The sequence below is a fragment of the Gracilinanus agilis genome, chromosome 1 (genome assembly GCF_016433145.1).
Source record: "Gracilinanus agilis isolate LMUSP501 chromosome 1, AgileGrace, whole genome shotgun sequence".
Lineage (NCBI taxonomy): Eukaryota > Metazoa > Chordata > Mammalia > Didelphimorphia > Didelphidae > Gracilinanus > Gracilinanus agilis.
In genome coordinates this window covers 513,552,820-513,619,312 of record NC_058130.1, presented here as the reverse complement: position 1 = coordinate 513,619,312, position 66,493 = coordinate 513,552,820, and the positions used below count along the sequence as shown (strand labels likewise).

Here is a 66,493-nt window from a genome sequence, read left to right as displayed (position 1 = left end):
TTCCTTCCTTCCTTCCTTCCTTCCTTCCTTCCTTCCTTCCTTCCTTCCTTCCTTCCTTCCTTCCTTCCTTCTTTCCTTCCTTCCTTTCTTCTTTCCTTCTCATAAAGTCTTACTTTTTCACAAGAACACTTTCCTGATGTCCCTCAATGCTACTGACTTCTGTCTGTGATTATTTCCAATTCATCTTATTTATATATAGATAAAAAGATATTGTTATACACATATTGTTATATTCATAACCTTGAATGACAGGGAAGGCAGTTGGAAGACACGGAATGTTCCCAGGTGCCATGAGCCAGGGGCAAATGTCAGTTGGCCTGACTGTATAAATACCCCTGACAGCCACTTGGAGGGGGTCTTTGAGGTCTTTAGGTCTCTAGGTCTTTCTAGGTCTCTTTAGGTCTCTAGGTCTCTGGGTGGTGAAGGGAGGCAGGGAGGTCTATGAAGAAGAGGGTAGGAAGAATCTGAATATTTCCTGAAGACTGTGAGAGCTAGTGTGTCACCAACTCTGAAAGTGAGAAAGCTGAGAGAATGAGTTCACCAACACGGCTGCATCAATAGCAGTCCCTATTCTCTGGCTTGGCTGTGGCCAGGCTGGGCTAGAGGTGTAGTGGAGAATAAAGCTCCAGCTTCTACTAGATCAATAGCCTCCTGTCCTGATTGTCAACTAGTTATAGATATTAAGTTGATAGGGTCTTCAATCCCTATTCCTTGTCCTGTTTATCCTTTCCCTGATTATAGATAAAGAGTTTAACAAGTACCTTCCTGAGTGGTCTTTATATCACAACCCTTGGGGAGGGAGTCGACGCGGTCAGATACCAAACGTAATCCAATGCAAATCAAAGCCCTATATTAATTTATCCAACCTCAGGTTGGACCTGGGAAGGTTACACATCCATCTAACTTCTCAGGATCCTCCCTGGGCAACCACTAGAGGAAAGGGGAAATCATAACAACTATCAAAGGTGATCAGGGTTGGTGTTCCTCCATCATCTGCAGCTAGGGAGAAATCAGATAGGTACATTCACATCATTGAATATCTATATCTCCTTAGGACAACCCTTTTTGTTTATAACAATATACACACATATATGTCTATGTATTTATCTGTGTATCTATGTATCTTTCTATGTAAGTATGTATGTATTTATCTATCTATTGTTTGCACAAAATTGTTTGCATGTTGGCTCCCTGGGGTGGAGAGGGGATTAGGTTGTGAGATCCTTGAAAACAGGAACCATTTACCTTTCTTTATATCATAAAAACACACATATTTGTGAGTTATTCCCTTGATAAGTGGAAAATCTTGGTTTTCAAAAGGGGCAAGAATGTAAATTCTGCAAACTCTGGAAAAAAATGTAGACTCTTTAAGTAGGTGAAGTTGAAGGAGATTTTTAGAAAAATACTTCTAGAAAGGATTACTAAAGAGATGGTTATTTAGAATTTATAAAGGGCAATAATAGTCATTATGAGTCAGTATGGATTCTTTTAGAATAGGTCATGCTTGACTAACCTCCTTTTCCTGACAAGGATGCTGGATTGTCAGAATTGAGGAATATTAGATACAGTCTATCTGGATGTTAGTGAAGCATTTGAAAAGCATTACAATAAGATCTTCAAGACCACAATACAGAAATATGTTCTACTGGATAATAGTTTTGAAACTGGTTGAATGATTGGATTGATATTCCTAATGGCATGTCAAAGATCTATGTCCTTTACCTCTCTTCCATTTAACTTCTTATACATTATTTAGATGAAGGAATAGTTGGCAAGCTTATTAAATTTGTGGAAGACAAGAAAGTGTGATAAAGAGGGGAAGCTAATAATTTTTTTTTACATAAATAAGATCCAGAAATATTTTGGCAGGCTAAAATGATGGGTTCAATCCAATAAGACAAAAATAGAGATATATGGAAAGCTTTACATTTAGATCCAAAAAATAATATAGGAGTTCAAGTAGAGAACACATAATTAGGCAGAAGTTCATGTGAAAAAAATAATTAGTGATTTTAGAGGACTTCAAATTTGATATGAATCAACATTGTCATTTAGAAAAAAGTGAATCAATCTTGGGGAGTATTAAGAAAAGTATAGTGTCTAAAATAGGGATATGATCACCTCATTGCACTCTGCTCTGATCAGACTGTATCTATAATATTCTAGTCAATTCTGCCTGCCACATTTTAAGGAAAGATATTGACAAAAAGGAGTACATTTAAAGGCAAGTGATTACTTTGGTAAAGAGATTTGAAACTGTGATGTCTAAAAATGAACTGAAGAAACTGTAGATGCTTATCCAGGAGAAGACAAGATTTTTATTGGACATCTTTGTGTTTAAATATTTGAATATGTCAGGTAGATAAGTGATTAGATTTGCTTCACTTAACTCCACAGAGAATTAGGATTAGTGGGTGGACTTGATAGGGAATAATAGATTTCTGCTCAACTACTGGAATAACTTCCTAACAATAAGAACTGGTCATACATTAAATGGACTACCTAAGGAAATATATGCTGATATATTTGCTGAAACAGTAGAAGTCATCAAGTGGAGATCTGATGACCATTGGTTAGGTATATAGTAGGAGAATTCTTTTTTTAAGGTACCAATTGGGTCAATAACTTCTGAGGTCTTCTGAAGCCCAGAGGTTCTGTGATGAGGTTATTTCCTGTGTATCTGGAGGTAGTATATATGAAATATATTATATTATACTTCCAGATCATACATAGTAATCATCATCATAGTAATAACAATGTATACATACATACCTACAAAACATACAGTGCCTGGTATTCCCAGGCAGTCTTCATCCAAGTATGTATACATTGTTATTACTGCTCAAAGGTGATGGGGTAACTAGATGGATAGTCAGGAAAGGGCTTCTAGATCCTCAGGTGGTAAATGGATCTAGGCTAATCTAGGGGATAGTGATGCCTGGGTAGCCACCAAGGTGTGCAGGTAACCACCAGGGTTTATGGATGAACGACTCAGCTAAGCACCTGACCTCACTAACAGTGCCTGAGCCAAAGTTATAGAGGGAGAAGCTGTATGTGTTGTTCAGCAGCCTTTCTGGTTCCTTGGTTTGGGGTTAGGTTAAATGATAAAGGTTGGTAATGGGCTAGTTGTTGGTATTTGAATGGATAACGTGAACTGACTGTGTGTAGCTACTCACTTGCTGTGGGAATGAATGCCAGTCTTCACTTGATCAAGTTTGAAAGAGGGTTTAATGCTTTGACTCAAAGGGGTTAGGAATCAGGATAAGGAAAGAGGTGGTTGGATGGCTATGAGATGGCTATATCAAATGAGAGTTAAAGTATTTAATTAATGAGCAGCAAGTTGGTAATCAGCTGGAGATTCTTCTCCCCCTCACAGACCCTGGTCAGGCCCAGCCATGGTCTAAACCAAAGGAAAGGAAGGGGTAGTGGTGATCTTCTTGACAGCTGTGCTGTTATCTCTCAGCTCTGTATAGTAATAGGTGAATGAACTTCTTGTAGCAACAAAGTATGGATGCTGGATCTGCAGGTCTATAGACCTACCCACCCTTCACCACCTCTCCCTCCAGGAATTCCCTTCTCAAGACTGAGCCTAAGAATGGCTGAGCCCCTGGACTTTTATAGAGGTGGTCCCAACTGTCTTTTGCCCTTGGCTCATGCCCTCTGGGTAAAGTCCAAATTCTATAACCAATGATCTGTCATTCAAGCTGTTCTCCATCTTTCCCCCGAAGTTATCTATTACAACATACATATATATTAGATAGTATAGTTCTTAGGGGTCTAATAACCTCTGGCGTGAGGGCTTGCTAAGTCCTTTTCATGGTTGTTTATCTACCTTTGCGTCTACTTTTCACCCAGCTCTCACCTGTGACTCCAAGAAGCTGTGACATGGACAGCAACCACACTCAAGTAAAATTGTCTTGGCAGATGAGCTAAACTAGGTTGAGAGTATGAGTCTCATACCTATTGGTGAGTTAAAGGGGAGATCTACTCCAAGTATCTTCCTCCAGTGGAATGGGTAGAGGAGAACAATTTGTTCCAATGGCTGTGAAGATAGCTGAAGTAGGTGCTATGGAGCACTTTGAGCTTGGTCAGACATTGAAGATGCCAAGGTCATCCACCGAATCCTGGACCTTTGCTAGTCATCCTGATTTTTGTCTTGTCAGTGGACTTTGATAACTCTGGAAGAGAAAATGAGGCTAATGACTTCCTGCAACTCTGCCTCGCTTAAATCTAGTTTACATTCAAGTCATCACCCGGTGATGTCAGTCATTTTTTTTAAAAGGAAGGATAAACACCAATTATATAACATATATGTTTTTTACATAACAGAAGTTTAAGAATTTAATATTTATTCCTCTTCTGATGCATAAGAAAAGCAACATTTCATTGATACCTTTTATTTCTACATCATAATCACTCAGGGAAATATTGTCCCTCTCTTTTCTTTCCAGACCATGGAACTGAACTACATCATTGAAAAAAGAAAAACCGTTAAGTAAAAATACCTAACATTAAATTAATTAATTTATTATCAATTTATTTTTATTTGTTACTATATTATTAATTACACTTTAATTAAAATATTGAATATCTAATAATATCTAGATAAAAAATCCAATATCTAATGTTTGACAATGTATACTCCATTCTGCTTCCATAGTTTGCTTCATCTTCCATTCCTTGCCAGGAAAAGAAGATATGTTTCATGTTTCATTTCAGTTTTTGCCTGTTTTATTTTTTTCCCTTGAATCCCTAGCTTCTAGCATTGTATGTGGCACTTACAGATAGGTGATAGGGACAAGATCTGTAATTTCATTGATAAAGGTTACTCCTAAATAAGGAAACTCTAACTAATGGAGGCTAGCAACTTCTCTGGAATTTAAAGGTTTTAGAGGATTATCCAAAGCAACGAGAATTTAAGTGGAATACTTATTTCATATAGCCAGTATGTGTAAGGGGAAGGATTTGAAACCAGGTCTTCCTGGCTCTTAGACCACTTCTCTATCCATTCATTATGCCAAACTGTGAGGAATATAGTAGACACTTAATATATGTGTGTTGATTGGTTATTCTCTGACACCATTATAAGGTCTTCAATCACTCAACAGTTTGACTTCATTTAATGCTCTTTTATTTACTGAATCTTTAATAATTAAGCATATTGTTCCCTTAGTTCTTTTTCACTCTGCATCAGTTCATAAAATTCTTTCCATATTTCTCTGCCCAGTTCAATGCTGCCATACAAATGCTTTCTTAGAATCTATCAGCACTGGCATGGTGGAACTGGAGATTATAGGATTATTTTGGAGAGAATTCTGAGAGAAAGATGCCCAAGAAAGTAAATAAACATGTTCACAGTTCATTTGGCATAAGTGCTCAATGATTTGCCCTCCTTTTTTCCTTTCAAAGAGACTATGATGAGCCTCTGTATTGTTGTGACTGAGGAAGTTTTGCTGTGCTCATAAAAATGGACTCATAAATGATTGGTGATAACCTGTGTGACCCTCCAAGATATTACCTGTCTCCCTTGCCTCAAGATCTGAGAAATATACTATTTTTCCCTCTTTGGAGGTATATTTCCTTCCTTGACATCAATGGAGAAACAACTTAAGCAGAAAGCCATGTGTTGCTTCTCTTTGTTTTCCCTCTGTTATTGTGTCATCTATTTCCCTTTATATAATGAAGAAATTTAGTGGTCATTATTAGCTCTTGTATAATTAAAGTTATCATTGTGGATTGAAGTTGTGAAAAATGATTGGTCTAGGAAAAGCAGAAGATGCATCCCTCCCTCTAGCAAGATGTTGGTGGAGAGGCGGCAGAGTAATAATGTCTGTTTTGTTAAAATCATTAAACTGGGATAAGTTGGATGCCACCTTGACTGACAGGGATGGTAGTTGAGAGATTTGGAATGTTCCCAGGTGCCGTGAGCCAGGGGCAAACATCGGTTGGCCCCCACCCTATAAATACAACCTAAGAACTACAGTTGAGGAGGTCTCAGAACTCAGAGCTGGGACTTGAGCCAGCATCTTTGGATCAAGAACTGGGCAGAGGGAGGTGAAGGGTGGTTGAAGGGTGGAAGAAGAGGGTAGACCTTAACCTAAAGCTATATCCTGTGCTTGACTGAGAGAGCTAGTGAGCCATCAATATCATTGGTAGTAGAGCTGAGAGAACACACAGATCATCAATCCATATCTACATCAATAGCCTTCCCTATTCTCTGGCTTGGCTGTGGCCGGGTCAGGTCAGGGATAGTGAGAGGGTGAAGACCTCAAGTCTCTCCCAGCCTAGCAGTCTCCAGTCCTGATCATTGATTAGTTTAGTAGCCAAATATAGCAGTCTCCAAACCTAGCACCTTGTTATCCTTTCTCTATCAATAGATAATACAGTGGTTTAACAGAAAGTACCTTCCTGAGAGGTTATTCTATCACAGCCCTTGGGAAGGGAAAATTAATTACATAGTCAGATCTCAGTCATTTCCAAAGCCAATCAATAGTGTATAAACCAGTGGTTCCCAAACTTTTTTGGCCTACCGCCCCCTTTCCAGAAAAAAACATTACTTAGCCCCCTGGAAATTAATTTTTAAAAAATTTTAATAGCAATTAATAGGAAAGATAAATGCAACTGTGGCCATCACCGCTTTCCTTGATTGCTGCAGCACCCACCAGGGGGCGGTGATGTCCACTTTGGGAATCACTGCTATAAACAATCAATCCAACTTCAGGTTGTGCCTAGAGAGGTTAACCATCTACCTAACCTCTCAAGGGGTCCCAACCTGGGCAACTGTTAGAAAGAAGTCACTGGCAGATTTTACCAACCAAACTTGCCAGGGAGAAGAGGGATAAATTACAGCAACAGCTAGTGTGAGAGGAGTGGGTGTTTCTCCTTCACCAACTGCAGTTGGCTTAGGCCTTGGGCTCTGATCCCTCCTTCATCCATACCATCCCTAAGATCCACATCCCAGCCATCCTGTAATATCTAGAAGGAAGATCTATAGGGAGATAATAATACCAAGAGAGGAGATAAAGAAACAAAGATCTAATCAGATCAAGAGATCAGATCATAGACATAAACATCGCATATCTCATCATCCTCTCTATTTCTTTTAACAGCTTCCTCTCAAGAGTTTATAAACCTTTTCAGAGTCACTTGGCAATTGTAATCATTATATTAGAAAGTGCCAATAGAGAGATTAATAACCTGAAGTGAATTAAAAAATCCCTTGGACTAGATAAGTCCTTTGTGGGTAGAAAAAAATCAGCCCAGAACTGGAGGAGAAAGTGAGTGGTTGCTTTCCAGGTGAACCAGAGGAATATCCTTTTGGAGATACACACACACACACACACACACACACACACACACACACACACACACACATATATATATATATATATATATATATATAAATAATTTTTTTTTTGGTCAGTGTATCTATCCATTGTTGCTCCCTTAAGTCTATACCTACCCTTTCAGAGGCTTACCAGTGGGTGAGGTTATTTACAGAGTCAAAGACTCTCCTCAGCACCCACACCCATCACTAGTATTGCATTATAAGTGAAGGCCACCTCCCATGGAATTTCATTATCTTCCCAAGAGGAAAGAAACTTTAAGCCTCTTTTCAAATTGGGGACACTCTACTTCTCTTTTTATAGATGAGTTCCCACCTTACAATAGCAAGGCAGCTGTTTGGCTCAGAGAATAAAATTTGGACCTGGAGTGAGGAAGACCTGAGTTCAAATCATACTTTAGACACTATTGACTGTAGAACTCTCGAAAAGTCATTTTATAGATCTTAGCCTCAGTTTCCTCATTAGCAAAATGGAGATAACAGAATCTCCTTCACAAGGTTGTTGTGATGATCAAATAAAATACTATGTAAAATACAACAATCCTTTACATAGAAATGCCAGCTAGCTATTGTTATATTTTAAATTTCACCCTGAACAATGATATTCCATTATATGTCTTTTGAGTCATTCCTCAATTAAATGTACTTTTTTTTTCTACCAGGAAGAGTGGTGAACAGCAGCTCTTTTGAAGACAGATCCCATCAGAAAATATTCATTCTTTCTCTATAGCAATAAGCCTATACTTTTCTTAAATTTGCTTTGGACTTCTCTCATAGTTTTAATTCTGAGCATGCTAATCACCAATTCTCTGCAACTTGCTGAAGACACAATTGGTCTGCAAGTTATTTCAATACTTTCTGACTACACTGGAGTTTGGTTGTTCAATGCAGGCAGTTTGGGGATTGATGGAACGCTTTATGCCATTATAGAAAAGAAAATGAGAAGTTCTTAGTGTGGGGATTCAGGAACTAGAAAACATTTTTTTTTATAACTGCATTTCAATATAATTGGTTTTCTTTGTAAACTTTATATATTCTATATGTTTTAAAACATTATTCTGTTAATGAGTCCATAGGCTCCACTAGAAAAACTGAAATAGCTCAGGGCACCAAAAAAAGATTAAGAATGCCTACAGTTATGCCCTCCCATCATCCCTGCTAAGAGGCTTGAGCTGAGGTAAGGAGCAAGAGTCTCAGGACCAGTGTCACCCTTTCCCTTGGAGGAGTTCCATGTTGGAGTCATTGCAGCTTTGTTGTGGGTGAGCACCCTTGGTCTACATCTGGCACACCTGGGGTCGCAGCTCCTTCCTGGATTGTGTCTTAGTGTTGCCTGGAAACACGGACTTGGCAAATGCTTTGGATGACTCAGGCATACATTGGGCAAAATGTGGCCTCATGTGTCCCTGGATAGGAGGAAGGAAGAAGGGAAATGCTTTTCTTTTAGATTTGGCTCAAGGCTCTTCTACATGGTTCTATCAACAATAGCACACTTCCTTAGGGCTTGGGGAGACCCTGCATTAAATAAAATGGAAAGACATCAAAGGTGTGACTACCATATAGGGAAGCATGATATAGTTCTAAGCTCCCAAAAGGAAGAATAGATGAGCAGGGTGACTCTTCAGCTGAAAAAAAAATGGTTTGCAATATTTTCATTTAAAAATGAAGTTCTCTCTTTTAGTGGTATTAAATCATGGGGTTTTAACCTTGGCTCTGTAGAATTTTTTTAAACCTTTTAATAATTGTGTTTCAATATGATTGATTTCTTTTGTAATCTTACATATTTTGTTTCAAGTATTTGAAAACATTATTTTGAGGTTTTTCCATATTGCTAAAGAGACTTATAGCACAAAGGGTTATTTTTTATCTAAAAAATTTAAAAAGATGATATGATTAAAAAAATCCCTACCTTCCATCTTAGAATCAATATCATGTATTGATTTCAAGGCAGAAAAGTGGTAAGGGTTAGGTAATGTGGGTTAAGGGATTTGCTTGCCCAGGGTCACACATTTAGGAAGTGTCTGAGGTCAGATTTGAACATGGGACCTACTATCTCTATTGCGAGTCTAGCCCTGACTCTTAATCCACTGAGTCACCCAGCTGCCCCTCCCTCAATCTTAAAATTATTTAAAAATTTTAATTTTTATTTTTAAAAAACACCATCTTTATTAAAGCATCATCTGATTAAAAATATCTTCACAAAAAACATTTGAGGAAAACATTTCTTGTGGAAAAAGGCACATGTGCATTGACAAAGGAGAATCTAATTTTCCTGCCCTAGTTTGTTTCTTCTTTAAGCTGAGGTATTATTGTTCTTTTTATTTAAAGGATAGCCTTATTCTAGTAGGACTTTAGAAAAAGACCATTTTTTTCTCTTATGGGTAGAAATTCATAAGCTCACGACTTTTTCTCTTTTAGTTCCATGGTTCCTAAATCTGAAACAAAAGTTTTCTGTTTCACAACTTAAGAGTGGAGCTTTTGTTCTCTTAAAGAACCAGAGGCCTGATTGGATTAAATCTTTTTTGAAATGATTGCCTGGGGAGGCTGGAATACCTCTCCTCAAAACAGGTTTCACAATATTAAACAACATTCGTGGAAGAAGGCACACACCCCGTACTCACCCACACTCTACATGTCCCTGCAAACTCATTTGTGTTTATTTAGCAAAGTTTCTCAAAAGAATCCAACTTCTGCATTAAGGTTAATGAATTAGTCATCCTCATTACTGGCCAGAGCATTTCACTGTTTGAGACCTTATGAGTAACATACAGTAGTATGTAAAACATCCAGTAACTACTACAAAATGTGGCCATTTAATGCACATTATAGGAAATGACTCAGATTTGGCGATCCCCACACTCACTAGGCCTTTCCTCAATTACACTATGTTAAATAAACAAAACCTGGAAAAAACCCACTGAAACTGTATTTTAGGAGCACTGTTTTTACTTCTAAACAACATACATGAAAGAGCACCTTCTGGCAAGGATTTAATCACTTTATTAGTTTAAATTAAGGATCACAGGCTCATAGGTCTAGAGCTAGAAAGGACCTCAGAGGTCATCTACTCCAACCCCCCTCATTTTATAGATGAGAAAATGGAAGACCAGGGATGTTTATGACTTGCCCAAGGGAACTCAGGCAGCAGAGCCAGCACTGCACTAGGAACCCCTAGGAGCCAAGTCCACTGGGAGAGCTCATTGCTCTTTCTACTGTACCTTGCCATCTCTGTCACCTGTCTCCCCAACCATCATTTACTCTTTCTGTCCCTTTGCATGAGAAAATGACAACAATAATCATTATTGCTCATCCTCCTTTTCTGAAGAGTACATCATGGTGTTCTAATTAGGCAGAATTGTGCAAAGGCAATTGTACAGCCTCACTTTCTCTTCCAGAGTCATGGAAGTCCAGTGGCAGTGGATGATGTTGGCATCTTTGATGTCTGACCAAGCACTAAGTGCTCTACAGCACCTGCTTCCATTGCTTTCATTGGGCTGGAACAAACTGTTCTCATCCACCCATTCAGCCAGGGCATCTTGACATTCTTGAGGCAGATACCCACCTTGATTCACTGACAGGTTTTTGAGGGTAACCTGTTGGTTACCCTCAACCTGCTTAGTACAACTTCCAAGATGGTGTCACAACTTCTTAGACCTATAGGTGAGCTGGGTAACACCAAAGGTAGATCCCCCAGACAACCCAGTAGTCATAATCACCACAACCACCATTATACTCCAACAAGACAAGAGCAAACAATATAATAGTACAATAATACTCTTTCTCCATCTTATTTCCTTTTTCCTTTTTCCTCCTCTTAAACATTGTTATAGAGAAATAGGTAAATCTTTGAATCTTTAGGTTAAAGGAGGGATAAAGGTGAGGTAGGTATTATGAGGAGGAATGAAAAGGGATGGCTGAATGTAGGGAAGGAAAGAATGAGGTGGTATATTGGATGGCAAGGGAATGAATGGGAGTATACAGGAGGGTAGCTCGAACAGGCTAGACACTGAGGCTAGAGAAAGGGGATACTGGGGAGATATAGGCAGGATCCTTCAAGGTGAGGAAAGGTATCTCTATAGATACAAAGGAGTTGGGCCAGTCAGAAATGTTTAAATCTGTCTTGAGGGCTTTTCTTGTTAGTTTCTAAAGTCCCTTGAAGGAGGAGTTGAAAGGCTTCTCCCTGTCAGTGAAACTGATGGCAGGAGGAAGTTTTGGGTAAGACTTCCTGCCAAGATGGATGCTAGCAGTACCTCAAGAAATAAAAGAAATAACTCCTTTCCCCTTCAGCCCTTGCTTCAATCTTCGACACAATGATTCACCAGAGGGTTTGAGTAGGTAACAAAGGGAATTTATTAATATCAGGATTAATCTGGAGAGAGGGGTTTAGAGTTTTGTAATAGCCGCTAGGGAGAAAGCTAAAGGTGGGGGAAGGGTCACAGGAGGGGTTAGACTGAGAGAGAGCCTGTTCTCCCAGTCAGGAAGATTTGGTTGCCTTAAAGTAAAGTATTTACTAGATCAATAAAATAAGGGATAGCTTGATTTAAGGATGTCCTACTTGCCTACAGAAAACTAAACCCACAATGTCTAAAACCAAACCCAAAACCACCCTTCCTCTCAGAGCCCAAAGGGAAATTCAGGGAAAATAATAGGGGTATAATATGGAGAGGTCAGGGAGAGGTCCAGAGAAATCAGCTAGGTTCAAATTGCCCAGAGACAAAGCACAGGCCAAGGCAAAGCTGAAAGCCAAAAGCAGAGCCTCGGTTGGAACATCAGCTCTCTTCAAGCCTCAGACTCCAACTGAACTTTTGTGAAGATTCTAAGACTTAACTACCAGGGCTGTTTACAGTTGACTCTTGCCAGAGCAAAAGCCTCTGTTGCATCCTTGCATTACAATATCTATGACTGGTAACAAGTACTAAGTTTAATTTTAATTCTGTGTTGGCAGCTTTTGATTAGTAATAAAGTTACTAACTATGTCGTCAATTGATCCTCATTCATGGACAGTCTTTCTTCTAGGCTACTAATAATGAAAAAGATAATACTGCAAAGGCATAAGAATGAATAAGCTCCTTGAGGACAGGAACTATCTTTGTTTTTATATTCATATCCACAGGATTTAGCATAGTGCTTGGCACATGGTGGGAAGACAAGCTTCTGCTCTATGGCTCCTCTCAAAATTCCCGACTAGACCAAGCAGTATGTGTTCTATTTCTCTAGCAGACTGTCAGAGCCTTGACGACAGAGGCTGTCTTTTGCAGTTTGGTTCCGTGTATCTAGAACAGTGTTTAGCAAATAGCAACTGTTTAATCAATGTTTGTTGACTGATTGATGGGTGAGCAAAAATGGTGACCTTAACAGAAATAGGATCATTTGGAAAAGGAGTTTTGAGGAGGGTATAATTCCATTTTGAACATATTATTCTTGAAATCTGTGGAGCATCCATTTAGTCATGTCCAGCTGGGGTTCTAATGGGTAATTTAGGACTGCATGACCCTGAGCAAGTCATTTAGAATCTGCCAGCCTGTTTTTTCAATTGTAAAATAGCATAATATTACATTCCTGGATTGTTGAGAAGATCAAATGAGATATTAGTGAGGTGCTTAGTACAGTGTTTAGTATACAGTAGTTGCTTACTAAATGTTTGTGTTCTTCTCTTAAACCCATGGTAGTTGATGAAATTACCAAAAGAGAGGGTATACAGAAAGAACCATGACTGAATTTTTGAATGTAGCAGCAATTATAGGGGAAAGACATAGATGATAAAGCAAAGAACACTGGGAAAGCAAAAACTCTTGAATATTAAGTTACAAAGTTTAAATCAAAGACATGGCAATGATTTTTGGTTTACATGCCACTTTCCCCTTGAGGAATGCATTGAAAGGGGTTTTAGAGATCTTCTAATCCAATTTCCAATCTGATGCCAGAGCTCTCCCTACAACTCTAACTACATCTGATGTTTATTCATGTATCTCCAGTTATGGAGAACTCGATATATATTTTTTATCTGAATAAGATTTTATTTTTTAATTTTGTTTGTTGCTGAATTGATTTTTAAAGTTACTTTTAAAATTATTTTTATTTTTTTAGAATATTTTTCCATATTTACACGATTCATGTTCTTTCCTTCCCGCCCTCCCCCCCCCCAAAACTGCCCTCAACCCTCCCTGTAGCTGATGCACAATTCCACGGGGTCTTACATGTATCACTGATTGAGACCTATTTCCATATTATTGATAGTTGCACTGGGGTGGTCATTTAGAGTCTGCATCCCCAATCATATCCCCATCAACCCATGTGTTCAAGCAGTTGTTTTTCTTCTGTATTTCTACTCCCACAGAGAACTCAATATCTTAAAAGAAAGACCATTCCATTTTTTTAAAAGAGAAAATTCATTATATGGAATCTGCCTCCTACAATCTCCACCCATTTATCCTATTCTGTCCTCTCGAGGTGCTTAGAATGTAGTTTTTTCCCCCTAGATAACAGCCCTTAACTTCAGGAGCTTTTCTTCTCAAGGTACAAACTATCAAATTCCTTCAAATATTCTCCTTATAACACATTTCTTATTTTTTTTTTTGATCCCTCATCATCTTTGTCATCATTCTCTGGCTGTTCTTCAATTGGTTAATATCTCCCTTAAAATGTGGGACCCAAAGTGTACATAATTCTCCAAGTGTAGTCTGAAGGCTATTGGTTTTATCTCTTTGAAATTACTGAAGCATGGGAAGTTGTGTTGGAATGCTAAAATAATTGGAACTACCTCAAAGGTAATTTTGTGAAATTTACACTACTTAAAGTATATAGAAATTACTGCCCAAAGAAATAGTAGAGATTGGAAAAAAATCAATAGGTTAAAAAAAGTTTTGGATCACAAGATCATAGATTTTGAGACCATCAAGACCCACCCCTTAATTTTACCAATAAGGGAACTGTGGCATGGAGTTACTGAAAGTGAAAAAGCCAGAATCTAAGGTAGGATTTGAATGTAGGTTTTCCTGACTCTAAGTCCTGTGCTCTATGTACTATGCTGTCTTAAGTCATAAACCTGTCATCCATAAGCCGTTAGAAGATCTGCTAGATAGGGCCTATTCCCCTAGAGGGAATCCCCATAGCAATGAGATCAGAGATTCATTAAAGTATTATCAATAGGAACCTTTGGTCTAGTACCTAGCATAATGCCTTACACATAGTATATAATAACTATATTAAAGTGAACCACTATGAATCATGCTCCCTCATAAAACATTCCTCCAGACCAGTCTAGAAACAGAACAGTAGGGTGGAAGGATCATTTGTTTGACATAAATTAGCAGCATTTATGTACCAAGAAATAAGGTTAAATTGTCTTCCACACTCTATTATAATTCTTCTCTCTCTACTTCATTACCCCACCTCATTAATTTTTAGGAGGGGTCTATTTATTCTTTTTTTAAAAGAGTACCACTTTAGGAACAAAAAATACCAAACCCTTTTCTCTTTTCTAATGATTAGGTCATGTCAGTGCAGTGTAGGGAAATCTTTTCCAATTTCTTGGCTAGAAATGCTAAGAAAATGCTGGAAAAAATTGAACAAATTACTTGCCAAACATGGACTATCCTGGTCTATCTAGGGCATGTATCCTTTGGAATTCTCTTTCTGTGGGGAAAGAGATTAACATTTTCAAGGAACTTATTGCTCTCCCTTGTCATCCTTTGCCCATTTGTTCCTCTGGTGTGTGGACTCTACTTTCTCAGGCTCCAACTCTAACTTCTGTCCATTCCACACTCCCTCAAATTTTCAGAATGAGCTCTTCTTGGTGCCAAGTAGCATGCTGGTGCTAGAGCCCTGGGGAATGAAAAGTGGATTGCTGACAAGTTTTCCATGTCTTTCTTGGGTCTGCCTTTGACATGGAAAAAGTTAAAAAAACTAAAACAACTAGGTCATACTAAGTGTACTCTCCAATTCCTTTTCTATAATCAAAAATACCATATCCAGAAACAAAGTATCTTGCTGCTTCTGTCACCTTTGGATGGTGTGGTCCTGGTGGGAAAGTACGTAGGATTAGGGTCAGATGGCAATGGATTCTCCCCAGTCTCAGATCAGAGGAGAAGCAGGCAAACTTGACTGGATGGGAGGAGCAAGAGCAGGTGGAGTGCTTTTCCACCTCCCCCCTCCACTGGAAACAGTTGGAAACAGTTAACAGAATATTCTCAGAGCTGGTTATGGAGGTTATGCAAGCTTGGTAAATTTCTGGGCCAAGATAGTAAGTGGATAGGGACTAAACCCCTTGTGATAATAACTTCCTTTGTATAAATTATTCTCTCACAGGTTAGAAATATATGAGCCAAGGTCTTCTTCAGATCAGACCACAGGCCCTAGGACCGAGGCAGCTTCAGCTCCAGCTTCGATGAAATACTTGGCTTGATGGAAGGAAGGTAGTAAGTATGACCCCAAGTTAACAGAATACACACTCTATCTTTCACAAACTAAATGAATATAATGCTTTCAAGGAACAGGAGAAGGGAACCAGGTTTGAGGAAAGAGGAGGGAAGGTAAATTAACTGAAACCTGCTAAATACAGGCTAACAACACATTCCCCTGGGGGAGGAGGAATGTATATTGAATGGCTGAACTCCTATCTAAGCCCCAAACAATCTTCCTTCTAAAACCTAAACAGCTAAACTGAAGGTAGACTGTGATCTTGCTTGAAGGTCTATCTTTGTGGTTAGCTATCAAAGTAAAGCAGCCCCTGGCTGTCAGTGACTGAATGTCTCAGCCCCAAAAGCTACACAGAGTGTGTGTGCCCAGAGCCAAGAGCCAAGAGTCAGGACCTTTGCAAGAGGCTTTTATACCAGGATTCCAACTGCCCTTGGAGTTCTGGGGGGCACTATTCTGTGATGCAGCTTGAACCCCTCTCAGAAATGGAAACAAAAAGCATCTTGCTTCTGTCACCTTTAGATGGTGTGGTTCTGGTGGGAAAATACAATGTCTATTAATGATGTAGACAAAGATTAGATGGGATATTCCTTGGGCACAGTATTCCACTGCTGAGTCCTGTTGCCTTATTTCCTTCTGGGGCGGTATGTGTGAGTAAGTGTTGCATTTTTTTAAAAATTTAAACATTTATTAATATTCATTTTTAACATGGTTACATGATTCATGCTCCTACTTTCCCCTTCACCCTCCGCACTCCCCCCACCCATGGCCGATGCACATTTCCACTGGTTTTGTCATGTGTCCTTGATCAAGACCTATTTCCAAATTGTTGGTAGTTGCATTGGTGTGGTAGTTTCGAGTCCACATCCTCAATCATGTCTACCCCGATCCATGCGTTCAAGCAGTTGTTTTTCTTATATGTTTCCTCTCCTGCAGTCCTTCCTCTGAATGTGGATAGCGTTCTTTACCATAAATCCATCAAAATTGTCCTGGGTCATTGTATTGCTGCTGGTACAGAAGCCCATTACATTCTATTTTACCATAGTATATCAGTCTCTGTGTACAATGTTCTTCTGGCTCTGCTCCTTTCGCTCTGCATCAGTTCCTGGAGGTCTCTCCAGTTTGCCTGGAACTCCTTCAGTTTATTATTCCTTTTAGCACAATAGTATTCCATCACCAGCACATACCACAATGTGTTCAGCCATTCCCCAATTGAAGGGCATACCCTCATTTTCCAGTTTTTTAACACCACAAAAAGCACAGCTATAATATATATATTTTCGTACAAGTCTGTTTATCTATGATCTCTTTGGGGTACAAACCCAACAATGGTATGGCTGGATCAAAGGGCAGGCACTCTTTTATAGCCCTTTGAGCATGACTCCAAATTGCCAGCCAGAATGGTTGGATCAGTTCACAACTCCACCAGCAATGCATTAATGTCCCAATTTTGCCACATCCCCTCCAACATTCATTACTCTCCCCTTCTTTCATTTTAGCCAATCTGCTAGGTGTGAGGTGATAGCTCAGAGTTGTTTTGATTTGCATTTCTCTAATTATTAGAGATTTAGAACACTTTCTCATGTGCTTATTGATACTTTTGATTTCTTTAACCGAAAATTGCCTATTCATGTCTCTTGCCCATTTATCAATTGGGGAATGGCTTGATTTTTTATACAATTGCTTTAACTCCTTGTATATTTGAGTAATTAGACCCCTGTCAGAGTTTATAAAAGTGTTGCATTTTGAATGAGTCCCATTGATAGAAAATTGTGTCAAACACAAGCCAAATTCATTTTATAGCCAAGTGGCACTAAATCACCTCAATATTCATAATTTGGTCAATCTTCTACTTGACATGTGGTTGCTCACTTTTGAATCTGGGCTTAAAGATCTGAATAAGGTTGGACAATTTTAAGGGCACTGTGAAGTCGAGATTGAATTGCATGACATTGTTATGGCAATTCCAATTAAAAATAATTGCTGTAAGCAGTACTATGATGTAGTGGATGTTTACTTAGCTTTTTGTTAGATTCCATTTCTTTAGTTTCTGCTTTTATTTCTTAAACAAGCCCTAAGAGTAGTTTCATAATCAACTATGATATTGGAGTGATATTATGTTTTGTTCTTAATTAACTTTGTAACTGAAGAAATTGGAAAATTAGTCGGCATTTTCTTCTTATTTTTTTTTGAAAGAGGGATTGATTGTTTTTTTCTTTTGTTCACTCTAAAAGTTGTATCTCCAGCATCCAGGCATCTATTTGAAAAGAGAGACACATAATCTTAAGTGATGGACTGGATATAGGACATTTCCTATGAAATCCAATGCTTTTTATGTTTAGATATAAAGGAGATACTTTTCTGTTTTGTGTTGTATATTATCTTTATTTTCTCAGATTCGGCATAGTTATAAATTGAGATCCCAAGCTATTCAATGAACAAAAGTTAAGGAGAAGGTAGAGTAGAGAAGAAATACCAATTCGTGAAGATAAAGGTTTGTCATGCAAGTTGTGAAAGGATAAGGCTTTACAAACCATTAACAGGAAGGAACTGAGTTTCTACCCAGCAAAAAACTCCCATACCCCTGATGGAGGACCATTGGTTTTCAAAGGTTTTCATCTTATCATCCTACTAAGGGTCTTCTGTGACACTCCTTATTCCTTTCCACAAAAAGTCAATGTTGGAGGAGGGAGATGTAAGAAACTTAATAGCTGAGTTATAAAGTCTTCGTCATGGTAAAGAGGCTTGTAAAGAATGAGATCAGTGTCAACTACAGGCATAATTTAAATCTTACTTTTATAATTCAAATACATAAAGCACTTTCCCAACTGATGATTAATTTATAAAAAATATAATCTGTTAGATGGAGTAACACTACTGAAGATTATGAATATTTGTGAATTTTGTATTCACTGGAAAGAAATTAAGTGAATTCTAGTTTGCAAACACTAGATTAGATTAATAAATTAAACACCACAAATTAACTCCAGGATTACTTCAGAATAGTAAAGAAACTCAAGCAATACTGGTTTTCCCAAACTGCTCTATGGAAAGGCTCGCATCTTATTCCATGGCATTTGGTTCTGTGGTAAGAGACAATTACTCTTTCTGATCCCTTTTCTAGAAGAATGAAAGGTGTTTGCAAAAGAGAATTTTCTAACATTTATGCACATGTATGTAATGTGAAATAGCTAAAATGGTGTGATTGGATGTATCTGAAACTCAACTGGCCTATTTGATATCTCAGGTGACTAGTAATGTGTTTTACTGATGAACAGATGGATGGTGTCTTTGTGCTACTGTTTTGGGAGGAAAGAATGAGAGACCAAGTTTCTCTGTTCCAGGAGATATTAGGTTAAGCAAGCTCAAAAAGAGGAAAAGGTTAAGTTATGGTGAAGTTATGGTAAAGCCTATGCAAACACATTCTGGACCCTAGTCAATCCAACAATATTTAGTCCTCAATGGAACCAGCACTGGAACCACTGCTTGGTTGACATGGACTCTTTCTTCATGTCATCCGAAGATTTGGATAAGGAAAAAAATCACTAAGAACAGGCTATCTGCATGATATCCTCTCTCTACTCCTGCCCACCCAGAGAGAGTTCAAGTGATAGGGCAAGATTGGGCTTAAATCTTTGAAAAGAAAAACATCTGTCCATTCCTAGAACAGGGGGAAAAACATAGCAACCTGCTAATTGGGTAAGACTAAAGATTATGCTAGGTATCAGGATGTGCATTTTAGAAATTTTCAGAAATTGTGTAACATAGCATTAGGCATTTCTTCACTGAAATAACAAATATTTGGCAGTGTTGGATTTGGATTTCTGAGTGACATCTTTCTCAGAGTTTGGCTTTTAGTCCTTTTTTATCTGTCCTTTGAAGTATTTCATCACATCAAAGACTTTCATGTAGTCACATAGAGCCAGTCCCGATTTGATTGGCAAAAAGCTAAAGAAAACAAAAAGACAGAATCCTTGTTAGTGTTCAGCACAATAACCTTGCCAGATCAGGTGAATATAAATGTCATTTTCTGAAGTTCTACTTTGTCTAAATTCAGGCACACACATATTGCAAAATTTCTCTCTGGGGAGGTAAATTATTCTTTTCTTAGATCCAGTCTCCCCACATATCTTAGATCCACAGAAGATTTCTGGATTTGTAAGCTGAACCATTAGGCAGCTTGGTAGTGCAGTAGATAGAGTGCTGGGCTTTGTCAGGAAGACCAAAGTTCAAATCTGGTCTCAGATACTTATTAGCTGTGTGACCCTGGGCATGTCACTTAATCCTGTTTGCCCTAGTTCCTCATGTGTAAAATGAATTAGAGAAGGAAATGGCAAACCACACCAGTATCTTTGCCAAAAAAAAACACCTCCAAATGAGGTCAGGAAGAGTTGGAAAAGACTGAACTGGCTCAGCAACAAAAACAACTGAGCTGAGCCATCAGTTAAAACCCAGGAAATGGGTAATATAGTGGCTAGTGTGCTACACTTGGAGCAAGGAATCACATCTTTGACACTGCATATGTGACCGTGGACAAGTCATTTAATCTCTCTGAGACTCAATTTTCTCCTCTGTAAAATGTGATGATGATCCACATACGTACTTACTTCATAGGGTGATGGGTTACTGTGGCTGAGTATTTGTGTCCGACTCTTCCTAACTCTAGATCTGACACATTATCCACTGTACCACCTCGCTAACTCATGGGAGCATTAGGATCCTCAAATAAGTTTATTTATGTGAAACATTTTTCAAAATTCAAAGCAACTCCAACTATTACTATACCCACACCATCCATTCAAATGCTTCAGTGAAGTATATATTTCCATCTTTGCACCTTAAATCTCTCTCTCCATTTTCACTATGCATGAGTACACCATCTGTTGGTGACAGAGAAGAGAGCTGCAGCCTATTTTTTCAAAGCACAATTTGCTTTAAGGTCAATGGATATATTTTAACTATACTAACAAGAACATTTAAAAGGCAACAAAAAGAAAAGGCATTAATTCTACTGTCCCTATGCAGCTTTTTAAGAGAGATAGGGTCTGTCTAAAATCATTACCAAAAACCCCCCTAAATTCTAAGGTGGCAAGAACATTTTTGAACCACTTTGTCAGCATTTCATAAATACGGATAAAGGCACTTCATAAGATATCAAAGATTTCTAAGAAATAACACGGTGAAAAATAAAGATTGCCCAGGGATTATAACTCTTCTAGAGTTCTATGGATCTGGGAAGATATCCCTGAGCAGTTTCTAAAATGTATCCGTGTTGGGATCATGTTGTAGGGACTTCAAGAAGAGCCCAAGTCCTACAATTATGTTGGCTGGAGTCATAAAATATAGCAGCATGTTCACCCCAGTTCAGATTTCATTCACTGGAAGCAAGTTATGTACCAAGGAGATAAAGTAAATCCAATAATTGAGGCAACGGTTTCCAAATATTTAGTGTACAGATTACTGTGGTGGGAAAAAAACAATATATGGATTGCTAACCCATATATTGCCAGTTGCCACCATATTTACTTCCAAAATGCCTCTTCTAGTATAACACCACTTTTGACCCATAATATTCTCTTATCTGACCCATGTGATTTCACATAAGGGAATGCAGAAGTGGAGATGATGTTGTTCAGTCGTTTCGATTGTATCTGATGCTTTGTGACCTCATTTGGAGTTTTCTTGGCAAGGATACTAGAGAGGTTTGCCATTTCCTTCTTCAGTTCATTTTACAGATGAGGAACTGGGGCAAACAGGGTTAAGTGACTTGACCAATGTCCCATAGCCAGGAAGTTTCTAAAGCCACATCTGAACTCAGAAGGGTGAGTCTTCCTGACATTCTATCCACTTCTCCAACCTAACTGTCCTAAAGGCAGAGATATAGGAGTGGAGATAAGAGAGTTCTAAAAAGGACATGAAGAGGGGTAAAAGGAGGATGACTGTTAGATGTAACTAAAGTAAATTAAGGCATTCTGTACTTCCCTCTCTATCCATAGTCTTCCTCTTCTGAAATGGCAGCATCAGCTACCCTCACTCAGGATCAAGAGTTAGAGGATTCAATTGGTTCTTTTTAATCTATGATGGTAGTGGCAGAAGTAGTATTACACTAACTGCTGAAGCTGAAAACTCTACTTGTTGTCTAGTTTCTAGCACAGTATCACTAGGAATGAACAGATTTATTCTTTCTTTTGTTCCTCTGTTATCAAAGAAACTCATCTAGATGTTATAATGTCTAGCTTTGTATCATGGAACAGTCTGCAGACCTGAAAAAAAATCTCCAAGGACTACTTGAGGTCTACTGATCAATATTTCATAGAATCATAGGGTTGAAAACTGGAAAAGGATTTTAGAAGTCATTTTGTCCATCTAATTCTTTCATTTTACAGATGAGGGAACTGAGGCCCCAAGAAGTCAAATGCCTTCTCTAAGTAGAATAGAAATTTGAATCTAGGCATCTGAATGCACATCCAATGTTCTTTTTATCCCATCCCTGAAAACCACAAAAGCTGAAAACCATTTAGAAGAAGGGTAGGCCAAATTAAGAATGGGTGTTTCATATAGTAGAAAGGACCAAGGACTTGGAGAAAGCCCCAGGTCTACTAGTCACCAGTTGTATAACCTTTGGCAGGCCATAATATTCCTCAAATTCACTTTTAGCATCTTTAAGATAGGAATGGATAAAAACGATCTGCCCAGTGTACGTCTTAAGATTGCTATGCGGGTCAAAGGAAAATGCTTGTAAAATGTTTAGTAAACAAGCATGCTTCTGATAGGAGACGTAACTATCATTATTATGAAGACAACTGGCTTTCCAACAGTATCCAAGCCTTGCAGGTTCAGAAGTAGAAACTATCTGCTGAGATTCTCTTAAAAAAAAACAACCTTCAAATTACTCCACTTCCACATGGAAATCACAGGTCATTTAGACTGTTGCTATTATTAATGTGTTTGTTCTTCAAGCAAATGAGGGAATAATAATATGGAAATAGGTTTTGAACAATAATACATGCAAAACCCAGTGGAATTGCTTGTTGGCTTTGGGAGGGGGAAGGGAGAAGGGGAAGAACATGAATCATGAAACCATGGCAAAATATCATTAATTAATTAATTACATAAATAAATTAAAAAATTTTAAAAATGGAGGGGAAAAAGTTAGGAAAACAATGTAGTATAGTCTCTTGAATTTTGAATTTGAATTCTAGTTATACTATTTACAACTTATGTGACTTTGGACAAATTAATTAAAGTGTTTTAGTCTCAGTTTCCTCATTGTAAAATAAGGTTATTAGAATAGATGACTTATTAAGTGCCTTTGAGTTCTCAGTTTATGGTTCTATGATTCTTTAAGGGACTTGCCAGCCTGTAGCTTTAATACTTTTAATTTTAATTTCCCTTAATAGAGTGAAATCTAAGGAGGAGAGAAATGAGTAAAGAAGTCTTTAAGCTCTTTAGGTGCTTTAAAAGGTAATCATTTTTGAAGAAGGGAAACTTACCTGTCTAGTATTTCGGGGTTTTAATCACTTGCTTTTTTTTCCTTCTCACACTCCTAACTCTTTAAGTACCTAATTTTTACTGCTTAAAGCTGACACAAGAACCCTAGAGTACACAGTCTCTTTTGTTTAAGGCAGATGGTCTGGAGGAAATCTAAGGGACTGTCATTTATTCATGACCCTGAAACTCAAACTGCATTTCACCTTGTCCATTATTATAGTTCACACAGAAAATGATTCCTTTTAAAACTCCATTCCTTTGTGTCAGTGGGTCAGTCAATCAGTCAATTTCCATTATTTAACTCTTAGCTTACCTACTTCCATGATCCTGAAACACTGAAGAGCTTATAGAATAGAAAACTCCAGCTACTACCACAGAGGGAGTGCTTTGTTATTGCAAGGCTCCTTGCCCATAAGCATAAACTCTTGTTCTTAATAACAGAAATTTTTAAAAAGCTTTGCATTAATGTGCATTATTAACAAACCTAGTATTTTATAACTCTTTACTTGTAAGACGAAAACATGATGTGGGCAGGTGATTGTTATATTAGCAGAGGAAAAAATATAAAAAGAGGAAAGTAGAGATTAGCTTACCTTTTTAAAAACAACATATAGTACAAGAATTTTGGTAAAAACAGGTAAGCTTGTTCAGTCAGAACTGCATTCATTATCTTATCAGCTACATAGTTTGGCTCTAGGATCGGCAACAGAAGAGGATTTCTGGAAAACAGAAACAGTAATTACTCTAACAATAATTAGTAGCCAGGCTTAAAGGTGGGAGGTCCTAGGTTCAAATCAAACATATGTCATAGCTGTGTGACCTTGGGCAAGTTGATCCCCATTGCCTAGCCTTTACTGCTCTTCTGCCTTAGAACCAATACACAGTACTGATTCTAAGATGGAAGGTGAGGATTTAGAAAAAAAAAAAGAATTTGTCAAGGTGGTTTAGAGATAGATATTATGTTAGATTAAGAAAAGAATCCTTTTTAATAACCACAACAACAATAATAAATGGCATTTATATAGCTCTTACTATGTGCTAGGCACTGGGCTAAGTGCTTTACAAATATTATCTCATTTGATTCTCCCAACAACAGAGGTAAGTGACTTGCCAAAGGTGACATAGCTAGGTAGTCAGAAAGACTTGAGTTGAAACTCCACCTCAGAAACTAGCTGCGCAGATCCTTCAACCTAAAAGTGGCTAAAGCTGTTAACTTAAACACGTGCCTGAATGAACCTGACAGTTGAATATGTACGTGAGTCTTATCTAGTTCATTTAATAAACCAACAACATGCCTGGGACTGTGCAGGATACAAAATGAAGAGACAAATGAAATGACCTCTACCCTCAAGGAATTTAATTCTGTTGGAAAAAAGGAGAAAATAGCAGATACAAAGAAAAGCAAATTCATATGTTAATAGGAAGTAGGGCACTAGCAAATGAGAAGAATCAGGACAGTAATCATGTACAAGGTTGCCATCAGTTGAGCCACATCTTAAAGGAAGCTAGGTAGAAGTGAAATGAAGGTAGAGTAGATTCCAGGTATGGGGGACAGCTGGTGGAAAGAGATGAAAGAGGGAATATCATGTACAGGGAACAGCAAGTAGATCAGTTTTAACTTAAGCAGAATGTGTGAAGTGTAGTAACATGGTAAGCCTGGAAAATTCAATGGGAGCCAGACTGTGAAAGGTTTTAGGAGCAAACAATTTGTATTTTAACCTAGTGAAAACAGAGAACGTCTGAGGACTCTTGGACAGTGGAATGCTTTAGACCTACGCTTTAAAAATATCATTTATGATACATGTAAAACCCCATGGAATTGCTTGTTGGCTACGGGAGTGGGGAGGGAAAGAACATGAATCATGTAACCACGGAAAAACATCCTAAATTGATTAATTAATTAAATAAATGAAAACTATCATTTCAGCAGCTATATGATGAATTAGAGACCAGACAGAGAGAATAATTAGGAAACTATTCAAATGATCTCCGTGATAGTCAATGAGGATCTGAACTAGGTGGCAGTTCAGTTTACATTTAGGGAAAAGTGGTGAGAGATGTGAAGGCACAGATGTGAAGGGGAGAGGGAAAGTGAGGTGTTAATGATTCAGAGTTTATGGATCAAGGTGATTGGAAAGATGGTAGTGTCCTTGACAGAAATAAGAGAGCTATAAATTGGAGGAGGAAGAAAGGAAAAAAAAAGGTAATGATTTATGTTGAATTTGTAATTCCTTTAAGGCATCTAGTTCAAAACAGGCAAATGTAGGATTGGATTTCAGGACAAATACTCAGATTAGATACATAGATCTGAGAATATCCACATAGAAATGATAACTGAACTCATGGGAGTTAATGATATCACCAAACGAGAGGATAAAGAGAGAGAGAAGTATTCTTGTATAGTGGGAATAGGAAGTAAAAGGTAGGATGGGATGCTGAGATGTAAATAAGGGGATGGGATGCCATGAAAGTTAAACTTATAGCATCTCTTTCTGTAATGGCAAAGCTCTAGAAACTAAAGGAGTGTCTGTAAATTGACAAATGACTGAACAAATTATGGTACACGAATGTAATGGAGTATAATTGTGCAGTAAGACATGATGGAGGGAATAGTTTTAGGCAAACCTGGGAACTTTAGAGGAATGGGACATGAGCAGAATGAGGAGAACAATTTATATAGTAACAACAATATTGTAGTGAAAAAACCTGAAAGATCTGAGAACTCCGATCAGTGCAATGATCATCTGTGATTCTATTACACTGATCGTGAAAGCAAGTTAACCACCTCCTGGCAAAGAGGTAATAGTGAAGAATAAGAACTTTTTTTTTTACATGGACAATACAGGAATTTATTTTGCTTGGCTATACTAAGTATTATTCTGAGTGTTTTCCTTTTCTTTTTTAATGTGTGCATATGAGATGGAGAAAAGAGATTTTTTTTTTTAAATTTGAAAATAAATTTTTATAAAAAAAATTTTTTTAAGTGCAGAAAAAAAGAACAGCAAGTGAAGAGTTATACAGAAGTCTCAGTGGATAGTTGATGGTTAGCTTAATACCTCTTCCCTAAGGCTTAAACATTACATTACATAGATTTGTAATTTTAGAGATGGAAGGGATCTAAGACGCCATCTAGTATAGCTTCCTACTCAATACATGAGTCATCTCTATAATATTCTCAACAGATGTTCTTCTAGTCTCCATTTGAAAACTTCCAGTGACAGAGAATTTGTTACCTCACAGAGCAGCCATTTCCAATATTGGGAAGTTCTAATGGCTAGAGAATTCTTTCTTATACAACTCCCCACCACCTCCAAACAATCATCATAGTACTATTCTTTGGAACTCTGCAAAACATTCAAACTATTTTTATATGATAGTACTTCAAATATTTTAAGTCAGTTATTATCTCTCCTTCAGGATTGTCTATTTCAGGTATCAAGTGACAACATTTGTACAACCCAGTGGAATTGCTTGTTGACTCTTGGAAGGGGTGAGAGAAGAGGTGAGGGAAAGAAAATGAATCATGTAAACATGGGAAAATATTTAAAAATAATTTAAAAAATAAAAAAGATGAATAAAAAAGAATGTAAACTTCCTGAGGGAAAAAAAAGGATTGTCTATTTCTAGATTAACCATTTCTAGAGTCTTTGATGGTTCTTCACCTCCAATGGTGAAAAAGAACGCTGGCTTTGGATTCAGAGGACTTGGTTCAAATCTCAGTTCTTTTGCTTATTACCTATATGAAATAAGTTGCCTCTCTCTGTGCCTTCTTCAGTTTCCACAATTATGAAATTAGAAGGTTAGATTAGATGATAGCCAAGATTCTTCCCAGCTCTAAATCTATTATGGTTCAGTTGTGTCCAACATTTTGTGACCCCATTTGAGGGTTGTTTTTTTACAAAGATGGTGGAATGCTTTGCCATTTCTTTCTCCAGATAATTTTACAGATGAGGGAACTGAAGCAAACAATGTTAAGTGATTTAGCCAGGATCACTTAGCTAGTAAGTATTTGAGTCCAGATTTGAACTCAGAAAAATAAATCTTCCTGACTCCAGACTTGGTATACTATCTTACTATGCTACCTAGCTGCCCAGATCTATGATGCTGATGAGGTCTAGACTGGCTCCAGTTTGCTGGTCCATCATAAAATATAGCATCTAAGATTCTACGCAATAACTAACACACATAGAGGCAGCCTTGGAGTCAGGAATACCTGGGTTCAAAAATCAGACCTCTGAAACACACTTGTTTGGTGGTCCCTTGTGTGTCCCTTATTTTCTCAGTGCCTCGGGGTACTGTCTAAGACCATAACTTGTAATGCCATTATCAGTTGGTATTTGTAGATGGGGTTTCTCACCAGAAACTTCCTATATTAATGAAACTGCAGGACAAGACAAAAATACAAATGGAAGTCAGTGCAGAGCACCATAGGAATACTGTTTTTCTTATCCTGCAAGTTAAGAAGTCATTTGTTTTTATGGGAGCCAGATCAAACTATTTGACTCATATTGAACATTAAGATTAAAAAAAGAAAACAATATTAAAAACAATTTTTGCTCAGGTTCCTCCGAACCAGCAAGTCACCCAAGGCAGCCCTCAGCTATCATAAAAAGACTACAAGCCAAGTCTGGGAAAGTAGAGAAGAGAGGCTGAGAGGGGAAGAGAAAGATTCTTAAACCAATCACTTTTAACCCATAAAATTAAGAGCCTTTTAGATTTTATTACACATTTCCTCTAAAAGTACTCACTCAGGGGGGCAGCTGGATAGCTCAGTGGATTGAGAATCAGGCCTAGAGATGGGAGGTCCTAGGTTCAAATCCAGCCTCAGACACTTCCCAGCTGTGTGACCCTGGGCAAGTCACTTGACCCCCATTGCCCACCCTTACCACTCTTCCACCTAGAAGCCAATACAAAGCAGTTATGGGTTTAAAAAATTAAAAAATAAAGTACTCACTCAGTAGTACAACCTTCAAACATTCCAGTTTTTATAAAAAATGGACACACAATGGTTGTTTTAATCCCAGTCTTTCTTTCAGCATGTAGTTCTGACAAAATGGATTCGGCAAATCCAAGGGCTGCAAATTTACTTGCACAGTAATCTGTGAGAAGAAAATCCAATGAAAATATACTTTAAAAAACACATGTAAAATTACACAAAATAAAAATTCACTTTGAATTTTAAAATTGTCAGGGTGTGGTTTGTTTTTTTTTAATGGACATCCAGATTTTAATTCATTGGGCTCACACATACTAAGAAATGCTAAAACATAATAATCAAAGCACTAAAATAATTGCTGAAACAGAAGTAGTACTTTTCAAAAGTAGTCTGTCACCATAAGATGGGGATGGGGAGGCAAACTTCATTCCATCATTTCAAGTCTCCTATGAAACTACAAGGTGGAGGTAGTCTCATAGGGTATGTTCTTTCACTATTTTTCCAATGTCTTTATAGCTAAGACATCACATCAATCAAATGAATTGGCACTGTTTTCACTGGGGAAATCAAAGAGGATGGGGAAGAAAGGATTCAGGTAGATGGAAAGTAGCTCTTGGATCAATGGATAAGAGAGAGGGTGCTTGTAGATTCTAGGATGGGAAAGGTGATAGCCAACCTCTAGGATAATCTTATCAATCCTCTCTCTTTGCTGGACTCCCTTACTCTACTGGCCCAGGCATTCTAAAGGAACCATACCACAATGCCCTAGTAGTCTTAACCTCTATCTCCTGCATTATAAGGGATAATAATTGGATTTGTGATTTCAAGTCAAGTCTCGACTTGAGGGTCTCCATACATATCTGTATATATAAATCTTTAACTTCTCTCTTAATATCAGTTTTTAAGACAGAAGAGTGGCAAGGGCTAGGCAACTGGGGTTAAGAGACTTGCCTAGGGTCACACAGCTAGGAAATGCCTGAGGCCAAATTTGAACAGAGGTACTCCTGACTCCAGACCTGACACTTTATTCATTGTGCTATCTAGCTGCTCCTCCTCCTATATGCCTTGTAAGGGATAGTAACTGGACCTCTGATTTCCTAGATATAGGGAACTTCCAGGTAAAACTTTTTACCACTCTTAAGTGAGCATCTTCTCTGCAATGTACAGACTTAAAGAGTTGCCTATAGCACAGAGTGGTTGAGCAATTTGTCTAGACTAGCACAATCAGCCATGATAAGGGCAAGAACTGAACTCAGGTTAATTTGTCTCTATAGTGATTTCTTCATTTACTAGACATGTTGCCTCTGATTTCTTTTGGAAAATGTGGTATCTATGATGTGTCAACACACTTGCCTACAGTCACATTTCCATTCTTTACAAATATATAAAATCTCAATTCACTTTGTGGGGAAAGGTTGGAAGAGAAGAGCAGTTAAGGTGATTTTCACAGCTTTTCTAAATGCTGCAAACTTATCTTCTAGAGTGAAAAAAAGGGAATGTTTTTGCTAATGGAGTATGACTGGAATAGCACCTGGCAGAAGACTAATATTAGAACCACCAGGATTAGGAACCATATTATTCTTGTCATGTATAGAAAGGAAAGAAAATGGAGGGAGAAGTAACTAGTAGGAAGTAAAACAGGAGGAGAAATATGAGTTTTATGGCATACCTATGATTGTATGTGGGTGTGAGAGTGGAATCTTTGAGTGTAACTTTGAGATTGAGATGAACCCTGCAACAAAGTCATTTGGCAGGAGAGGTATAAGTAGATATACTGATGAAAAAGATCATTGCCAACTAGAGTAATGAACCTTTGGAGAAAAGAGAGATGAAATGAGAGGGCATGGAGAGCAGCTCAGAGGGATATAATGGGAGAGAAGAATAGGCAGTTATAGTGTGTGTAGATAAACTAGTAACATTTATGGTAGCCTGGAAAGTTTGGGAAGTTCTCTTTATGGCTATAATAGAATAAGATGATAGAGGCATGTATTTTAGGCTATGGTATAAAGTTTTCTAAGAATCATGTTATTAGTATAGCCTCAAAATTGATGATAGTTCATTGAAGCCTAAATGTGGTACATTTTAAAGGCGCTTTATTGACAAGAAGGTCCTTTGCCCTTTACTCTTCTCTCTAATAAGTCAGGAATTCTTAACCTAGAATCCAAGGGTTTCTGTGTATAGATGTTTAGGGGATCAGTAAACTTGATTTTAAAAAATATTTTGATAACTACATTTCAAGATAATTGATTTCCTTTGCAATCCTACGTATTCTATTTCATGCATTTAAAAACTTTTTTTTATGATAAGGGCTCCATTGGATTCATCAGACTGCTAAAGGGCTCTCCAACACACATACACACACACACACACACACACACACACACACACACAAAAGGTTAAGAACTTCTACTTTATAGGAAGGGCTGACCTATACTTCCCTGAGGGTCCTGAGATATTTGCAAGCCAGTACTAGTTAGGCAGAGATTAGGCTACTTGCAGTGGAAGAATCCTGCCACTCTTATTACAGTGAGGGACCAATGAATGAAATTTCACATTATTATTTACGTTATGTTCTAAATACATTTATTTAGTTGTTCATCTGATTTCTAATTTAGAGGAAAGGAGAAAGGAAGATATTGTGGTTGGGGTAAACTTGTATTGTTCACTGAAAAACAAAATAAAACACTGTCCTCCCCAACATACTTTCACATATAAAATCTGTTAACAGTTTCTAGTAGATTTCTGGAGACTGACTAAAGAATCACAGAATCTGAGTCTTACTCCTGAAGCTATGCAATTCAACTTGCACCTGAACTAGATACATTTCTGCAATGCACTCAACAAGACGTCACTGGTTTTTTCTTGAAGGCCTCTAGTGAAGAGGACCCCATGCCCCTTTTAGATTGCTATAATTATCAGAAAATTATCATGAAAACACAAACCTCTATGGGCCATATTTCAGTACCTTATCAAAGGGTTCATGTGAGAGATAAAGTTTAATCCAGGCTATTAATTTCAATTTTATGTAAACAAGATGGTACTTGTGTCTACTTGCCAGTTGGAAGTTTGAAGAATTAAGAATAAATATTTAATTCCAATTTTGTTATAGACTCTATTTCTTAATTTGCTTTCTTTGTGAAAGTAGGTTAATACTTTACTTAGGGTTATGAGGCAACTTTAAGCTAAGGTTTGTAAAGGACAACACAGATGTGAAATATTACATAACATTGTTTTATCTATACAGTACCTACCTGATAGTTTATATATTCCAACTAATCCAGCTGAACTTGAAATGCAAACCAAGTGTCCATGGTTATTAGCAATCATAGCAGGAAGGAAGGCTTTGTAAGTCTGTGAGACATGGTAAAATAAAGTATCAAGAATGTTTAGTTATGTAGCATTCCTTAAATATATAATATAGTTAAATATAACATTCCTTTCATTTCAGTTGGTCATGTTGCCATTATGCTAAAAACAGGAAAAGATGTCAAAAGATGCTATTGAGTTTAAGGAGTATAGATCAAAATATAGTCTCTTCACAAAAGGAGCTTATGATTGAGAATGAAGAATGGCATGAAGCTAATAATTATACATGTGTAAAAACATATACCTGCACCTGTGCATGTAACATATATCCATGCGTGTAACATACACACAAATTAGCACTCAATTAGTAAACTGGGACAGAGTACTTACCTGAGGTCCAGAGAAAAGTTTCATTTAGGACCTAAAAATCAGTAATAATACTCACTTTTATCAAACTGAAAATATTAGATCCATAAATAATTGAGTTTAATGATCTTTCTGAACTTTAACAATAAACTTTCATTTTAAATTCAATGTTAATGCAAATGTCTTTATATTGATCTCTTCTATACACTTGGACAGGCCTACAAGTATAATTTTCTTCATAAAGCAGTCACATCATCAGATGAATGTAGTTGGTGAAAATATGGTTAAGTACATAAACAATGATTATGGATGTTTTAACCATATGTTATAAGTTTCAGTCTGGTTACATATTAGTGTGGGAAGGTTTTCTGGCAGGGGAGAGCTGAATTGAGTCTTTTACAATTGAGGAAACAGAGGTGCAAAGCAGTTATGCAATTTGTCTAAAGTCACAGCAGGATTATAAAGGGTCAGGATTATGATCGCTGTCTTCTGATTCTAGAGTTCTTTCCATTATACTTATCCATTGTACCATATTGTTATCCAGGTGAACAAAGACTTGAAGGGTGGAAAATAGAAAAAGGTGGGAAACCCAGAAAAATATAGCTTAGGCAGATAATATGGGGAAACTGTGAAAACTGTAATGTACCATGAAAATATGATTTATGATTTTTATTGGTTAAAGGTTTATAAAGTGCTTTACATATATTATCTCATTTGAACCTCACAACAATCTCATGAAGTAGGCAATAATACAATTTTACTGATGAAGAAACTGAGGTTGAATGAAGGTAAGTGACCTGTGGGTAGGAAGTATCTGAGGCAATATTTGAACTCAGATCTTCCTGACTCCAAGACCAGCTTTCTATTCACTATGTCACTTAACTTTATAGTTATTATGAAGAAGGCAAAAGACATCACAGGGTGATGGCCCAGGATGCAGTGGATGACCTTGGCTTCTCTGATATCTCATCAAGCTCTAAGAGCCCACAGCACCTGCTTCAGCCACCTTCATGGCCATTGGGACAAACTACTCTCATCTGCCCATTCTGCTAGAAGATGTTTTCACATGCTTGGGCTAGATACTACCTAACTCAGGGACTGGTTTGAGACCTGTCAATTACCCTCTACCAGATTTAGCCTGTTTTTTGAGAGTTTTACCAGAGTGTGGCTGCTGTATGTGCTACAGCTTCTTGCAGCCATAGGTGAGAGCTGGGGAAAAGGTAGACACCAAAGTTGGATGATCAGCCCTGAAAAGAGCTCAGCAAGCTCTCACACCAGAGGTCCTCCCTGCATCCCCCATACACCCCATCTAACTTTATCACGGATAAAGAGCTGACCTCTGACTGGGTTTAAGTCCTACCTTTCTCTGACATATACTGGTTGTGGGGTTTGGGCAAATCACTTCACCTTTCATTGCTCCAGGGTAATTTGTACAATTAGAAAGTCGTAAAGCAGGTGCCAACCTGCATTAATAGGAATGTTTTGTAACTAGAAGTTCCCTATGTCAATGAAATCGTAGTTCTGACCCAATAATTCCATATCAGTAAAATCATAGCTCTATTTATAAAGGATTAACAAAGACGTTCGAATGGTAGCTGGGATGAGTTAATTCAAGCCTTGATTTGAAAGATATAACTATGTTAGAGAGTTTTGAAATTATTTCTTAATGCCAGAAAAGAAATCAGTATTTGTTTAAAACAACTTGTCTAATCTTTATTTACAAAAGAGAACTTAAATGCTAAGGCAAATTTTGTAGACATTGTGAGAAGAAAAAAAAAATCGGAGAGCAGCTAGGTAGCTCAGTGGATAGAGCACCAGGTTTGGAGTCAGGAGGACCCAGGTTCAAATTTGGCCTCAGACACTTCCTAGCTATGTAACCTCGGGCAAGTCACTTAATCCCAATTGTCTAGGATTTCTGCCCTTGTCTTGAAATTCAAGTCAGAAATAAGAGTTAAAAAAAGGGGGGGGGCAGCTGGGTAGCTCAGTGGATTGAGAGCCAGGCCTAGAGATGGGAAGTCCTAGGTTCAAATCTGGCCTCAGACACTTCCCAGCTGTGTGACCCTGGGCAAGTCACTTGACCCCCATTGCCTACCCTTACCACTCTTCTGCCTTGGAGCCAATACACAGTATTGACTCCAAGATGAAAGGTAAGGGTTTAAAAAAAATAAAGAAATAAAGAAAACATTCCACTAGAGACCTCCCTCCAAATTGGAATCAATCTATTTTTTAAAAAAAGAAATAAGTGTTAAGAAAAACAAAGATAAAGATTACCCAGAAATGTGCTTTGGTATTCACGTCAAATGCCTTTTCTATACATTCATCTGGAACCTCGAGGAACCTTTTTCCTGTTACAACTCCAGCATTATTAATGAGGATGGTGACATCACCAACCTCTTTTTTAACCTGGATAGGAGAAAACAAGAAGAAGCAATTAGTTATATAATCTGAGTTTCATTTTCCTTGTGTTTTGTGATTTCATTACTTAATGAACTGGAGTAAAATTGAATGCCCTCCACTGAATTCTTACTCTGATAGTTTAACATAGCCTTGAGGTAGTTTTTGTTTTTCAAGGTTATTATCAGAAGCATATGATCTCTGGCAGGCCCTACCAAGCTGGAAAGACCCTGAGTACTGACTCAAAAGTGAATAAGAGATATACTAAAGAAGCAGTCTAGCTAGGTTCGGAGACTCAGCATCAGGAGGTTGGATACAAAGGGATTATCTTTTTTTGTCTATTGAAATTCATTTACTATGTGAGAAGGAATAAACTTAGGATTTCAAGATCATATATCTGGGTCTAGAAGGCACCTCAGGGGCCATCTAGGAAAACCCCTTCATTTTAGAGGAAACCAAGGCCCAAGGAATTAAAGTGACTTGCCCAAGGTCACACAAGTAGTAATCATCAGAGGCTGAATATGAACTCAAGGCTTCTGACTCTAGAACTACTGTTTTCTCCACTAAACTGTGTTGCTAGCCTGCATCGATGAAGGGAATACCCATACCAGTAAAATCACAGATCCTTGAAATATTACTTAGGAAAGAGCTTGGTAGTAGGAAAAACTGTAAATGATCTCTCCCTGCTTTTTTTGCTGTAATAATTTTGTATTACTCAAATATAAGATGTTATATGGTGCATGTAATAAGGTAGAAAGAAGCAACCTGGAAGTTAAGAAGATAAGCTATGGATTCAAGTTCTGCTTCTAATAAATACTGCACGTGTGACTGGGGGGCAAATTGCTTTAGCCTTAGTGTCTCAGACAACTCTTTAAGGTTATGGTTCTGCATAAATTACAGACAAATTGCTGATCTGATGGAGATTTCATGTTGATGAAATCCTAGGTCATGAATGGACACTCCATCACACTCCCCCCCCACTCTACCAATAATTTATCATACAACTCTCAACATCTTGACTGATATTCAATGAAGAAATCAGAGAAAACTGTACAATGAAGAGGCTCTGCTGTTACTAGAAAGGTCTACAGTATGAAATGCAGAACAAGTCTCTTATCTTTCCTCAGCTCTTCCAACAAATGCCCCAGAGACTAAGAGGTGAATATGTACGTGAGAGTGCCAAGTCAGTCAGGGAACAATTTGAGTGTAGGAGGTATCATAGAACTAGGTGAAATTGCTATCTATCTAATCTGTTATTGGAATTTATTTGTCTTAATAGCATCGGGGTTACATGATTCCAAGGTAAGTGAGAAAACTCAGTAAACTTCAAGTAAAAAAGGTGAGTAAACCTTAAGTAAACTCAGGAAGTTGCATTGTAAGGCAAAGATTATTTTCTATCACTATGTAGCATTCTATTTTATTTCTTTGAGGAAAAAAACCCATGGAGAATACTTTGATTTGGTGCTCTAGAGAAGGGATAAAATATATTACTGAGTCAAAATTTTACTGACATTAAGGTTGGAAATAAGCAGGTCAGTCCATTTGAAGTAAGAAGTAGAAAGAAGGAAGAATGACACTGTTCCTGGAAAAGTCCTTTGTGGCTAGATATGATATCAATCCCTGCTAATAATATAGAGGAGGCTAGTGGATACCTTGAGTTAATAAGTTTTGAGCTGCACTTGGCTAAGCTCATCAAACTTCCCCATGAGAATCCAGAGGAGGGTGGGAGAGACTACTAGATTGCTGAAATAAGACCGAAGTTGCCTAGATTGGAAATGTGCATGTTTGGTCATTTTTCAGTTGTATCTAACTCTTTGTAACCCTATTTGGGATTTTCTTGGCAAAGATACTAGAGTGGTTTGCCATTTCCTTCTCTAGCTTGCTTGACTGATGAGGAAACTGAGGCAAAGAGGATTAAGTGATTTGCCCAGGGTTACAGAGTTAGTAAGTGACTGAGACTAGCTAGATTTTAACTCAGGAAGATAAGCCTTCCTAATTCCATGCCCTGTGCTATATCCACTGTGACATCTAGCTGCCTGGATTGGAAATGGAGCAGGTCAAAACTAAATTTTTTTGTGGGGATTAGGCCATAAGTGGGGATCAGGTCATGTAGTCCCTCCACCTCCATCTTGGCAGGGAGATGGGGAGACCTTGTTTAGGAAAGGAAAGAGAAGACTTTGTTCCAATTTGTTAAGGGAACCCATGATTACTTAGGTCAAAAATTACACATGGGTACAAGTTTTTTATGCTGGCCATTTAGTAGTAGGGAGATTGTGGCAGTTCTACTTGCTATAAATCAGCACATTCCTAAAAATTGGGTAAAACGATTCCCATAAGTAAAATTATATCCCGAATATACTAGGGCAAGTTATGACAAGTGTTTCAGTAACATGAACAGAGCCACCCAAATTCTTTCCGTCTATGTTGAGCTTAGATTCAAGCTAGACCACTTTTTCTCCTTTGCACAGAGTAATAAAAGTGTCTATCCAGCAGTGTGTTGAAGCTCCTCCTTCTTACAGTTTGGGAGAGTTGGGTTTAATGTTAAACACCAAAGTTCTGAGTTTTCTTCCCTTGAAGAATCTCTGAGAAAGTAAAAGTGGACAACTGAACCTATAATGTTCCTGACTAATGATCACACAGCAAAATGCTCTCTGAGTGTGATTGAACTCTTTTCACAGGGTATCATTTGATGGAAAGTGAACACTATCAAATGTAATTTGAGTTAAGATGTCTCCTTTCATCTATTTTCTCCTCTTCTGCTAGTCATGCTGAATAATGTCTCTCACTAGAATGAGATTTAAGGCATACTTGCCAGTTAGCAAGGATTTTTCCATTCACATACATTCTCTTAAAAAAGAATTGGCTTGATTGATTCAAAGACTCACAGAGCTGAAAGGGACTTTAACAGGTCATTTCTTAAAGTATAAATAAACTTCTTTCTCAAAAGGAAAAGTCTAAATTAGAGATGTCAAACTCAAATACAAATGGATTCCTGCAACCACATATCAACTTAGCAAAACACAAATTAACATTATCTATTTTGTACTGTATTTTATTTTGTTAAATATTTCCCAATTGCATTTTTTTAACCTGTATCTTTCATCTTAGAATCAATACTGTGTATTGGTTCCAAGGCAGAAAAGTAGTAAGGGCTAAGCAATGGGGGTTAAAGTGACATGCCCAGGGTCACACAGGTAGGAAGAGTCTGAGGCCACATTTGAACCCAGGACTTCCCATCTCTAAAACTGGCTCTCAATCCACTGACCCACCTAGCTGCCCCCTCCCAATTATATTTTAATCTGATTTGACCTAAGGGTCTTACTTACTCTGATCCAGACTATTCAAAATAGCTAATTGGGATTCCTCAGGAATGATTTCCCCCAACTAATAATTGATTATTTCTAATTTATTTTGTATATAGAACTTAGATGGACATAAGAAGTTTACATTTCTCTCTTATTAGATTGTGAGCTCCTTGAGAGGAGAAAAAATCTTTTACCTTTCTTTGTATACCTAGTTTAGCACAGTGCCTAGAACACAATAGGTACTTAATAAATGTTCATTGAACAGCTAGTTCTACTGATATGGAGATTAGTATTGATTTTTGGTACATTTTGAGAATCAGATAGTACAGCAATTTTACTCCTCCATTACTTGGATTATTGTTAGTCTTATTCTTTACTCAATTAAGATATGGCCTCCTCCTCAATTAAGCCTTCTCTGATCCCTAGTCTTGATAATGATTCTTCCTCTTCCACTGCCCCATACCTCTCAGGTATTATCATTATTTTATCTCCTTACTAGGCTATAAGCTCCAAGAAGGCCAGACCACATCTCATCTAGGGTTTCTATCTAGTCAGTTTTGGCTTAATGATGATATTGAGTATATTAATATTAGGGTTGTAGGCTATAAGTTCTGTTTGATACAAAACTTGGGGGTTGGAACTATATTGTTTTCATTTTCTCCCATCAACTAGCACAGGGCCTTATATCTATTAGGTACTTATTAATTGTTGGAATGAAACATGCCTTTTTTGCATGCAAAGACTGTAATTGCTAGAAGTGTCAAATGAAGCAATTTAAAACTGGCTTGCCAGCCATCCCTTTCAATATTTATAAATGGGGGAGAAATGTTCAAGGATCAAAGATGAAAAAAAAAAAAGGGACAGACCTATAAGAATTGTCAGGCAAGCAAAAGCCCTGAATCAGTTGAGCTAAAGCTTTAGGGAAAAGACTGGATATACATTTCATTTATGAGCAAAGAGCAGGGAGAGCTCCACTTCTGGGTAAAAGATAATGTAATTGAAGGGAAGCAGGAACTCAACAACTACTTAGCTTCTGTCTTTTCTGTCCGAGAAATTTCTTAAAACTGATGAAAGCGGGGCAGGCTAGGTGGCTCAGTAGATAGAGAGCCAAGGCTGGAGATGGGAGGTGAGGGGTTCAAATCTGGCCTCAGACACTTCTTAGTATTGATTCTTAAACTGAAGGTGAAAGTTTAAAAAAAAAACAACCAAAAACAAGGTGAAAATAAAGGCGAGGAAGTAGTGATGACAATTAATTGTTCTAAATGAATCCATATTTTTTGTTTTTGATAAATGACTTTCATCACTGTGCCCACTCAGCTCTTATTAATGTAGGCTCTCTTCTTACTGGTGCAGATTGTAATGCATTTGCATCTTCTTATCTTGTCTTCATCCTTAGACAATAAGCATTCCTCCAAAACCCCTAAGGAGAACAAACTATATGCTAGGGATTTTCTTCTAGGTTTCCTAATGGGGAGGCTTAAGTTATCTACTCTGTGCCAGGCACTGAGCTAAGTGTCTTATGAATATTTTATTTGAAGTTTACCACAATTCTGGAAAGTAGGTTCATTATTATTTCCATATTACAGTTGAGGAAACTGAGGCAGGCAGCATTTAAATGACTTGGTTAGGGTCACAAAGCTAATAAGTAGCTGTATATTACACAAACCAATAAGAGACTCTATTTGAACTTGTCTTCCTGATTCTAGGTCTAGAGTTCTATCCATTGTGGTACCCAGCTGTCTGAAATTGTGTGAATACTAGTGCAGCACACAGGCTATCTACTGGTAATTCTTTACTCTTGCTACATGCCCTTTTCCAGGAATAGATCTTTCAGATAATTATCCTTTAAGCTACTTCTGCACAATTCATTATTAGTGGTATACTCAATGCCCACCATGTACCTTTCCTTTGCTCTTCTATTGATTTGTAGTTTTAGTTCTTCAGAGATAATGATTTATGATTCATAGCCACAGGGATTTATCAGAGGGATCCTGAGGTTAAAAAGAAGGGCTTCTGATTCAGAAGAAGTTTAATGTCATTCAGGGCATTTCACAGTATCCTAAATATAATCCAACCGATTTTCCTCCTGTTCAATTCTGGATCCAGTTTATTATGTATTTATGGTGTTTACTTAAACTACATGTACTGATGGACCAACTCTATGACCCATCCATTCAACCACATACCAGATTCTCAACAGTATGCATTCTTCATCTATTTTATTTCTCTAGTATGGATAGTTAGGCTAAAACAGTTTGAGAAATTATAGATTTAATTTAGGATGATTTACAACATTTTGGGGCTTGATGCTTAGCATAGTCATCTGCAAATGGGAGCATGTAGAGAACTTTATCTATAGAGGATTCATTTTCAATTTAGACTGCATTTGAAGTAGTCTTTGACAATGAAAAATAACCTTAAGAAGCACACTTTTTTCCATGACCTTATGTAAAATCTATATAATTGTTTACCATCTCAAATGGTGGGGATAAGAGGGTGGAAGGAGAGAATTTGAGACAATATTCTTTGAAAAATGTTGGAAACATTTTATACGTAATTGGGGAAATATAAACTAAAATTTAATTTAAAAAAGAGCACATTTTTATACCTTCCTATATTATTAGAAATTGTATTCAGCTGAACGTAAGCTTTTAAAGGCAAGGGCACTGTCGGTTTTGTGTTTGTGTCCATAGCAGCTACTGAAGTGTCTAGCATAGAACAGGTACTTAATAAGTGATTTATGGATAGAAATCAAAATTAGGTTATATTTTTGCAAGGAGTTTTGCATGATTCTAACATTTGATGGGAGATATCTTGTGGATAACCTTTAAAGTAGCATTTAGCTCTAATCTTTTTTTTTTTTAAGACACAATGGGTTTGTCATATAAGATGTGGTCTGTGTTGAATATTGTTTGTGAATAACTTCCTATTGCATTCCCATACTTTCATCAAGGATGCATTAAGTTCATGGGTAACTAATTGTTATGAAGATTTTTTTAGAGAGGGAAACATAGGCCCATGGACAGGAAGTTAGTATTTTCTTGATTGCTTTTTCTAAGAAATATGGTCTGTGATTTTTCTTCTCAAGCATGTGGTCTCATTTAAGTTTCTTTATCCCTCCAAACCATCACACCCCCCCCCCCCAATAACCTCTTTCTCTGTATACTTGGTTTAATCTACTTGTTCTAAGACCTCTTCTATTTTTCTTATGCAGCTAAACAGGTACTATGATGTTGAGCCCAAATATTGTGACCCTTCAGATTGATGAGGAAAAGATTTTGTCTTAAACATATTGACAGAATTTTACTTTTAATCTATTGGTTTTGCTTTTTTCCAGTTTTATCCTTAAATGCTTTCAGGAAGATGTGACTTAGTGGAGTTTCTTGTCAATGTTTATGTAAACCTTTTTTTCCTTCTCCATTTCTTGTTATTTTATGAGAAGATAGTACTCATAAGATTCTAGCATCCTACTCTATAACATCAAAAAATCTGGTTTACTTTCTAAATTGGCATTTCCATTTCCTCTGCAGTAAAATCAAGCCATTTAGCTTTCCTAGATCTCAATTTTCTCATCTGTAAAATAAGGAGAATGAATTAGATCAGTGATAGTGCACCTTTTAGAAACTGAGTGCCAAACAACAACCCTTACACTGCATGTGAGCCCCTCCCTGCCACCTTACAGCTGCTGGACATAGGGGTAAGTGAAATGAGAAATGTCCTCAGGTGCACATGGAGAGGGGGAGGGGAGCAGCCTCCTCCAGCATACATGCTATAGGTTCGCCAACATGGGACTAGATCATAGTTTCCATTCTTTTTTTTTTTTTTTTTTACTTTTTTTTTTTAAACCCTTGTACTTCGGTGTATTGTCTCATAGGTGGAAGATTGGTAAGGGTGAGCAATGGGGGTCAAGTGACTTGCCCAGGGTCACACAGCTGGGAAGTGGCTGAGGCCGGGTTTGAACCTAGGACCTCCTGTCTCTAGGCCTGACTCTCACTCCACTGAGCTACCCAGCTGCCCCTAGTTTCCATTCTTTTTTAATGGAGATGCGCTCCTGAATCTTTCCCTAGGCTTCTTTAGTAATAACTCAGAAACTTCTGTACCTTGAAATCTGACTCCAGCCCTGGACTTCACACATTAGAAATATTTTCCATCCCTGTAGTGTCTTCCTCTCATTAGCTGGCACCTCAGATGCCCAGGACACTTATGTCTTCATTCCTCTCCAGGCTGAATTTCCACATATTCTCTCAGACTTCCTCTATCCTGAGGGATACCATCCCCTGCCATCCCCAGCTTCCTTTAATAAGTTGTCTCTGCTCATCAGAATACAAACTTCTTGAGGGCGGGTTTTTTTTTGGCATGTACTTATATTCCTAGTGTCTGACACAGAATATGGAATACAGAAACACTTAATAAATGCTTGTTGATTTGATTTGACAAGAGCAACTTTAAGTTTTTCGTTTCACAGCTATCTTCCTAATTGCTTTCTGGCTCAGGAAGTTTCTAGGTTTTTTAGTTTCTTTTTTTGGCAATTGAGTTACATTAGTTAAATGTCCTTAGAAAAAGGTGACAGTTTATCCATTTCCCAATTTCTAGCATGAAAAGTTGTTTCAATAGATTAAGTTGTAATAGTTTTAATTAACAATAATTGATATATACGAAGTACACACACAGACACAAAAACATGGTTCAAGACTAAGAAAAATAAAAAGGGCAAGGAATTGTACCACTTATATTAAATCACAAATACTTTCTTCCAAAAGAGAATCAGGAGGCAATGGAGAAAAACAAAAAGAAAACAAAAAATAGAAAATAAAGTGAATGATAATCCAATAGACATAAAATAATAGTTTAATGATGTGGGAACCTTTTTGGAATGAGTTGTATATAAGCAGTATAGTTGAATATGGCTGCAAGAAAGTACAATATAAAACTACCCTTTTAAATAAAAGACACAACTTACATAACAATGGGACAAACTAGCTACTTGAATATCCTGGTTTCTTCCCACTACAGAAGAAGGAAGTGACAGAGTAGTCTAGGGTAGTCCTAGATGGAAGAAGTCTTACACAGCTGGAGTTGTATACTATTAAGTATTTTTCTCCTCATTGAACCTGGGCACTATGGTTTACAATAATATTGATGATATTTCAGTTTTATACTTTTATTCTCACTGAACTGGGTGCAGAGGACAAAGGTATATGAAGACGGTACCTGGAAATATGGGAAAGGAGAGAGAGCAAAGTACTTCTAATTATGCCCCTGTTCTGTGGGACTGTTTCTCCCTCTAAACGACCTGTCTAGAAATAAAATATGGTCAAGAGATTTTTGGATAAAGAATGCACTCAGATTTGATCTCAGATTTGATTTAATGCTATTGACATACAAGTGGTAACAACACTGTAATTATTTTGGAAACTAAAGGCCAAAGATAATAAATATGACCTAGGTTGTAAACTCCCAAGGGTATGATTTGTATCATTCATTATCTATTTTTGTATATCAAGGAACTAGCATAGTGCCTTGAAAATAGTAAATATTTAATGTTTGCCAAACTAGATTACTATATTATAGAGATCTCAATGCAAATTTAAATCATTAATTTAAAGGTGGGGTAGTTGATACAGTTTTACTATGTAAAGGAACTAAGCCGGTATACAGGACTTACCTGATCTGCCACTCTGTAGATATCTTGCTTTTCACCACAGTTACAGGTGTAGGTATACACTCTTGATGCACCAGCTTCTTTGGTCAATTTAGAAGTTTCCTGGTTGCTCTCTGGATTGATATCCCAGAGAACAAGGATTGCTCCCAGACGGGCAAATCTTAAGGCTAATAAGCGTCCAATTCCACTTCCAGCTCCTGTTATGAGGACTATTTCACCAGCAACATTTTTCTTTGGCTTTGAAGCTATCATATAAAAGATAGCTTCCAAAAAGCCATATGTAAATTGACCCAAAAAAATGAGCAGATTGGTCAAAGCATTCATCTCAGAAGGCATAGTCAGCAGGTGCCTATAAAGAGAGATGTATTTACTGGTTACCATATTTTAGGAAAGGCATTGACAAACTGGAATTAAGTATGATATTTTTGGAAAGACATTGCAGGTTAGACAAATTATAAAGTTTCTAAATGAGAGTGATAAGAATGATGAAAGGCTTGGAGATCATCCTATCTAAATTTTGGTTGAAGGAATTAGTTGTATTTAGCCAGGAGAAGAGAAGACAGGGGAAATGTGAATGCCATCTTCAAGTCTCACATAGAAAAAGGAATAGAGGCTGTTCTAAGCTCAGAAAGCATAGGTAAGAGCAATGAGTAGAAGTTGCAAAGAGACAAATTTTGGCTGAAGGTAAGGGAAAATTTCCTAATATTTAAAGATATATCGAAGTGGAATGTGTTGATTAAGGAAATAGTGGATTCTCTGCTATCGACCTCCGGAGAAAGAACTGTTGGAATAAGAACACAGATGGAAACATGATTTTTCATTTGTTTATTTGGATATGTTTTAGGGTTTCGGTTTTACAAGATTATTCACTTAAAAATGAATAATATGGAAACATGTTTTGCATGATAATACATATATAACCCAAGATTGAATTGCTTGCCAACTCCAGGAGGAAGAAGAAGGGAGGGAGACAATTTGGATTATATAACTTCAGAAAACTCACATGGAAATTTATTAAAGTTTAAAAAATTTTAAATAGAGAGATAGTGAATTCTCTATCTCTGGAAATCTTTAAAGGAAGGCTGAATAACCACTTGTCAGGTATTTTGTAGAAGGAATTCTTATTAAAGTATGAGTTGCATTGGAAGACTGCTGAGGTCCTTTTTCCAGGTCAGAAAGTTTGGACTTCATGATGAAGATGAAGAGCAGAACTTCTTGGACCAATGAGGAGTTTATAAACTTAAGGTTAGTTGATCAGTCTCTCTATTTGAAACAAACTATATCTGGATTCTAAACTCCTTGTAGGTAGCAACAACAACAAGTCTTTAGTTTTCAGTCATTTCAGTCTTGGAGGTCAAGTTCAAGTGAAAAGATATTGAAAGAACACCACCAGAAGTGGAATAGGAGCAGTTGAGGTTGAGGGGTATTGCAGGGCTGGTGCCATGCTGAGGTTAAGGGGAGAAATGGCTGTTATATATCAATAAAGCATGTGATGGTGCTTCATATTGCTTCAACTCGCTCTGGAATTGAGCATGTGATTATGAAGTAGCAAGTTTGGGGAGAAAGAAAAGTATCGCAAGGGAAAATAATGTTGCATAATAAAAATTTACACAAAGCTTATTTAATGCCATACATTTTGTATCTATAGATAAGTATAGTAAATTTGTTTCAGAATAGTCTAGTCAGAAAAAAGTTGATAGTTATTTTTGCTGAAGTAAAGATCACTAAGCTGGTATGTTTCACTAAATGGTATCTTCCCCCCTTTTCCCTGTCTCCTTATAACGTCATAGAGCTGAAAAATTTCCCAGATTGCTATGGCTTTTTGCATGAATTTTATATATATATATATATAAATATGATCCACATATGATTCATATATATATATAAATATGATCCACATATGATTCATATATATATGTATATATATATGATCCACATTATGGAAAGCTTTAAGAAGGGCTTCCACTGCAACAATATTACAGTTACACAATACAGTCTGTGATCTCTCCATACCTCTAGAGGTTGTATGAAAACTGTCAAACTTGAAAAAAATTAAAAATATTCCTTTGAATGTGGGGTTGGATCAGTCAAGACTTGGGTGAGGCACCTGTTTATTATAGGCAAGGTAGGAAAATTTCACACTTGCCTCTTTTTGTGGTATTAAAGAATTGGAAATTGAAGAGATGTCCATCAATTGAGGAATGGTTGAACAAGTGGTATGTAATTGTGATGGAATACTATTTGTGCCATAAGAAATGACAAGCAGGATAACTTTGGAAAAATCTGCAAAGACTTGCATGAACTGATGCAAAGTGAAATGAGTAGAACCGGAATAACATTGAATACAGTGATAGCAAAATTTTGTGATGGACAACTGTGAATGACCTAGTTATCCTCAGCAATGCAGTATTCAAGATAATCTCAGTGACTAATGATGAAAAATGCCATCTTCCCTCTGAGAAATAACTGATGGAATCTGAATGCAGACTGAAACATACTATATTTCATTTTCTTCTTTTTTTCCTTTTCATTTGAGATCTTTTCTACGAAATGACTAATATGGAAAAATCATTTACATGATTGGTGGGAGGAAGCAAGAAAGAGAGTGAGAGGAGAAGAGAATTAGGAACTCAAAATTTAAAAAATGTTAAAAATTGTTTTTTACATGTAATTGGAAAAAAACAAAATATTATTTAAAAAAAGAAAAAAGGGAAATTGTACATTCTGGGTATTAATTATAATTTTAGGATGCAGTAAATCTTTAATTAGGCAGCTAGGTTGTGTAGTAGATAAGAGTGATAGGCCTGAAGTACAAGAGATTATCACCTGTTATCCAGAACCATGAGCAGGCTTGATTTATTATTATTAATTTTTGGTCAAAAATTTAGCTCTAAGTACCGAGGTTCATAGTTTTCATGAATATTTCCTTACAATATCTTCAGCACAGGTTGACTATCAAAGTGCCTCTGATCTTAGACATTCTACCTCCTTCCTTGTAGAGATTTTTACTTATCTACTGAGCTCAGCATTTTCTCTTCCCTCATTTTGGTTGCTTTGTTCTTTTTTTATTTTTTACCCATTATCTTTTTTCCCTTTGTTTTTTTCTGCCTCTTTCTTAGGTTGTTATCTAACAAAAGGACCTGTTATGAAGTCTTGTGTATAACTCAAAGATTTTAATTTCTCTTTCTCTATTTCTCAGCCACAATCTTTTCCTCAATGATTTGATTCTTCTACTCTTCTGTTCTTCTCTTCTTTTTCCTACTCCATGAGAGAACAGAAAGAATTTGCTAACCAAATTTAAGGAAAATTTCAATTAGCTGAAACCCAACTAATCAGGACCCACAAATAATATTTTATCACAGGACTTGGTTGAAGGTGAGTGGACATCTTAAGTTCAGAGTATTATGTAATCAGAGAATTATGTAATGAGTCTTGCATTTATAGTTTGCATGTGCCTCGTTATTTACTATTATCTCATACATTAGAATGTAAGATTTTTGATGGCAGAGACTTTCTTCTTTCTTTGCATTTCTAGCCTCAATGTCTCACTCATATAAAGAGTTTAATGAATACCTGCTTGTTTTTGGAGAGGTTAGGAGAGCAGAAAGAGAGGAGAGAAATGAGTAATAAGGTAGGTAAGTGGTGGTGGGAAGGTTAAAAAAGAGGAAGGGGAGAGAGGATGGAAAATTAGCAGACAGCATAGAAAAATCAAAGAGAGATAGATAAAGGTAGACAGAAGACAAAAGGGGATAGATCTCATCTAAACAATATGTTTATTCATAATAGAACACCTGGTTTCTACTGGTGATCTTGAAGTGTCAAAGACTTGGAATAAAAAAAAAGGTTCAATTAAGTTCAATATAGGTCTTACTTAATCCAACCTCATTTTTACAAATGAGAAAACCCAGGCCTAGAGAAATTAAGTGACTTGTGTAAAATTGTATAGCCAGGCAGTGCTGAGTTGAAGCAAAGTCTTGACTCCAAAGCTAGACACATTCCACTAAGTCAAGAATATATGCTACTTCCAGTTGGGGAATATATTTCCAACAAGAATTGATGTGAAAATAATTTCAATAAAGGAATAAGATTTAATGAGGAAGAAAATTAAATTAATCAGGACCCTCCATTGCCTCAGGATTTGGGATCATAGAATGAATGATCTGAGTGAACAAGTGTGTGGGTGTATGTGACAAAGAAGCAAATTTAGGTTTCTAAAAATCAAAAAATTCTTAACAATTGTGGTTATTTAAAAAGCACAATGGGCTCCTTCTAGAAATCTTCAAGCTATAGTTGGATCACCTCTCAGAAGTGATAAAGAAAGGACTCCTAAAGTAGGCATTTTAAGTGCCTTCTAAACCTGAGATTCTATTGATAGCACAAACAAAATTTCAAGGAATTGAATCCTACTTAAGGAGGAAAAAAAACAACTTAAGGCTTTTGGTATCCTAAAACCTATAAAAATGCTATTACTAATCACATTAAACCTTTCTCCCTCCTCCTTTACCACCCACCTAAAACAGGTTCAGCTATATGAAAAGTAACATAATTGCATTTCTTAAAATAAAAAACAAAAACAAAAACAAATTCAGACAATTATTTTGAATTTAGAGTAGTTCTTTCTGTATATGAAATGTATTCCCTTGATAAATGAAAATAAAATCTGTAAATGTAACAGTTCTTCAGTAAGGGAATGTATTTAAAGTGAGGGATACTGAAAATGTATTTTAAGTTGAGAAAAAAAGATAGAATTAATTATTGAGATGAATCAAATAATTAGTCTAAAGTCAAAGCAAGAATATTATCAAGCCTCATTTTCTTTTCTTCTAAAGGGTGTCACCCTTTCTTAGGGGCAGGGTAGTGGCAAATTATAGAGGAGAAACTTAAGTTTTTAAATATGTCTTTGGCGAGGCTATTCATCTATGATTATTCTAAAATAAATGCAAGTCAAATTACCATGAGATTGTGAAGGAAAATTTGGATACAGAAAACACCAAAATAGGAAACATAAAGTTAAGGAGAAAGGCTGATATTTCTGAGAATGGCTAAAGGTAAATAAAACGGTGGAGGTTATTCAGAAATCTTTTGGAATCAGTAACACTGATCATTTTATAAATTACCTAGAATGAGAGAAATTATAGATTACAACCTTTTTTCTAAAGAAAGCCTTTGGGGTGAATTTCAGGAAGATTTCAGGAGACAGTGAAACAAAAGGAGAAGACCAGTGAAAATTAGCACAATTAGTTTAGAATAAAATAATCTAACCTTGAATTTGTATATTCTGTGCTTTGCATTAAGAACCAACTATAACATAAGAAAGGGCTTTAACTACTATTAATCATCTATGGGATAAAAAACAGGCACCCAGTGCCACCTACTCAAATAAAGAAACTTGGAGTCAGAAAGTAAGAGTAGAAGAGACAGAAGTTTATTCTTTTTCTTTAGGGGCCCATCGCCTAAATTTTCTAGGCAAGAAGTCCTTTGACACTAAAATAAACTGTTTTTTTAAAAAATAAAATAAACTGGTTTTACATATTCTATTCTTAATTAGAGGTGTAAGCTGGATGCTTTGCCTTGAGGAGGATACACTGAATTTTATCTCATTCAATAATGATTGTTAATTCAAAGGAAGGCAAAACGGTGGAGTGGGAAAAGGGCTAGCTAGCTTTGTAAGACCTGAGTTCAAATTCTGTCTTAGATACAAACTTGCTCTCTCTCTCTTTTGTGTGTGTGTGTGTGTGTGTGTGTGTGTGTGTGTGTGTGTGTGACAGTCACTTAATTTCCCAGTGCTTCCAGGAAAACCTCAAAGACTGTAAGTCACAGATGAGTTGGTAATATGCCCTGGTGGAGAGTTCCCTACACACATGAAACCACACTATAGGTCTTGTACATGTTTGGCCCCAAACTGGAAACTCTTCCTTAAAGGCATCACCATGATTTGATTTGCAGAAAACTATATTGTTTATAAGTAAATAGGATGTTCACTACTTGTTGCCTAGTTTCAAGAAAACTCAGTCTTTCTGGAGAAGGCTGAGTAATTGATGAATTAGAAAGCAAAAAGTGAAAGGGCCAAAGAGGCACTGATTAGCAGAACTGCACATAGCAGGAATTTAAATGTTGTTGACTGATTACTATCAGCTTTACACACTTCCACATATTTTCATATGTTTTTCTAATCACTGGTTAAGATGAACTAGGGATTATTAGTACAGTAATCTTCAGGTACTGCTCCTAAGAGGCAGGCCTGGGCAAGATGCCCTAGTGAATTAAAGGTAAGTTCTGGGTATCCTGAAGACACTAAGTCAACTGAAAGTTAGGGAGAAATAGCCTCTAATATTTTAAAGGAAGTAGGTAGGCAGTGGGAGAAAGCTGAACAATAGGCTTCACGACTTATTTCACCACTGTTTCTAGGACAATCCTGATACCTTTTTGTACCTGAGGACTATAGCAATGTTGAGCTCTTAAAGAAAGAGAGTAGAGTTCATCTTAGCTAGGTGTAGGTAAATAGAAAATTAGATATGTAATCCTGCCTCTCCTAGGCTCAAGAAACTTTTGTGGCTCCTTATGGCTTCTAGAATAACAAAGAAACCACTTTGGTAAGCAAAGTCCATTACATTCTTGCTCAAGCCAGGTTGTCCCAAGGCTGGCTCACTTTCCTTTCCTTCTCAAACTAGGTTGTAGCCATATTAGCCTACTTTTTGTTCCTTTAGGAGCTTCCAGGTTAGATATTTAAAATGTTTCATAACCTGGGTCCAATCCATGTTTGCAGCACATGTTATTCCCATTCATGCACTCTATGGTCTATGAAACTGGCCTTGCTGTTACTCATCATACTCCATTTTCTGCCCTATCAGTCTCCTGTGCTTAGAACTCACTCCTGAACCTTTGCCTCTTAGAATCCCAAGCATCCTTCAAAGCTCAGCTTGATGCATTCTACAAGAAGTCTTATTTACACATGCATATGTTGTTTTTCCTGGATTGAAGCTTCTCAACATTCTGGATAGATTCTGAATCTGAACCTAGGACCTAGTAAGTAATCAACAAATGCTTGATGATTGATTCTCCATATCTGACATTCCATATTCTAATTCTGTGCCTTTTACAAACTATTCTGGATGCTTGGAATAGTCTCTTTCCAAACTTTTACCTCCTAGAGTTCCTAGGTTCCTTCTCCTGGAAGTGTTTTCTGATTCCCCTAATTACTAGTGTATCTTCTTCCCTTATTAATCTGTGATTGTATTGTCCTAATAAAATGCTACATGGTACAGTCTTAATTTTGCCTTTGTGAGCTCATCTCCTACTGTGGTGGAGGTGTGGCTTACTACTTTTTAAAATGCATTTTAAAATTTCACTTAATTTCCATATTTAATTTTAAAAATATATTTCTTTTTTCTTTTTCTTTTAAAACTTTGCCTTCCATTTTAGAATCAATACTAATTATTGGTTCCAAGGCAGAAGAGTGGTAAGGGCTAGGCAATGGGGGTTAAGCTATTTGCTCAGGGTCTCACAGATAGGAAGGGTCTGAGGCCAGCAATCCACTGAGCTACCCAGCTGCTCTCAATATTTCTAATTACATGTAAAAACTAATGAAGTCTGATTTGTAGATCAAGGTTTAATACTTTTTGAATGAAGCCTCTCATTTTAAAGAAGGTACTGAGGCCCCACAGTAGACTTGCCCAAAGCTACAAAGCTATGTTGTGGCAAAATATGGGCTAGAAAGGAGATCTCAGCTATCTGACCAGTTGGTGCAATTTCACTATCACTAAGTTACTCTTCACCCTAAAACAGTTACTCTGCATACCTAGTCAAGAATAGAATGGGAGGGGGCAGCTGGGTAGCTCAGTGGATTGAGAGCCAGGCCTAGAGATGGGAAGTCCTAGGTTCAAATCTGGCCTCAGACACTTCCCAGCTGTGTGACCCTGGGCAAGTCACTTGACCCCCACCATTGCCTACCTTTACCACTCTTCTGCTTTAGAGCCAATAGACAGTATTGACTCCAAGATGGAAGGTAAGGGTTAAAAAAAAAGAATAGAATGGGAGTTCTTTGCCTAGTTTTCAATTTCTCTGCTATCTTTATGATTAAAGGATGATTTACCATCTCTCTAAGCACCTTTACAGAAAGCTGGGTGAGAACAGGGTAGTAGGTGAATACATAAAGAAGGGAAGAAGAAGCGGGAGACCGACAGAAAGGAGAGGCGAAAAGGAAAGAAAATAAAAGCTTGTTAATTAAAAAAGAAAGGGAAAAAATCATTCACGTCCCATGGGGTCAGGTGGGCGTGTGAAGGATATGGAGAAGGCGAAAACTCACTTCAAAGCCAGCGAAAGTATTGCAAGCCTTCGTGTGTGTGTGTGTGTGTGTGTGTGCACGCGTGTGTGTTCACACACTAAATGACCTAGTTATTTCTGCTTTCACTCAAAATGCTTGGGTGACATTCATCAGTGAATCTGAAACGAGCATACTAGCAAAGCTAAAAGTTACAAGTAGTGAGAAACTCTCTTACTGCCTTTAATCCAACTAGATTTGAAAATATGATTAAAAAACAACCAACCAGCCCCTGAAGTGAAGAAAAACTTTAGAACTGCAGAAGGTAAAAGCAGGATAGCCACTTCTCATCCCTGTTCCCTTCCTTTTCTCCACCCGCCACCCCATCCCCGCCTTGCATTTAGTAGAAGAGATCCTCCCTTCACCCAGAAACTCAACTTCATCCAGATAGAAGCATTCAAGATCATCCCTCTACAAACGCGCGGCGCACACAATTCCAGAGAAGTCAGAGTTCCCTGCTGCTCATCACCTTCTCCACCACATCCACTTAATGCCACTTACTTGCAGCTCTTGGAAGCACAGGACGCAGACTGTTGCTGAAGCCTTCCCAAAGGAAGAAAAAGCTCACACTGCATACACCCCTAGTGCTGAAGCCCCGCGCCTGCGCTTTAGCTTTGGAACGCTGCCCTGGAATGGGCGCCCTGAAGTTGTTGGTCTTGGACTTAGGAACTGTTGGTCATGTGAATTCCTCAGGCAGGGTTAGCAGCAGAGGGCGCGAACCGTCTGAAGGTCCCTAAACCTCTTGTAGCATCCCCTTTGCCCCGTCTTCCTCCGTCCCTCTCCCCCGCCCCCGCCCCAATCTTTGAAAATAAGCAATTTGGACCTTTGGGTGGGGCCGACTAGAACCTCTCGTGGGTAGGAAGAACGAGACAGGGTTGGGTCACTTCCATACAGCACTAGGTAGACAGTTCTTCTTGGGCTCCTGCATGAAGTTCAAGAGACAAAGTATTATCGAATTCCGAGGAGGATGGAGGAATTCCTCTGCTCTGCGTTGTCACCTGTGGGGTCCCGCAGTGCCCTTGAAAGCCACTGGGTGGCACTGGCAGGCCTAAGGCTTAAACAGAAGAGGGGAAGCCGGAAACAAGGGAGGGGAGAGGCAGACTGAGACAGAGACAGAGAGAGAGGGAGAGACCGATGGAGACCGAGACGAGGAGAGAGACAGAGAGAAAATAAAGAGGTTTGCGCGGTGTGGTGTGATGGAGGACTATCTAGAAACGTTTCAGAGGGGACACCTGTTTTAATAACGCTTGCCAACTCTGAATTGACAAGGGAATGGCAGTGGCTCCATTTACCTTTCATGTGACTCTCACAGACTACCACCATCCTCGAAAATTATACCAGGCATAGTTTGTTTTCTGTTATATTTACTAACAGAATTTCCATCCTTTTTTTGTAAAACCATTTTATGTGCATGTGTGAGCAGGAGTGGGGAATGGAGGTTGTTAAAGTGAGATTCCTTTGTAAAAGTGATTTTTGCTATTCATTCAACAATTTATTTTCCCAGTGCTTACCATTCTTAAGGCATTTAAGCTATTTTGGGGCATAAAAATAGGTATAATACATATAGCTGTAGTTGAGGCTATATTTCCATGGTCATCTACAGGTGAATGGGCTTTTACCAGGATGAGCAGCATTCTTGGAACGTACCTTTTCAAGTTACCAGAAACTAATAGAAAGGGGAACTTTTAGGTCCAACGATCTTGTCCACAACATGAGGAAACTGAGGTTCCAGAAAAGTGAAATGTCTTGTTTGAGATCCCACCGACACTAAGTAGAAAAACTAGGATTCAGACTCATATCCTCTAAATCTACCTCTTTTCCCAGTATACCATAGGGTCTGATAAACACTCAATTTTCCAAACATAAAGCACCTACTACATACAAGGCACTGAATGAGGTTCTGCAGATGCAATTATAGAGCTGAAAATTTTTTCAATTCCCATTTAATTTTATTTATTTTTTAAAATAATTAACTTATGTTTATTTTTTGTTTATTTATTTTGAATATTTTCCTATAGTTAAATGCTTCATGTTCTTTCTCTCTCTCCCAAACCCCCCTCCTATTTAATTTTAGCTTAAAAGATTTGCTTATGACACTTACCTTCAACAGCTCTTGAAAAACCTTTTGATGGTCAGGCCTGCTGATGTTAATCGTGGCAGAACCGAAGGGTTAAAAATAATCAGAAAAAAGTATTGTGTTATTTGGGAAGCTTACAAATATTGTAGTTGCCACTCCCTTGCAGACAAAAACCTGTATTAGGTTTGCTGCAACAAATATCTTATAGTTTAGAGATAGGAAATTTAAACACCTATAAGTGGTAAATCAGTTTCTTTGTGGGTAAGAATAAGGATACCAACATGACTATACTTTAGACCTCTTTGTCAATGGGAATTACACTACTTTTAAATCTTAAACTTTGTAAATTCTCTCCCTAACCATTTTTTTACATATTTGTCATTCAGTAAACCCACTCTTTTAATATTTTATTGATGCTTTAAAAATGACTCATTAGATATTATCATTATTATTTGATACAACCCAATTTTTTTAAACAGAAAATGAAATAAAATTCCAGGAAGGGAGAATGATTTGTCCAAGATCATACAAGATAATTTTGGCAGATCCAACATCTAGAGCCAGGATTTAAAGCCAGACCTCCCAACTCTTAGTCTTACCAATCTCTCCACTGGACCATATTCCTTTTCTTCCGTTGGTAGGGAAGAAAGGCCATAGAATATTTATGTCTTGATTGAGTGCTTGGAAAAAAACCCAGTCTCCTTCTAAAAGCATGCCCACATTTAGGATTTTTTTAAACAGGATCACCCCCAAAATATGAAGGAATAGTTTAAGATACTTTCTTCCCAACATCTTTTCCTAGAACTTAACATCTGACTTTAGAATGGTGTATATAGGAACTGCCTTCTCAATCTTTAAGTCAAGTTATTTAAAAGTGTAGTTTCTCTCTCTCTCTCTCTCTCTCTCTCTCTCTCTCTCTCTCTCTCTCTGTCTAATCTAGAGATTTTAGAATCTGAACACATTAGCAGGGTCATCATAGCCAAGGTCAAACCCCTTTTTATATAATCCCACCTCTATGTCCATCATGGCCAATTATCTCTGGCTTATGGAAAGGAAAGTTTCATATCTATGTCTCTGTGACAAAATTATGTCTGGTGTAGTACCCCAAATTTTAAAATGGCAAATAAAATGAAGCCATTTCTCCAAGTATAATATCATTTATTAATAGAGGTATACAAACTATCAGTAAAGGGCAGGTCAATGGCTATTTGTGCAGTGTCTTTTTACCTACGTATGTCATCCTGATTGGCTTTGGATTGACCTCCCTGGCAATCCTGATTGGTGGATATTTTAATGAGAAGGTGGGCTTAGAGTTCCCATTACTCATAGTTGGGAGGATAAGGACTACTCCTCACATGGACAGATCCCTACAAATTCCCAATAGCTAGACAAGTGTGTCTGACCCACACTTCTCTGGCTCTGAAATGGCATTTTTTTTGTTTATAGCTTAAACAAAAAGTAAAGATTATAGCTCAAGTAGATACTTTGGGGATTTGGGAATAATTACCCAACTCGGTTCCCTTGAGGAACAGTCTGATGTTCAGAAGTTGGAGTCTGAGGAAATGAATGGATTTACATAGAAATATTGCTAATAAATAATACAATCCAGCATTAATTTTCCTTACTGGAATTTCTAAATTCATATGCATAAATTCTTTCAATCTCATCTTTCCAATGAACTATTTCTTCCTCAGATTCTAAGCAAAGGCCAGACAACTGATAACATAATAAATCTATCACTTCCCAGGAAATAATTGAAGTTTATATTGGTTTTTCAGTGGAGTAACTTTATTAGTTAGAGAATAATGCTATTGAGAACCAAATTCTATGCTCAGTTATATTATAAACTAGTATATGTATATGAAGAAGAACAAATTATTTTTTTAAAGGAAATGATTTTCCAAAATGGTTGGATAAAATCACATCTCCATCAACAAGTATATTAATGGATGTCTTCCTATTATCTCTCCAACAGACAATTTCTGACTTTTATTGTCTTTGCCTGTTTGTGGGATGTAAAGTAGATTCTGAGAGTTTTTAAACATTTGCATTTATTTTATTAATGATTTGGAAGATATTTGTTTTCATATGCATATTTTACCTTAAATTTTCATCCTCTTGACTTTTGGTCACTTGACCAATCCCTGTTATCCCAGTTCATTTTTCCTACTTGTCTCCATAACTAGTTTTATTTCTCTCATTAGGATAAAGTATTTCACTAACTATGTCTATAGAAAACACTCAGTCTACCTCTTGTGTTTTTAAAAATCTCAGTATTAATTTTACATTTTTCTCCCTGGGTGGTAAATATTTTACTTTATTTGAAATGTCATTCTTTTTTTCTAATTTGAACTAATTTTGATCTTTGCTTTAACAATGTAGTAGTTTAGTAGTTGTATGTCAAAAACTGATTGTGGTATGACTACCATATCAGCAATAAGTTGTTCCTTGAGAATTAAATGCAATTATTTTCACTTTTTTTGTGATGCATTTAGTGCTTACCATGTCTTTGTGACCTGGTAATTCATTCTAATTCATTCTAATTTTTAATTTAATGCATTTTAATTCACAAAGAACAACTCATTACTGATATAGTAGTCATACCAGAGTAAGCTATCTATGTTTTTTTTTTCTTCTCCCTGCAAAGTGGAAATTCTATTTACAATTTGTCTATTATTTTAACATATTTGTATGTTGCAATGCAACATGCAAATATATAACATTTGTAATAGTTTAAATATATTTATTTTTAAATATCAAATATTAAAATTTCCTTTTTCATCATTAAATTTTTTATTAAAATATGGAATCTTAACAAATATGAATGTTGTCTTTGTCCATAAGCTTCCTTTATCTTTTCTGTATCATTGTAATTTTATTATATGTGCTGCCAAAATGAACTCCTGTTCCTTATTCCTGATCTATGTTTTTAAAAAAAATTTAAAAAAGTTTTAAACCCTTATCTTCTGTCTTGGAATTAATACTGTGTATTGGTTCCAAGGCAGAAGAGTGGTAAGGGCTAGGCAATGGGGGTTAAGTGACTTGTCCAGGATCACACAGCTAGGAAATGTCTGAGATCAAATTTGAATCCAAGACCTCCTGTCTTTTGGGCCACCCAGCTGCTCCTGCTGATTTATGTTTTCAAGCATTCACTGTTCTTACTGAGTAAGAATAAGTATTAAAGTCACTAGGACTAAAAGTATGTGCAGATTTAATTTGGAGGCTTTCTGGAATTCCTCATATAATTTCTCTACTTCATTTCCTGTAGCAGATGGTAGTGCTTGAATTGTTATTATTTTCATAGTGATCTTTTTGTAAATACTTTAGATCAAAAGTTGTCAGAAGGTGTGAACAAATTGTTCTCAAAAGAATTGCTAATTATTAGCAATCATATAAAAGAATTCTCCAGATATTTATTTATTCATTTATTTTTAATAATATTTTATTTTTCCCCAATTACATATACATTTTTTTCAAACTTCATTTCTTTAGAGTTCCACATTCCTTCCATCCCACTCTTCCTTCTCTTCTGCCAATCCCCCTCCTTGGAACAGTAAGCAATCTGATATAAATTTTACAAATGCAATTGTGTAAAACATTTTTCCATAGTCATTTTGTGGAAGAGATATCAAACCAAAAAAAAGGAGAAAGTGAAATGTAGTATGTGTCAGTCTGCATTCAGACTCCATCAGTTCTTTCTCAGAGGGAAGATGACATTTTTCGTCATGAGTCTGACATGTCTTGGACCACTTCATTGCTGAGAATAACTGGGTCATTCGCAATTGTTCATCAAAAAATATCATTGTTATTGTGAACAATGTTCTTCACTTCACCTTGCATCAGTTCATGTAAGTCCAGATTTTTCTGAAATCATCTTGCTCATAATTTTTCATAGTACAACAGTATTCCATCAAATTATATACCACAACTTGTTCAGCCATTCCCCAACTGATGCACAACCCCATAATTTCCAATTCTTTGCTACAACAAAAAGAGCTGCAATAAATATTTTTGTACAAATAGGTCATTTTGTCTTTTTTTGTTTTACCTCTTTGCAATACAGAAGTTATATTACTGGATCAAAGAGTATGCATAGTTTTAGAGCCCTGTGGGCAAAAACTGCCAATAATTTTAGCAAAGTAGCAGGATATAAAATAAACCAACAAAAATCATTAGCATTTTTATACATTACTAACAAAGGCCTGTAAGAAGAGGTAGAGACTCCCATTTAAAATAACCAGAAACAGAATAAAATACTTGAGTATACCTGCCAAAACAATCCCAGGAACTACGTGAACATAATTATATACTTTCTCCACAGTCAGATTTAAATAATTTGAGAAATTTAATTGTTCATTGGTGAGCAGAGCCAATATAAATGAAATGAAAATCCTAACTAAATGAATTTATTCAATGCCATCCTAATTAAATTAAAAAAATATTTTATTGAGCTAGAAAAATAATGAAAAAATCATTTCAAACAACAAAAGATCAAGAATATAAAATGAATCAATGAAAAAAATTAAAGAAAGTCTAGCACTACTAAATTTTAAACTTTTACAAAGTAGTAATATAAAAAACTACCTGGTATTGATTAAGAAATAAAAAAAAAGTAGAGCAGTGGAACAGAATAGATATTCAACAAGCAGTAGTAAAAATATTATAGTAACTTTGTTTTTGACAAAAATATAAATCCAAGTTTTGGGGATAAGAATTCACTATTTGGTAAAAATTACTGGGAAACTAGAAAGTAGTTTCATAGAAACTAAGTATAAGACCAATATCTTACACCATTCACTAAGATCAAAATGGATGGATGACCTAGATAGATATAAAAGGAGATATTATAAACAAGTTAGAAGAACAATAAACATATTACCTACCAGAATTATGGAGAGGAGAGGAATTTCTGAGTAAACAAGAGATGTAGAATATGGCAAGATATAAAATGATAAATTTATTCCATTAAATTGAAAAGTTTTTGTATAAATAAAACTAATGTAGTCAAGATCAGAAGAAAAGCAGAAAATTGAGGGAAATTTTTATTGAGAGCTTTTCATATCTAAAATATAGAGAGAACTTTGTCAAATTTATAAGAATAAGAGCCATCACCTAATTAATTAATGGTCAAAAGATATGAATAAACATGTCCTTTTTTTTGGATGAAGAAATCAAAGCCATGTATAGTCTTATGGGGAAACACTTGTGGGACTTAAACATAACTGGGTTTAGAGAAAGGGGAGAAGAAGGACTGATTGGAAAGGGCTAACAGACTGGAACTAACAATCTGGGAAAACACAAACCCCACCAAAGTACAAGGAATAGGAAGTTATGGATTGGTAGTTGATACCAACTGCCACCACAGATCCACTTAGCCTGGGAGTCTGTGAAACTAACATGTAAGTAGCCTGGGACCAAAGAATTATAAAATACAGGTTTAATACAGTCTATAAGGTTGTAGATAATGTAGAGGTCACACTTAACCTAAAACACTAAGGATCAAATTCAGGGTTAAAAGTTGAAGTTCTGGGCCACCCCTACACTACACTAAACAGGCAGTTGAGACACAAGGGACAAATGGGATCTCATGTAGATGGTCAATAGATCTTGATCAGAAAGTAGTCCAAGAATACTCCAAGAGCACAGGAACCAGTCAAATAACTCTTCAGAGAAAATCAGGGAGATGGGCTTTGCTTGTCCACCAAGCAAGTCAGAAATCTCAGCCTCTACTCCTTGATCCTGGTAGTTGTAAGGTCCCAGGTGTTGCTTAGAGATCCCCCAAATCCACAGATCTCTCAGGTCATTGGTTTCCCAACTCCTTCAAAACCCCAACTGCCTTTTAGAGAGATTCTACTGTGTTCCAGGTTGGAATCTCAGCTCCTGCCTGCCTTTCTCAGCTTCCAAAATGCCTTAAAACCTATTTCCCTCTTACAATAGCTATATGAAAAAAAAACGCTCTGTCACTACTGATTAGAGAAATGCAAATCAAAATAATTCTGAAATATTATCTCACATGATCAGATTGGCTAAAATGTTAAAATGACAAATCTTGAAGGCAATGTGAAAAAAAGGGGGCAATATACTGTTGATGTAACGGTGACTTGATCTAACCATTTCAGAGAGCAATCTGGAATTATGTCCAGAGAATTCTAAAACTGTACATAGTATGTATACAGAAAGAACCAGCAATAATTTTTCTGTGTCTACACAGAAAAAATATTCCTGGTTCTTTCCTCAAGGAGATCGAGGAAAAAGGAAAATAACTTGTATTTTCCAAAATATTTGTGGCAGTTTTCTTTCTGTAGGCAAAGAATTGGAAAATGAGAGAATGTCCATCATTTGGAGGATGTCTAAATGAATTGTGATATATTATTGTGATAGAATACTTCAATGCTGTAAGAAACAATGAATGGATTAATTTTTGAAAAATTTGGAAGGACCTACACATAATAATGAAAAAAATGAAATGTGAGGAACCAAGATAGAACATTATGTATAGCTACAGAATTAATATTTGAAGAATGACTTGTGAATGTCCATCTCCATGTAAAGAACTAATAAAAAGAAACATAAAAGGTGTTATATATACATCTTTTTAATTTAAATTTATCCATTTGTTTGTAACATTAAAATATCCAATTAACTGTCTCTCCCTCCCTTCCCACCATTAGAGAAGGCATCATTTGGCAAAAAGAATATATATATATATATACATACATACATACATATATATATATGTATACACACACACACATAAAAACTTGTTTTACTTATTTCTATTTATCAATTCTTTCTCTGGAAGTGGACATACATAAGTCATTCTCCAAATAATATTTTTGTTGTTGTTTATAATGTTTTCTTGGTTATGTTTATTTCACTCTTCATCATTTCATGTAGGTCTTTTCACATTTTGCCAAAAGTAATCTGTTCCTCATTTCTTACAGCACAGTTGTATTCCATCACAACCATATGCCACAACTTATTTAGTATTCCTCAATTGATGGTCATTGCTTCAATGTCCAATTCTTTCCCATCTCTAAAAAAGCTTCTATATATATTTTAGAACATATATATTATTTTTTTTCCTGATCACCTTAGGAAAAAACCTAATAGTAGTATTGTTGGGTCAAAAGCTATACAGTTTTATAATTTTTTTGCACATAATTCCAGATTGCTCTCCAAAATGATTGGATCAATTCACAGTTCCACCAACAGTGTATTAGTGTTGTAAGGGTAAAAATAAATACTCCAAATATTTTAAAATTTATAGGGTTTAATAAAACAAAGTAAGAGAGAAAGGGGTTCCTTCAGTCGAGTGAGTAGAGGACAAAAAAGAAGTCAGAACCCAAGCAGTCTGCTGCCCTCCAGTCCAAGCCCCCAAACCCATGCAGTGTGGGGTTCAGCAAATTTATATAGAAACCCATTCAGGGAGTCAACACAGGGATTCAAGTAAAGGGAACCACAGGAAGAGTAAAGAATGCTGGGAAATGAAGTCCCCAGGGTACAAATTTTTAAAACATACAGTGTCTCCATTTTTCCACATTCTCTCAAATATTTATTATTTTGCCTTTTTATCATTTAAGGCAATCTGATAGGTATGAGATGATATTTCAGATTTGTTTTGATTTGCATTTCTCTAATCAATAATGACAGAGCATTTTTCATATAGTTATATGTAGTTTTGATTTCTTCATCCAAAAAATGTTGGTCATATCTTTTGATCATTTATCAATTAGGGAATGGCTCATATTCTTATGTATTTAACACAATTATCAATACATTTTGGATGTGAGACCTCTATCTGAAAAACTGTCTATAATTTTTTCTTTACCAATTTCCTTCTAATTTTGGCTATATTAGTTTTATTTGTACAACTCCTTTTCAATTTAATGTATTCAAAATTATCCATTTATATCTCTCAATGCTTTCTCTCTCATATATTCATAAATTCCTTTTCCATCCATAAGTTTGAGAGATATGTTCCTTGTTCTTCTAATTTGCTTGTGATTTCTCCATTTATGCTTATGTCATATATCCATTTTGATGTTATCTTTGTAAATGGTATAGAGATATTGGTCCATACTTAGGTTCTGCCATATTGCTTTCTAGTTTTCCCAATAATTACTACCAAATATTGAATTATTTTCCCAAATAGTTGGATCTTTACTTTTGTCAAATACAAAGTTACTATAATCTTTTACAACTATTCACTGTATATCTGTTCTTATCTATTTTTCTATTTCTTAGCCAGTACCAGATAGTTTTGATAATTACTGCTTTTATAATGCACTTCAAAATCTGGATCTGCTAAATCTCCTTCCTTTATATTTTGAAAATTATTTCTTCTGGTATTCTTGATCTTTTGTTTTTCCAGATGAATTTTTTATTATTTTGTTAGCTCAATAAAATATTTTTTTTTGGTAATTTAATTGGAATGGCATTGAATAAGTAGGTTAGTTTAGGTTGGATCGTCATTTTAATTATATTGACTCTGCCCACTCATAAACAATGATTATTTTTCTAATTATTTAAATCTGACTTTATTTGTATAAAATGCTTTAAAATTATGTTCATACAGTTTCTGTGTTTGTTTTGGGTCTTTTTTGTTAGTCTATCTATGATTATTTTAAGTGTATATATGTGTATATAATTAATAAGCTTGGACCATTTGCTTCTTATAGGCAAAAATTATATTTTTAAACCTTAAGAATGATATAATTAACTGGGTGGTTTGAAGGAGCATCTATAGCTAAAATTTTTGAGTGTGAATTAAATATAATGGGATAGGTTAAAAAATAAATTTGCATGGAGAAGCATAAATTGGAATAGTTATCTCATATAAAAGAGGGATGAATTAAATAAATATTACAGTGAAAAGAAGGAGGAGATAGAGAACTGGGAATGTTAATATCTTATTCTCATTGGAGTCTGGTCAAAAAAGGAATAATTCATACATAGAGAAGGATAAACTTTTTCTTTGCTTATAAGGAACTAGGAAGGCAAGGGACAATAAGTAAGAGAGGGAGTATTAGAAGGGCATATAAAATAAGAAAAAAAGAAGGCAAAGAAATAAGATAAGGGAAGGAACAATAGAGGTCATTTATATTAAGAAATAAGAAGGTAAGAGAGGGATGAGGGAGAGACCCATAAAAGGATAAATAGATTAACCTCTAGGAAGGTAAGGGGAGAAGACAAGGGAGGGTACTTTAGAAGAATGTAAACTCCTTTCAAATAGGAATGGTTTTATTCTTTGTGTTTATAACCTAGTGCCTTAGCACTTTGCACTCTTAAAAATGCTTGCTAATTAATTAAAAATGTGTTATTAAATTTAATTTTTTCTAATTCTTTTAGTATAAAGGTCAAACTTTTTGACAAATAATAATCTCTAAATATGCTATTTTATTTTTTATTATTTTATTCATAGGTGTATTTATTTTGCCTTTGGTTTCTATTGTTTAGGATTAGCTGTAAATAGAATATTATGGGATCCCTCTCCCTTGCTCCCCAATTACTCAGTCGCCTTTCTTTTTTTGTAGAACATCTGTCTTTTTTCATTGATCATTAAACACAGACTTGCAAAATAGGTCATTTTGATCAAAGCTTGACTTCCTCTATTTTTTTTTTTGCAATACTTTATTCCATTCCCTTCTTGCTTTGTTATGGTTGCAGAATAAGCTTGTTTTGTCTTTCTCCTGGTTGCTTAAAAATTTTGTTGTTTTTCATTGGAATTGCCAAGTCTAATCCTACATTTCTTGGACTTTGAAGCATAAGTTGCTGTTTTTTAAAAAGTCAGTTCTTTGGTATCAGTATCCAGAAAGCCTGGACAGTTTTCTTATTTTCTGCAGAAAAGCATCATTTTTAAGATATTAATATTTTAAAATATTTGTCATGTTCTTCTGGAGACCTATTGTCCCTGAGTTCCCTCATCAAGACTAGTCTCATTGACTTGTGTAGAATTTATGCATTCTTTAAAGAGTTATTTTTTGATTCTTTTCTAATAAATTTCCCCAGTTTCTCTATATTTTTTGTTTAGAATATGTTAAATTCTTTGTTACAGAGATTCTCTATGATGAATTTAATATTTTTGTGGCATCCCAGATGTATTCTAATCTTGAAGGTATTATTTATGTGTTAATATTGTAACCTTTGTGCTCAGGTACCAGATTCATCATCATATTATTTCTCCATCATTGTATTTAATTGATGTTCTATTAATTCTGACCACTTTCTAAACCTACAGTCCAAAGGTCAAGAGAATTCCTGGATAGGACATTAGCTGCCACAGGGTCCTAGCAGATCAGATTCCTTACCAGGTCACATGTTTGATCAATCTCCTCCTCTTTGATCTTGTGGTTGTCAATTGAGCCAATGTTAAATAATATGCCATATCACATGTTCATTAGCTACTTCCCATTTCCATGGATTGGAATCTTACAGTGATTGATTTAAAAGATTGTTTCTTCCATATTCTTCTTTCCCCATGAAGTGAGGTAAACTAAGTCATTGTCCAGAAAACCCGTTTTTCCCTGGGGAAAGTAGAAATCAGAAATGAGCTTTCCTGTGAAGATCAGTCAGCTCAGAACCAAAACAACACAGTCAGGATCCATGAGAAAGTAACTTCCTATACTGCCTCACAGTCCAAGATATCCTGGAAAGTCTTGGACCCCATGCTACTAACCAAAATAGATTCCAGACAATAAAGTTTGCTGACTTCATCAAGGTTATGTCTCAGTAATGAACTTTGCTTTGTATCCTGCACCCTATAAAAACTGCACTGTATTTTTTTTTAAATCCTTACCTTCGGTCTTGGAGTCAATACTGTGTATTGGCTTCAAGGCAGAAGAGTGATAAGGGCTAGGCAATGGGGGTTAAGTGACCTGCCCAAGGTCACAAAGCTAGGAAGTGTCTGAGGTTAAATTTGAACCTAGGACCTCCTACCTCTATGCCTGGCTCTCAATCCACTGAGCTACCCAGCTGCTCCCTGTAATTTGTATCTGATGCAGCTTTTCACTAGGAAAGTGCCCTGGCCAGAAAATATAATTATAATTAAATATTGGTTCCATTAATCTGAACTTCTGGGTGCCCAGACTCCCTTTATGAAGTGCACCACTTCACCCAGAGGAGTGCCATAGATTTGCTTTTTCAGTTCCATTCATAAATTTTAAAGCACCTTTTAACCTTTTAAAATGAGTGGCAAGTCCTATCTCAAGGAATGAAAAACAGCACCACCTTATGCCAAAAATTTGTTGCCCAAGCCCTGGAAGAAGTAAGGGAAAAATATAAAAAGGAATATATCTGCCAATATTTAGATGATAAGATACTAGTGGCGCCATCTAATAACATACTTTAGGATATGCTAGTGGACACAGAAGCAGCTTTAACAAAAGAAAAACTGGTAATATCTCCTGAGAAAATTAAAATTAAATCTCCTTATAAACAGGCACAATTGTTTGTGCACAGGAGATTAACCCGCAAAATATAAGAGATTCATAGCGATTGCCTAAAAACTCTAAATGATTTTCAAAAATTAATGGGTTATATAAATTGGCTTAGGTCTTTTCTAAAAATAACCACAGGGCAATTAGAAAATTTATTTGCCACTCTGAGGGGAGACCCTTCACTTTCCTCACCCAGAGAACTTTCACCTGAGGCTGAGATTGAATTATAAAAAATTGGAAGCAGCTTTGTCAACAGCCAGATTATTTAGAATTGACCCTTCTCTTCCTTTAGTAGCCTCAGTCATAAGTACAAGGTACACATTCATTGGTGCATGATATCAAGGAGACCATATAATTGCATGGTTGCATTTATCTAATCAGCAAACCAAATCCCTCACTAGGTATTTAGAACTTAAGGTGTTAGTAATTACTTAAATCAGAAAAAGGTCTCAACAACAAATTGGTTGTGATCCTAATACCATTCATCTCCCTATCACACAGGTACAGGTACAACATTTATTTGCACAGTTTCTACCATGGCAAATTGCTCTTGCAGATTTTACAGGAAAGACTGATAATCAGATTCCTAGTAACAAAATATTACAATTTGTAAAATTGGCTCTTATTATTTTTTCAAAAATAACATCTATGCATCCTATTATTAATGCTGTAAATATCTTCACTGTTGCATCAAAAAATGGTAAAGCAGGAGCAGTTGTGAATAATCCTGTGATGTTAATGCACCCACAATATAGTTCCCCACAAAAAGCTGAATTAGCAGCAGGCAGGAATATACTTAAGGATGTCATAGAACCTTGTAACATCATATGTGATTCCTTTTATGTTATGAATTCAGTTAACTCCCTAGAATTAGCAGAAATCAAACCTGTCCAAGATGAAGAATTATTATTTTTATTTCTAACCCCGCAAACTATAATCCTGAAAAGACAAAACGCAATTTTTATAACACACATTCATTCTCACACGAACCTCCCCAGACCTCTGTCTGAGGGAAATTCAAAAGTGGATGCTTTAGTAGCCTCTGCTTTTCAGGAGCGGTTAATTCACACTCTTTTTTTACATCATAATGCCAAATCTCTTTAATCACAATTTGATATAACCAAAAGACAGGCAAAAGAAATAATTCAGTAATGCAGTTCTTGTGCACCTTTTTCTTCCATTCCCCTTCCAGTAGGAGTAAACCTCTGAGGCTTAAAAGCCAATCAACTATGGCAAATGGATGTAACTCAATATGCTCCTTTTGGGAGACTAAAATATATACAAATTGTTGATACCTTTTCTTATGTTTTATGGACTAAAGCTCAAAATGGAGAAGTATGCAATGTTATTGCACATTTTAAAAATAATCTTGCACATTTGGCCACTCCAAAAGAGTTAAAAATTGGAATAAAAATGATTATATAAGCAAGAGATGGGCACA

General features: G+C 36.5%; 2 protein-coding genes across 2 annotated transcripts in view; both read right to left on the bottom strand.

Moving 5' to 3' along the window:
• Window positions 1–19,611: 19,611 nt before the first annotated feature.
• Window positions 19,612–43,553, bottom strand: LOC123231702 (epidermal retinol dehydrogenase 2-like). The gene is made up of 6 exons (XM_044658000.1): window positions 43,221–43,553; window positions 34,128–34,259; window positions 31,436–31,535; window positions 28,203–28,347; window positions 23,842–23,967; window positions 19,612–19,705 (listed from the first exon to the last, which is right to left on the bottom strand). The coding sequence occupies exons 1-6, from the start codon at window positions 43,551–43,553 to the stop codon at window positions 19,612–19,614; spliced, it is 930 nt and encodes a 309-aa protein (XP_044513935.1).
• An 8,932-nt stretch (window positions 43,554–52,485) lies between these two features.
• The window catches only part of LOC123253501 (short-chain dehydrogenase/reductase family 16C member 6-like), a 52,527-nt gene continuing 38,519 nt past the window's right edge, over window positions 52,486–66,493 (bottom strand). The window contains exon 6 of the mRNA XM_044682688.1: window positions 52,486–52,591. Within this exon, the coding sequence (XP_044538623.1) occupies window positions 52,486–52,591 (106 nt within the window). The remainder of the gene's footprint in view (window positions 52,592–66,493) is intronic.

What these genes read in the sequence shown, in the direction of transcription:
- LOC123231702 (XM_044658000.1), bottom strand. Translation starts at nt 43,553, where the DNA reads ATGCCTTCTGAGATGAATGCTTTGACCAATCTGCTCATTTTTTTGGGT. An exon ending in TCTACAGAGTGGCAGATCAG is followed by an intron (nt 34,260 to 43,220) that starts GTAAGTCCTGTA and finishes TCTCCTATCCAG; the next exon opens with GTTAAAAAAGAGGTTGGTGA. An exon ending in TGGAATATATAAACTATCAG is followed by an intron (nt 28,348 to 31,435) that starts GTAGGTACTGTA and finishes TTCTTCTCACAG; the next exon opens with ATTACTGTGCAAGTAAATTT.